Raw genomic sequence first — 72,089 nt, 5'->3', positions numbered from 1 at the left:
ACTCGCGCATACAGTGTAGGGCACGAGGCTACAGTGTTAGCGCACTTGGACAGTATCAGGAACCTCACGGTGACGCCAACGGCCACGCCGATGCCGGCGGTGGAAATGCGCTTATAGTGCCTATATATTTACTATCGCAATTATATAAGCTACACAATGAGAAATACGTGTACCTGAGTAGCTTTTGAAGTCAACACAAAACACTTACTCTGTTTCTGGCGCGGCTTGTGCTGCAGTTTCTCCAGCAGGAAGCAGCAGTGGCTCCGATACATTAGTAGCGAGCTGATGTACGATAAGTGGTCCCTCTTCTGGTTGAGCTACCGAGGCTTCCTGCACTCCCAAACCACTTCCACCACCAGCATAGCCAGCGATGCCACTGCGACAAGAGCGTACCTAAATATACAGGCTGTCACAGCTAACATTAACGCATGTTAAAACTATGCCAAAACATACAAGATGTATGGGACGAAATGCGTGTTGTTGGCAATTGTGTTCGGCCAACCAAGAAGCTCCCACCTTGGAAAAGACATGCTAGGCGCTACGTCGCGAGCGCCGTTCGCATGGTCATAAAAAATCTGGGTACAATCGCCAGGCTCTCTCTCTCTCTCTCTCTCTCTCTCTCTATATATATATATATATATATATATATATATATATATATATATATATATATATATAGTAGGTAACCAGGAGTTATTCAGGCTACCTTTCAAACGTAAATAACTTGAGCGGTGCTACAAGGTAAACAGAACACGTACTAAACAGTTTCGACCGGTTGACCGATCTTCATCAGGGTTACAAGAAAATGACAGTTCGGCGCCGATAGTGGAGACACCAGACCGGGTTGTGTATATGTATATATATATATATATATATATATACAGGGTGTCCCAGCTAATTTGGACTAAGATTTTGAAAAAAAAGAAAGACATATGCGTTCTTCAGAACAGAAATCGCGTGGATGTTGTTAGCGTTTATCTAAACTTACAGTCCCATTTTTCGCTCGTCGTTTTTTGAGTAATTGGCCCAGATAGATAAATTAACTTTTTAAACATAGCTTGAAACCTTCAGGCGTCAATAGGAAAGTTCTGGAGCTCCACAACTATTGCCGAACCCAGGAGTGGCGTAGCCAGAAATTTCGTTCTGGGCGGGTCACGTTCCAGCTCGGCCTTCTCATCACATTTGTCCAGGCACCAAATACATGAATAGTATCTGCATTAGATGCTGTAAACGCATTCTTGAACGCTGTGCACTGTCCAGGCAAGTAAGATACGTGTTTTTTGTCACAAATGAATATACTCGTATGTCCAAAAAATTGTGCCCGAAATAACTGATATCAATGCTTCCATGTTTTCTATTAAATAAGTGAAGAAAATATCAACGAACGTTAGACCATATCAGTTTGAAACCAGCAAGGAAGTGCATGCCACTCAAATGAAAAATTTAATGGCCATGAAATGAACAAGTTGAGGACCAATACTTTAACGAAACTTTGCATTCAAGAACCTTGTTTACATTATTGTACATATGCAACGGCCTGGGAAAAATCTCAGTGACGCTGTCCTTTGTTCAAATTTATTGTCACCAATGCTGTCACCGCTCGTGTATTGTAATTTCACCGAATTTATAGTCGCAACAGAGAGCACTTATAAAAAGCCGTTCTGCAAAATATACGAAAGCCGTTTGAAAAATATACGAGGGCGAGACAAATGAAAGTGAGCCAATGGGAATATATGACAGACGGGGCATTTCATTTAAGAGTAGTCTTCATGAGCATTTACACATTTGTCACAGCGACTAGCGGGTCCCGTGGTTCCCATCTCATAAGACTCCTTGGGTTGCTGCTTCAAAAATTCTGTAACTGACTCTTTCACGTCATCGTCCCACACAAATCTGATTCCCTTGGGCAGTTTTTCAGCTGCCCCAAAATGTTTATGTCGCAAGGCGATAGTCCTGGGCTGTATGGCGGATGTTGCAGCGTTTCCCTCTTGAATTTTGCCAGTTTTGTATTACCCACGTCAGCGACGTGGCGACGGGCATTGTTATGGAGCAAGATGACCCCATTTCTCAATTTTCCACGTCCTTTGTTTTTGATTGCGACGCGCTGCCGATCCGGCGTTTCACAATATCGGAAGCGATAGTCTCTCCCGGTTTAGCAAATTCGATCAATAATGGCCCCTGATGATCGAAAAAAAAAAGTCAGAAACATATTTCCGGCAGAAATGACGGCCTGTGCTTTCTTTAGGGCTGGTGAATTCAAATGTTTCACAGTAAGCTTTGCCGTCACATTTCAGGATCGTAGTAGTGGCACCATGATTCGTCCCCAGTTGCAATTTCAGACAAAATGTCGTCAGCCCCATTGTAATACCGTATCAGATGAGCCAAGGTGGCGCCGAACCTTTACGTCTTCTGGCGGTGGTACAAAACCTTGAGCATCCATTGCGCACACAAGAGCTGATAACCAAGATGTTCATGAATTGTGGTGTGACCCGAACCATGATTTATGTTCAAACGCCCTGGCAATTCATCGATGTTTATCCTCCGTTCTTGTGTCATCAGCTCATCAACCTTTGCAGTTTTATTAGGGGTGAGTGCACGATGGCTTTGGTCCGGTCTGGGATTGTCTTTGCAACTTTCACGTCTTTCTTTGAACCGTTTGTTTCAATGCTTCGCAGTGGCCAATGAAATGCAATGTCCAACGTACACGGCAGCCATACGGCGACGGATCTCTTTTTCGGAAACACCTTCAGCTATCAAAAACCTGACGACACCACGCTGTTCAACATCTGAAGCGTCTATTATGCCGCCGAACCATGTTCGACCCAGTGTAAGCGAGCATTAAAGAACATTTATCCTCCCACCTGGAAAAAGCCACCAGGGGGCCGAGTGGAGCGGACGTGCTTCGCATGGGCTGCTGCTTTTATCGCGAGTTATTGCAGTTAACCTTAACCAAACTTCACGATTTTGTGTCATTGAACTCGACAAGGCAATCGGCATCGAAAGTCGCCAGAATTACCGCGGTGAGTGGATTTGTTTACCTTGAGACACCGAGCAACGAGCACCTCGACATATTCGAACACCGTTCTCCGAACGCCGCACGCGCCCCAGGAGCGGGCCCGCGTGGCCTCGCGAGCACCGAGAATGGCAGGGGAAACGAACGGCAGTGCTCACGAAATGGACATAGAGAACAATAGCCAAGACTCCACAGCGGTCCAGAGCAACATGGAATTCGACGAGAACAGCGGCAAGACGCTGAGTCAAGCTGGCCCATGGTTCCAAGCAATCAAGGCAAGAAAAAACAAGAAGGCGCTGAACGAGGACCGCATACAAGAGGGAGGAAAGCAAGAAAACCCCCAGAACCAGCAAGGAGGACTGAACGCGAGGAGCAACCCGAGAGTGGAAGCAAGCATGCAAGCCCACAGCAACCACCAACGGCAGCAAGATCAGGGAAGCCGAACCAACGGCAAGCCACCGCCGCGACGCGTGACGCCGCCGCTGCCAGAGAATGATTACAAGGTGGTATATCGACCAAGAATCGGCATGAAACTGTCCAGCTGGCCGGACGAGAAGATCGCCGAAGGACTTGCAAGGGCAAGTGGTTCTCCTTTCAAAGAATTTTGCGCGAACGTAACCATCCAAACGCAGTGGAAGCAGAACCTGATAATTGCCAGCACCGCAGACGAGGACTACGCACTGAAGCTCGGTTCCATCAGCAGCATCGAACTTGGGGCGGCCACATACGAGATGACGCCGTACATCAAACCGCTCCCAGGAACAGTACGTGGAGTCGTGCACGGTATCACTGCGTGTACGACGGAGAAACGACTTGCGGAACTACTGGCAGCCAACAACTGTGGCATCCTGCATGCGAGGATGCTCGGCAAATCCACCTCAGCAGTTATCACCTTCGAAGGTCCGCACATCCCTTTCTATGTGAAGGTGGCCGGCTCGTACACACGTTGTCGCCCATACCGCAGATCGGTACAGTATTGCAAGGCCTGCGGAGAAATCGGCCACCGGCAGGACGTATGCCCCAACCCAGACAAACATATCTGCAACCGGTGCGGGGTGCAGAACCCACAAGCAGATCATGATTGCCAGTTGCAGTGCAAACTATGTGGACTACCTCACGAGACGGCAAGCAAGGAGTGCGAGAAAAGGCTCAAGCCAAGACCCCCACCCCTGTACGTGAGGGAGAGAAGTCAATCAAGAGGCCGACAACCACCTATAACAAGGGAGACAAGTTCAAGCTCCTCGCAATATGGAACAAGTAAGCCACAGCAACAACAGCAGAAGATCACCTGGGCGGAAGTGATAGCCAGTTCCAAGTCGACAACCGACTCATTTCCCTCACAGCCGACACAAGAGCGAAATTCGAGATACGAGGAAACCATCTCCTCTCTTAGAAGGCAAAACGCCGACCTGATCAAGCGGAATGAAGTGCTCATGAAACGTCTAGAAGAGCAAGAAGGTCGCCAGGAGGAACGCGACAGAAGAGCTCAGGCCAGGGAACAAGCCCTGGAGAGGAAGCTCCAACATCTCATTGACGAATTGCAAAAACAGCAGAAACTGACCACAACACCAACGCCGCCGAGGGAACATACTCCCCCGATAGAGGACCTCGATTCGGGAATAGAGTACAAGATGAACAAGGCCCGAACCGAAGACAAGGCCGAACTGAGAAATGAGTTCCGAGCCGAACTGGCTCAGGCCGCCGACACCATAAGCAAATCTGTGGCAGCCACCGTCCAAGCAGCCGTACAAACGCTCCGCCAGGAGATCACCCAAATGGGCAACGAACTCAACCAACGCATCTCCATTCTAGAAAGGGAAAAAGAGCAGGCAAGGAAAAAGCCAAAATACCCCATCAGAGAAGCCCAGATGAACGAAGCTCTGGGAAGCCAAGATGGCGAATAAGATAGCAAAGAAGAAAGAAGCGACCGAAACCCTCAAAATTTGGCAGTGGAATTGCAGAGGAATAAATCGGAAACGGCAAAATTTACTTCACCTATGCACCCTACACCAACCTGACGTCATCGCGTTACAGGAAACAGAAACAAATAATATTACGATGCGCGGCTACAAAACGTACATTGCCCAAGGAAGGACCCGGACCGCCGTCCTCATCAAGAAGCACTACACGACGCAGCAGCACCAAATCAACCACAGAATCGAACACACTCTGATTGAGCTGGTTCCTCCCAAGAAAACCCTGCAGAGCCTCTACATCCTGAATGTATACAGTCCTCCGCGCGACACACTAAAGGACTTGGACACGTTCCTGAGAGAAGTGAAGAAAGTCACCAACGGTCAAAAACTTCTCGTGGTGGGTGACTTTAACGCTCCACATGTGGCTTGGGGCTACCGATCAACCAACAAGAAGGGTATGGACGTGCACAACGCGGCACAACACCACCAGCTGACGTTGTGGACCGATCCTCTAATACCAACTAGAATCGGCAACAGTGTCTCCAGAGACACCAGCCCAGACCTGACCTTCTCCACTGGCTTAAGGCAAGTCGAGTGGTCGAGACTGGACGAGACTCTGGGCAGCGACCATCATATCATCCAGACTGAAATCATGCACCACAAAACCCCTGTGAGATTAGGTCAGGCCAAAATTACGGACTGGCCTGCTTTCCGGAAAGACGAACACCCCAGAAGCCTAGAGGACATCGAGGAGTGGACCAAGAACGTGATGGACTTGGTTACCAAGTACACAAAGACCATCCAACTCACTGCGGACAATCCCGAAGTCGACCCACACCTACTTCACCTCTGGGAGGCCAGGCGAGGACTTTTGAAGAGATGGAAGAAGCAGAAGAGAAACCGCAAACTCAAGATCCGCATTGCCGCAGTCTCACGGCAGGCGGAGGAGTATGCTGAAAAACTCGGACGTCAGAATTGGAATCAAATGTGCGACCAGTTACAGGGAACCCTCAGCAACCGAAAGACCTGGGCCATTCTAAAGACCCTTCTAGCGAAGACGGAATCAAAAACTGTCACGGGGCAACACATACAAAGACTTATACACAACTTCCAGGGAACTGAAGAAGAAGCGCTCGAAGCCATCACCGAGAAATACATCGGCGACGAGCAACAACGGAAGACGCAGCCGGTCATTCACCCGGAGTACGAGGGGGAACCCAATCCGGATTTAGACCAACCTTTCACCAAGTCGGAGATCGTGGCAGCCTTAAGAAATCTGACAAGAAACACGACGCCCGGCAGGGATAAAATTAACAACAAGACCCTCCGTAACCTGGACGACGGGGCAACGGAGAGTTTACTAAAGTTTATCAATGAAAGCTGGGAGAACGGCAGTATACCGGCTTCCTGGAAGCACGCGGACGTAACGATGATCCCGAAACCCGGGAAGCCCATCAACCTACAGAACCTGCGTCCGATCTCTCTCACGTCATGCGCGGGAAAACTCTTCGAGCACATGGTCCACAATCGTCTCTCGCCCTATCTGGAAGAAGGTGGGCACCTGCCGAACACTATGTTCGGTTTCCGGCCTAACCTCTCCACCCAGGACATTCTACTTCAGCTGAAAGAAGAAGTCATCGACGGCCTCAGCACATTCCACAAGAGTGCCATCCTGGCACTCGACGTGAAGGGAGCCTTCGACAACGTCTCACACGAAGCAGTGCTAAACAGCCTACAACATACCAACTGCGGACGGCGGACATACAACTATGTCCGGGACTTCCTGACGGGTAGAACGGTGACCATAGGCCTGGGGAATCTCAGGACCGAGAAGTTCCAAATACCGCAGAAAGGAACCCCCCAGGGGTCGGTGATCTCCCCGTTGCTGTTCAATATAGCGATGAGGGGATTGCCGAACCTCTTGGAGAACATCAGGGGTATCCGTCACGCAATGTATGCAGACGACCTGACCATGTGGACGTGCACGGGATCGGCGGGCGAACAACAAGACGCCCTGCAGGAAGCCATCGACAGGACCGAACATTATCTGCACCGCTGCGGTCTTTCATGCGCGCCGGAAAAGTCGGAGCTCCTGATCCTCAAAAAGAGGACAAGAGGGCGGCCTCCGCAGGAGACACCTGACCCAACGTTGACACTAAATGGAGTCAACATACCCAAGGTGGACACACTCTGTATTCTGGGCCTCACTCTCCAGAAGGACGGTGCCGGTCTCGCCGCCATTAAAAAACTGCAAGCGACAGTTACCCAAGTCGCGCACTTGGTGCGAAGAGTGACAAACAAAAAGCACGGCCTGAAAGAGCTGGACACAATCAGATTAATACAAGCCCTGGTAATCAGCAGAGTCACTTACGGCACCCCGTACCTGGGTCTCAAGAACAGCGAGAGAGACAAATTGAACACCCTAATACGAAAGACCTACAAGCTGGCACTGGGGCTTCCACCGACGACGTCGACGGAGAAGCTACTCAGCCTGGGCATCCACAACACTTGGGAGGAACTAGTAGAGGCCCACAAGACGAGCCAGATAGAGCGACTCAAGCTCACCAGCACGGGTAGGGACACGCTAATAAGACTGGGCTACCCAGTCGAATATGAGTCCAGAAAACAGCGGGTTCCTCTACCCCTGAGGGAGAAGATCACGGTGGCCAGCATCCCGAGAAACATGCACCCTGAATACCACAGAGAAAGGAGGCGCGCGAGAGTGAAAGCTCTGCGTAAGGCCTACGAAGGACCAAAACAAGGAGAAGTCCGATACACCGACGCGGCGAAGTACAAGAACAGAGCGGCCCACGCTATCAGCGTGATCAACGGCCAAGGACAAGAGGTAGCAGCGGCCTCGGTAAGCACTCCAGACATCGACTGCGCGGAAGAAACGGCGATAGCCCTGGCGGCCACTACGGGCCAGCGAGAGGAAGATCTAATCACGATCATCACCGACTCACAAACAGCATGTAGAAATTACCAAAAGGGCTGCATTTCCAAACAAGCCCTGAGCATCCTCGAAAAGCGAGACAATTTTCCAGAGGTGTACATTGTCTGGGCCCCGGGACACGAGTCCCTGGCGGGTAATGTAGCGGCTAATGCCGCTGCCCGAGATCACATTCTCCGGGCTATCCCACCAGGTTCACGAGCACCGGTAGACCAACAAGATAGCGTCCCGAAAAGATACGCCGATATCCTGAGCCACTACAGACTGGGTAGAAGGATCTATCCACCCCCGCATCCCCAGCTGACAAGAGAAGAGGCGGTGATCTTCCGAAAACTACAGACCGGCACATTCCCGCACGGCACCCTGCTACACGCAATGTACCCTACGACCTATACTCACAAATGCGCCTTCTGCTCTACGCTTAATACCCTCTACCACATGGTATGGGAATGTCAACAAAATCCATCGACACCGCCCATCACCAGACCAACCGTCGAGCAGTGGGAGGCCCAACTGATAAGCTCGAGCCCTGAAGACCAGCATCGCCTGGTGAGCAGGGCCAAGCTATCAGCTCAAGCCCACGGCATCCTGGACTAGGGACGCCGCCCACCTCGGACGATTTTACCGTCAGCTCATTTCAACTAATAAAGTTTATTCCTCCTCCTCCTCCTCCCACCTGTGTGTCTCTTGTAAATAAGATATGCCTGAGATGCCGCACAGATAACGAACAGAACTAATGTTGCGCGGGCTCGGTTGACACACTTTTATTTGACTAGCCATCGTACATGAGAAATGCGAAGACACAATGGAATATACAAATAGCAGATACAGCCTGACACATGGCAACGATGTGTAATTGGAAACAAAGCTCAGTTCACGTATGCACAAAACCTAGCAAAAAGATATTTAAATATACGTATAGGTCTCCAATTAATCTATGTAACTAAGAAAACTCCACTGTATATAATGCGTCAAACAAGGCGAATAAACATGTTGCGCAACCACAGATTCACAAATAACAGCACCCCCTCCCTCCATTCCTCCTCGTGCAGCACGCGCGACAGGAGGCGCCGCACTTCCTCCCCACTTTTCTCCCTTTTGTACGCAAGATTGAGCCACCATCGTCGGCTCACCCATGCCACTCCCTACCCCCACGCTTTCACTTACGCCTACAGCATGCGGTGCACAGTGACGATGTTATCGCCCTTGGACTTCATAGGGAGCATGAGGGCGACGGCCGCGATGCACCTGGAGCATCCATATAATTGCTACCGCAATAATATATTAAGAGTATCCGGCAACTGAATCGTCCCGTGGCCAGTTACTTTCCACAAAAGGAAAAGTACTAACTAAGTCAAACTTTCACCATGTGACAATTTGCTGCACCGCGACACTGTCTCTTTTCTTTCATTCTGGGGCGGTGTCACGGAAATGAGAAACGGCAAAGGAAAGCCTGTTGACCACAATCGAGTGCCTACTTTCGGCACCTAATGTGGCCATCGAAGGATTTCCGAAGAAAACGTAAAACGTGAGACGCTTGGTCTACAAAGAACTATGCGCATACTGTTCGGTTTTGTACACCGACGAAACAAAATTTTCCGGAGAGGTAGCGCTCAGAAGAACGCGTTGCAATCCGTCGAGTCCCCGCAGCAGGGTTGCAGGTCTTCGGAAGGAAAGCAGCCAAAAAATTCCGAAAGTAACCAAATAAGTCGGCAACTATGGCAACAGTCTCAATTGGTGGCGAAAAATCTAGCCACGATGCGACAAACGAACGTTTGCCCATTTTTAACGCGAAAATAAAGAAAAACAGACGATGAACACCTGTAACTTCCTGCTGCGCTGATGACAAACAAAAATAACAGAACTAAAGAGTAGGTGTGACATCATATTGTATCGTAATTTACCATAATGTATGACCAACTAATGTTCTCTGACAGTTTCCGCCACACACTTGTGTACTTTCTCATATAGCCGAAGTGATATCGCCAGTTTCAGTAGAATAAGCTTGCTGAACGCGTTCCTTGCGCAGATGTTTATATTAACTCTATGCCACTATGACTTCAATTCAAACGTTCACGTACGTGCGAACTCTATGACGTCACACACGTCCTCCGCTCCCTGGTACGCAGTCGCATATAGTGGCGCATACATTGGCACCTGTAATGTCATCGCTGCCATGATTTGTTCTTGGTTTTGCAGTCGTTCCTGACGCAAAGAACCATGGTCTTCGAGATTCTCTATAGAGGTAACAGTCGCTGTGGGGATGTTAGGACATCACCTGTTGCTTCCATCCTTCGAACGACTCAAAAGCATTGCCTATAAAATTGGTTAATTCTTGTTACTCGGAGGGAGCTGCTTGGGCCTGTTCAATTATCCGTCAATGACCGAGGCGTTGATTTCAGCCAATGAGCGTTGCATATGAAGCATCTCGGGCAGTCCTGGACAGCTCAGGGTGACAAGTCGAAGAGGCCCACTGAGCATGGGGTGGCCATCATGTATTTTCAGCTCCTCAATTTGCTTCCGGAGCTTGCAAGACACAAAAGCGTGACCTTGAAGACCTGACGTTTGGGTTTGTTGCTTCGAGGGGACCGTCGGGAGGAGTTTCATTCGGCAACTATCTATACCAATTACCACCTACAAAAGCAGCCATGAAGTATCCAAGTCGCCAAATACGATTTTCGGTCGCCAGGAGCTTCTAAAGGGAGCCAATTTGGCGAGAAATCGCGAAACCTGCCAACCCTGCACCGCAGTGTTGGCGGTGAGCGACCATGCATAGATTATCTTTGTCGTCTGCTGGCCAGAAACCGTCCAAAACTTTGCCAGGCAAAAATCCACTCGGCCAGAGAAAAACGAACGCGCCTCGAAGTGCGCCGCGCGATGGTAGGGGCAACAAGAAAACGCTTGCGCTCTGGCCTGCTCCGGCAGGCCGACAGAGGCTCAATGTGTCCTCGCGAATAAAAGTCTGAGGAAAAGGATAAATAAGAATATTGTCACGTGGTGGTGACATTGAAGAACACAGTAGCAATACTGTGAAAGACAAAACTAATTTTTATTGGGCGAACTTGTGCCCACAAAAACCATCTACACTCACAAAAACAGGCTAGCGGCTAAAAACCGCAGACGCCGACACCACCCTCTTGATCCGGTTATCGATTTTCAGTGCAGTGGCTCGGCCCCATCGAATCCCTCTCCAGTTGAGCCTCTTGTCAGCCAATTAGATCAGACAAGCCGCTCAGTGTGGGCAATGTTATTCGTATTTCAAGCAAACAAAAGGGACCTCCTATGAACGAGGAGAGCGTTTGATTGGTGTATCCAGACAACCCTGCGGGTGACCGCCCGATCCTTGCGTCGGCGGTTACGCAAGTTTGACGACAGGAGATGGGAATAAAAACATATTGGAATAGTTTTACGTTATAGAGCCTCATCTATCGCATGAAAAGCTTATGACAACCTTAAACTCATAAAGTTTCAGAATTGAAATCCATGCTCTACGTAGATTCCGCGGCCTCCGCGAGATGCCGGGATGAGCCCGCTCGCCATCAAAACTCCCTTGAAACTTTGTGCTCGGTGCCCGTTCTGTTATATTATTGCAAGAACGACCAACTTGTCTAATATATATATATATATATATATATATATATATATATATATATATATATATATATATATATATATATATATATATAATCAGGGGCGTAGTAAGGCGGGAGAGGGGTTTGCGTTATGTGACTCCCAGTGCATGGGCGTTGCTGCGAAACCCAGCCCGATTTCGCAATATTCGCGCTGAAATGTCTTTTCGAGCGTGAAAAGGACATTCTAGACAAAATCAAGGATAGTTTTAAGCGCCGGGGGTTATTTTGGTCAGCTGTGCATGACAGCACGAAAAAATTGCGGGGGGAGGGGGGAACTGAAGCCCCATAGACCCCTCTCCCGCCTGGCTACGCCCCTGATTATAGATATTATATATATATATATATATATATATATATATATATATATATATAGATATATATATAGATTAGACAAGTTGGTCGTTCTTGCAATAATATAACAGAACGGGCATGTTGGTGTGTAGCCATGGAACGTAGCGCAAGAAGGCATGAGCACAAAGGATTTCTATCACCGGTCTTCGTTTCCTCATTTGTTGCGCTTCTTTTCATTACATCAGTGCTGGCGCACGCAAACGAGAGCCTACTGTAAAGGCAAAATGTTTGCCGGCACATATTATCTCCTGTACACGTTAGCCTCTCTATCATTATTCTGGGCAAAAATGGAAACACGCTTCCGCGTGAGTAAATGAAACCATTTTATATCGCAAAGACTCAAAAATATGCTATCACTGGCGCATCTGTAATGTTGCGGAGCAACAAACAATGTATTTGTGATAAAGGCCCGTGATGGGCCATGCGTATGCAATGCAGTCTGACTAAAATTTTACTGGCTACATGTAGACGGCGGTGTATCCGCACGTTCCTTTTTTCATGATGCTGTTATGATAAAATAAGGTTTTCTGGCCAATTAGCGCTTGTCCTGTGTATGGTTTCTTTAGCCGCGAGAGTGGTGGGCACTTGGTAAACCTGGAGTCATAAAACTGAAAGTTTCATTTTTACATTGTTAAAGGTTTTACATAGATAATGGTATTATTTTGCTAATGTTATTTTCCTTTGTGTGTCTGACATCAGCGATCACCTTCCTGTATTTACTACAGTTATTGCATTAGAATGGTCTGAAATGTCATTGAACTACGTAGAATATTAGCACAATACACTCATAACAAATATCGAACTTCTGTATGACAAATGCTCTCCATTACAACGCACTCGAAAACAAATAGCCAGAAAGCCTTGAATGACACACGAATTGATGCACAAAATAAAAGCGAAAGATAAACTGTACGCTCATTATTTGAACTCTAGAGAGCTTTCGAAGTTGCAGACATAGAAAAAATTGCTGGCTCTCCTGCAATCGAGAGTAGATGTAAGTATGAAATAGCAACCGGCAAATCAGATTGGTTGGAGATGATAATGTCACAATCATAAAATGAGTGTAACGCAATGGCGCACCCCCCAACACCACACCGCACCATGCCATACTGCACACTCTTCCATATGAACGCTGCCCAGAGAGAAGAAGGAAACCAGCTGAAGGCGGCACGGCAGGCACCGAAAGAAGCCAGAGAGATAGAGCGCACTGCCCAGGTAGGAGAAGTAAATCACCTGAATGAGGTAGGATGCAGGGTGGTGCCATCTCTTGACTTGACGCAAAACCGCCGCCGCTGAACTCACGGACCGCGGGCGTTCAAATCAGCACAAGCAACCCTGTCTCAGCGTCAAAAAAATGAAGTGTGTGCACGGTGTCTTGCATCTGTCTTTTGAACGTTGCACCACTGTTGAAAATGTGTCGCGAACACTTTTGGTGTCGCGTGTCATTGACCTTGGGGCCGTGCAGATGTTGGAAGAGATGAAGTCGGAAGACGCAGGTGAGCACAGCAAACAGATTTTATTCAAAACAAACCCAAAATAAAACCCACTCAAAACTCAGTTAACTCCAAATAACATACCTAAGAGTTCAAACACTATCAAGAGACATCGGCACGTTTGTCGCCTACTTAACGGTGACTAAATATGTCCTAATTGCCGGCCGGCTCAGTCCCTAGCGCCTTCAAGGCGAAGGTCCGCTAAGCCTGGCTTATAACTGCGACGCTCACAAAAAGGAATGCTCTTAGAAAGTTCTCTCGTCGCATGTATCTCCGAGTCCGATGTGTTTCAGATCTTCGTCATAGTCGGTGCTCCCGCCGACTCCGCAAGCTTTGCTGCATTGGTGTCGGCCGGCCAGCTAATCCGTCTCGGACTTCGGTTTCCCGAACCCTTTCGGTGACGAGGCACGCTGGCCTCCCTGCCTAGGCCTAACGCCGGGTTCCGCCGCTACTTCTTCGAGTGTCGATGAGACGCCCCGGGGACTATCGTACGTGCTGGTCTGCCTCTGAAGGGGGATCTTTCCTGGAGTGCCCGGCACCGCCGTGAGAGGATGCCGCAGGTCCAAGGAGCTCGAACGTCGCCGAGGTCGACGGCCACACCCTGGATAGCCAGCGTCACGGGCTTGACCGAACCTCCGTGGCTCCCATCGCCAGTACGATGCTGAAGCTTCGCACTTATTGGCCCAGAGCCACGTCGATAATGCCAGCTCAGCGCCGCTTCTCTCCCAATCAGAGCTCCAGTAACGCGCCACCAGGGCTCGTGCCGTTCGGAATGATGCGCGCACATCGTCCTCTTGCTTTCTTTTTTCGTCGCATGTCTCTTATATATGACAGGGTCCCCTTTTCATGAGTTTTCTTTTTCCAGAAAACTGCATTCTGTCGGTCTTCTTGGTTGCGAATTTGACTCTCCCGCTGTGACTTGGGTGCTTTTTCCTGTGTCGTCGTGGCTCACAACCCATCACTACGCTGTCACGCACATTTCACCACATGCACAGTTCACAACGTTTGCAAGTCCATTGTTCCCACCGTCTTATATGTGTACACTTATTCCTCCGCGTTACAGTTTTGATATTTCATCACTCCAACGCCCTACTCAAGAAATCCGCACTGCTATACTACTATAGCTCGCACTGCACTACTTCTGTCCGTCTGGGGAGATCTGAAAACAATTCCTCGAACTTGTGAATCAAATCTCTTAACTTCTCTACTTGTATTGCCGCTAGGGCTTGGTTCAGCCTAACACTCTCTAACCCCATGGTCTTATCGATATAAGTGTGCACTTCCCCATGGTCCTTCTCTTGGACAATCACCATGCAAACTCTACTCCTCTCCTCGTTTTCCCACTTTTCTTTCTCCTTCCCTACACGTCCCTTAGCCACTGTCTTTTGGCATACATCGCATGATTTCACCTACCGTTTCACGTCACTCTGCACCCCGATCCAAAAGAACTTTTCTGTGATCCTTTTTACCGTGTTCTTTATTCCTTCATAACCTGCGGTTACACTATTGTGCCCTATCTTCAGTACTGTGTTCCTCAGCTCTGTACACTGTAGTACACTGTAGTACTTCCCTACGTGAACTAAACATACACTTCCGGTACAATAGGTTATTTTTCTTTACGAACTCCACCACTGTCCTACTCCTTTTTCTTCGCACCAGTTCCCCTACCTTTAGTTCTCATTTTCGTATTGACTCGTCCTTGTTCTCTAATTCTTTGAATTCTGCAGCCGTTATATTTGATCCCTTAACGGCTGTAACCTGCAATGCTCTCAGAGGTTTAGTACTAATACTGCTTGCTTGTGTTTGTACTGCAGCCGCTACATCTTTCTCTTACACCTCCTCTTTTGCAGTTATGAGCGTTCTCTCTCTTCCACGTCCTTCCCTTTCCTCTTCCAACTTGGGTCTGGGTCGTCTGCCTTCCTCACCCCAGGTGCATTTCCCATAATCAAATCATAAAGGGGGTCCTCCGCACATATAGCTGTGACTAGTCCTGTAAAACCGGGTGTCGATATTTGAATCCGTGCATCTGCCAGACATTTAACGGACTTATCTACCAAGATTACTGGTTTAAAGTACCCGGTCATGCTTTCTGGTGGAACTATACTCCTCCTTACTAAAATGGTATTGGCTCACGTGTCTCTCAAGACCGTAGTTGTGAGAGATGGAGTCGGGAGACGCAGGTGAGCACAGCAAACAGATTTTATTCAAAACAAACCCAAAATAAAACACACTCAAAACTCAGTTAACTCCAAATTACATTCCTAAGAAATGAAACACCATAAAGAGACATCGACACCTTTGTCGCCTACATAACGGTGACTAAATATGTCCTAATTGGCGGCCGCGTCAGTCCCTAGCGCATTCTAGGCGATTGTCCGGCAGCCCTAGCTTATGGCTGCGACGCTGACAAAAAGGACTGCTCCTACAACGTTCTGTCGTCGCACGTATCTCCCAGTCGGATGCCTGTCAGCTCTTCGTCATAGTCGGTGCTCCCGCCGACTTCGAAAGTTTTGCTGCCTTGGTATCGGGCCGCCAGCTAATTCGTCTCGGACGTCGGTTTGCCGAACTCTTTCGGTGACGAGACACGCTGGCCTCCCTGGCTAGGCCTAACGCTGGGTTCCGCCGCTACTTCGAGTGCCGCTGAGGCGCCCCGGAGACTATTGTACGCGCTGGTCTGCTTCTGTAGGGGGATCTTTCCTGGGGCGCCGGGCACCGCCATGAGACGCTGCCGCAGGTCCAAGGAGCCTCGCTCGAACGTCGCCGAGGTCGACGGCCATACCGTGGATGGCCAGCGTCCCAGGCTTGGCCGCACCTCCATGGCTCCCGTCGCCAGTGCGATGCTTGCACTCCACCCTTCTTGGCTCCGAGCCACGTCGATAACGCCAGCTCAGTGCCTTTTCTCTCCCAATCACAGCTCCGGTAACGCGCCTCGAGGGCTCGCGCCACTCGGACTGATCCGCGCACATCGTCCTCTTCCTTTCTTTTTTCGCTGCATGCCTCTTATATATGACAAAATTACAAATAAAACTTCAGCGTGCTGAAAGTAACAGCTTGAGTGATTATTCACCAAACGTTAGGGAGCACTCACAAGCAATACTTTTGTAACTTTTTGTGCAGTAAGTAGCGTATGTAATGCTGTCCTGTACAAAGGGTTGTGCGCCAGAGACCGCATTTTCTTAAGGTTTGACTGGTTGCCCGGATGATCTCGTTTTGTTCTCGCAACTTTCCCGGATGTTCTCCCTTGAGAGCCCGGATAACGGCTCTGGCTGTTCGCTCAGTTAATAGAAGGTTGCCGACAACGGAAACTACGATCATTTCATGCTTAATATCGCAACCAGTTAAACTGTGAGCTCAGAGTAGCGAAATTATACTATTTTATGAAGGCATTTTCAAATTCATTTATTAAAAGTGTGAAGTACTAAAGGGACCATCTAAATAAATTTCTAAACTGCGCTTCTAAAAACACTGTTATGACGCTTACAGAGATTGGCTTATTCTAAGTGGAGGAGACTTCTCTAATGAATTTAATAATTTTCATTATTGCTACTCAAACGCTGTGTTGTTCTAGCACTCCCACAAATTGCGCTCGCCACGCACCAGGTGATTCACATTGGCTTTTGGTGCTTCCTGCAATTGAAAGGAAGATGATTACAGTGTTTTCTAATCTTAGAACAAGTAAAGCTGAAGACGTGGATGATTTTTCAAATCAAATTTTTTTTTACCCTTTATGTTGTCTACTTGTTAGGCCCAGTGTTTATGCCCAATTATAGCCTTGCTCTCACCACAGAAGTTTTTCCAAAACAAAACCAGGTAGCACTTTCACTCAGAAAGTGGGTGGCGCATCAATCTTGTACTCGTATAACTTTCCACCAATGTTTATTCTTCCAGTGTTATCAAAAGGCCGAGAAAAAGTGATGTATATCGTAATTAACAAGCTCCTAATCAAGTATTACATCTGATATAATTGTCAATTCGGTTTCCGCACAAAATGCTCACAGATGCAGCACAGATGTAGCAAAATGACATTGTAATTCAGACTTTTGAAGCAAAGCTATTTGTACTGGGAATATATACAGACTTGTCGAAAGCATTTGATCTTCCGAACAACGACCTAGTAATACAAAACTCAAACACGATGGAATGAGAGGAAGTAGCTTAAGATTATTGGAATCCCACATGAAATACCCAAAACAAATGGTTGTTCATAATTGTGCATTTTGTAGGCTAGTACCCATCCGGTACGGCGTACCACAAGGAAGCATTTTAGGTCCTCTAGTGTTGCTTCTGCACAATATTAATCTACTTTTTCTCCCATTGCAGCAAATATCGTAGCGTACGCTGATGATTTTACCATGCTATTTTCAGGTAAAACAACAGATGTATTCAATAATGGCAATTACTTTTTGGAATACTTGTGGCAATGGAGAATCAAAACGTTTTAAAGGTCACTACAAATAGAACTAAAGACGGTTTGTTTCGACTGAAAAGCAAAACATATTGCTGTAACTTTTCTCTAGCTTCAGGGTAAAATGGAGATCGTAACAGCGGCAAAAATGCCTAGGCGTGGTTTCCACTGAATCGCTTCTTTGGGATGAGCACGTCGATAGCATAAGCTTAAGAATAAACTGAATGAAAGGTATCGTGAACCTCATAGACACGCACCTCCTCAATACGTAAAGATTTTGAAATATAACGCAAATACACGGTTTCGCCAGCTCTTGCCATGCTCTGGCAATACTGTGCCTGTACCGGAAGCTCGTACAAGAAAATTTCCTGTTTGGTTTGTTTTAGTATGGGTTGCCGGCCGCCACTTCTTGGCTGGCGATGTTTTCAGAGGACAAAATAACTCCAATCAAGAACTTCCGACTCCGACATTCCTGTGTAGTGCCAGGATGTGGCCTGCAATCCCACGCTAATCTAAGCTCACAAGTGAAAATTTCAGTTTCCTGAAAAATTGTGGGAAGAAGAGTGTCTGGATTGCGGTGATCTGGCCGGACAACTGGATGATCACAAAGAACTCGCGGATTTGTTCGGAACACTTCATTCAACGGAGCTAAGGCTTAATATAACCAAGCATCATAATATCATCAAGAAGCTCTGATTTTGCATCGCCTTGGTTTACAGCCCAGCGCTATCTCGTGGCTGGATAACTTTGTCTTCGGCAGACTGGCTCATGGCTTGCTTAGCTGACATCACGACTTGGGACCGCGTACTTCGCTTCTGTGAAGGCGGAAGGGCTACAAAAGCCAACTTGCGTTCCGCCGTGCTTTCACTTTGGCAGCAGCAGTGCCCGCGCTAGTTGGCTCTGACGCTGTGCTTTCCACACAGGGTCTCAACGAAGAATTTCGCCCCATCGGCTGCGCTACCTTTCGGCAGAACTTCCGTTTCGGCGATGCGGGTGACGTAGTGCGTCGCCACGACGATCCACTTATTTCTGGTTCTTGACGTCGGAAAGGGTCCCAAGAAGTCCATCCCGATGTGCTGATATGGTCGGCGAGGAGACTCTATCGGCTTTAGTTCCGCCGCTGGCCTTGTCGGTGGTGCCTTGCGTAGCTGACAATCTCGGCATGTCGTGACGTAACAGGCAACGTCGGCGATCAGGCGCGGCCAGTATTACCTTTCCTGTACATTCGATAGCGTCCGGGAGAATGCTAGTTGTCCAGCGGATCGTCATGCAAGGCGTGCAGTACTTCTGGACGCAGCGCTGAGGGAACAACACGGAGGTAGCTGGCGCTGACTGGTTGGAAGTTTTTTTACCAGTAGGTTGTTTTGAAGCGAGTATGAAGACAATCCTCGCCTAAATGCCCTAGGTACAACATCGATGTGCCCTTCCAAATACTAGACCTTTTAGCTCCGCGTCTGCTCGTTGCTGTTCAGCGAAGTTTTCCTCCTTCATTATTCCAAGGAAGGCTTCGTCCTCCTCGTCATCTTGTGGCGGCGGTTCAATGGGGGCGCGTAATAGGCAATCAGCATCAGAGTGTTTTCGTCCGGACTTGTAGGTTGTAGTGATGTCGTATTTTTGTAATCTGAGGTACCACCGCGCCAGTCGTTCTGAAGGATCCTTTAAATTCAGTAGCCAACACAACTTGTGATGGTTGCTGACGACTTTGAATGGCCTGCCATATCGATAAGGGTGAAATATTGCTTGAGCCCAAACGACAGCGAGGCATTCCTTTTCCGTCGTAGAATAATTGCCTTCTGCTTTTGACAGCGACCGGCTCGCGTAAACGATCACCTGTTCAACTCCGTTTTTCCTGTGGACTAGAACGGCACCGAGGCCTAGGCTACTGGCGTCAGTATGGATTTCTGTATCGGCGCACTCGTCGAAGTGCGCGAGTACCGGTGGCGGCTGCATGCGTCGTTTGAGTTCTCCAAATGCATCGGCATGCGGCGTTTCCCACTTGAACGCAGCATCACATTTAGTTAGATGTGTCAACGGCCCAGCGATGCGTGGAAAGTCCTTGACAAAGCGCCCGTAGTAGGCTCACATGCCAAGGAATCTACGCAATGCCTTCTTGTTGATGGGCTGCTGGAACTTCGCAATGGCGGCTATCTTCTGCTGGTCGGGGAGCATTCTAGATTTGCTGTAGGCGTGACCCAGGAACAGAAGGCCATCATAAGCGAAAAGGCACTTTCCCGGCTTGAGAGTGAGCCCTGATGCAAATGTGGAGCTTTCAACCTATGTGAAAAACACAGCGTGAGAGCGTGCTAGCGCGTCCCCAGCTGCTCCCAAAGTGAAAGCTAGGCGGAACGTACGTTGGCTTTTGTAGTTCTCCCGTCTCCATCATGCGAAGCACGTGCTCCCAAGACGTGACATCTGCTGAGCAAGCCATGACACTGCCCACCGAAGACAAAGTTATGCAATCATAAGATAGCGCTGGGCCGTAAACCAAGGCGATGCAAAAGTGATGCTTTCAACCTGTGTGAAAAACACAGCGTGAGAGCTTGTTAGCGCGGCCGCCGCTGCTACCAAAGCGAAGGGCAGGCGGAAAGCAGGTTGGCTTTTGCAGCCCTCTAGCCTCCACAGAAGCGAAGCACGTGCTCCAAATTCATGGCGTCAGCTCAGCAAGCCTTGAGCCTATTCGCAGAAAACAATGTCATACGGCGACAAGATAGCGCTGGGCCGTAAACCAAGGCGATGCAAAAGCAGAGCTTTCAACCCTTGTGGAAAACACATCGTGAGTACACGCCAGCGCAGCCGCTGCCAAAGTGAAGGGCACGCGGAATACAGGTTAACTTTTGTAGACCTCCAGTCTCCACAGAAGCGAACTACGTGATTCCAAGTCATGACGTCAGCTCAGCAAGGCATGGGCCTACCCTCTGAAGATAGTCATCCAGCCACTAGATAGCGCTGGGCCGTAAACCAAGGAGATGCAAATGCGGAATCTTCACCCAGTCTGGAAAACACAACGTGAGAGCCTGCTAGCGCGGCCACTTCTGCTGTAAAAGTGAAAGCACGGCGGAACGCAGGTTGCCTTTTGTAGCCCTTCCGCCTCCACAGAAGCGAAGCACGTGGTTCTAAGTCGTGATTTCAGCTCAGCAAGCCATGAGCCTGCGCGCGGAAGACAAAGTCATCCAGCCACGAGATAGCGCTGGGCCATAAACCAAGCCGACGCAAACGCGGAGCTTTCACCCTGTGTGGAAAACACAGCGTGAGAGCCTGCTAGGGCGTCCACTGCTGCTGTAAATGTGAAGGTCTGGCGGAACGAAGGTTGGCTTTTGTAGCCCTTGCACCTTCATAGTATCGAAGGAGGTTGTCCCAAGCCGTGACATAAGCTCAGCAAGCCATGAGCCTGCGCGCGGAAGACAAAGTCATCCAGCCACGAGATAGCGCTGGGCCATAAACCAAGCCGACGCAAACGCGGAGCTCTCACCCTGTGTGGAAAACACAGCGTGAGAGCCTGCTAGCGCGGCCACTGCTGCTGTCAAAGTGAAAGCACGGCGGAACGCAGGTTGGCTTTTGTAGTCCTCTAGTCTCTGCAGAATCGAAGGACGTGGTCCCAAGCCGTGACATCAGCTCAGCAAGCCATGAGCCTGCGCGCGGAAGACAAAGTCATGCAGCCACGAGATAGCGCTGGGCTGTAAATCATGGCGATAAAAAGCGTAGCTACGGGCCTGCGTGTAAAGCACAACGTGAGCACGCGCAAGGGCTGACGCTGGTGTTGCCAAAGTGAAAGCCAGGCGGATCGCAGCTTGATTTTTGTAGCCTTTCCGCACTCACAGAAGCGAAGTGCCTGCTCCCGAGCCTTGACGTCAGCTCAGCGAGCCATGAGCCTGCTCGCAGCAAATTCATCCGACGAAAAGTTAGCACTGGGCCGGAAACCAAGGCGATGCAAAAGCGGAATTTCGAATCTGTGTGAACAATAGAACGTGATTACGTTCAAGAGGTCACGCTGATGCTTTCAAAGTGAAGGCAGGCAGGAACGCAGGTTGGGCGTGTGCACTCCTCTCGCGACCACAAAAGCGAAGCGCGTGGTCCCAAGTCGTGACGTCAGCTCAGCAAGCCATGAGCCTGCTCGCAGCAAATTCATCCGACGAAAAGTTAGCACTGGGCCGGAAACCAAGGCGATGCAAAAGCGGAATTTCGAATCTGTGTGAACAATAGAACGTGATTACGTTCAAGAGCTCACGCTGATGCTTTCAAAGTGAAGGCAGGCAGGAACGCAGGTTGGGCGTGTGCACTCCTCTCGCGACCACAAAAGTGAAGCACGTGGTCCCAAGTCGTGACGTCAGCTCAGCAAGCCATGAGCCTGTCCGCCCAAGACAAAGTGATCCAGCCACGAGATAGCGCTGGGCTCTATTCCAAGGCGATAGAAAAGCGGAGCGTTATCCTGCTGCGACATGGCGCCCCAGAAGTCCTCATAACCAACAGAGGAACGGTCTGTACAGCGGAGTTAACCCAAGCCATTCTTCAGTAGAATAACACAAGGCACAAGAGAAAAACTGCCTACCACCCACAGACGAATGGTCTTACGGAGCGCCTGAATAAGACCCTCGCCGACATGCTAGCCATGTACGTCGACGTCGTACACGAGACCTCGGATGCCGTGCTGCCGTACGTTACCATCGCTTACAACAAGGTGGCGCAAGAAACAACACAGATCACGCCGTTCAAGCTGGTTTACGGCAGGAACCCAACGACGACTTTCGACGTCATGCTGCCGCATGTCAGCGACGACGAGAATCTTGACGTCTCCACCTATCTCCAGCGCGCTGAAGAAGCCCGACAGCTCGCGCGCCTACGGATCAAGAACCAGCAGCGTACCGACACTCCACACTACAACCTCCGACGTCGCTACGTCGAGAACCAGCCTGGCGACCGTGTTTGGGTTTAGACCGCGATGCGCCGACGATGACTCAGTGGAATCTATTGCGCCGCAATTTCTGACCCTGCAAGATCATCCGGCGTATTGGCGCACTGGACTATGAGGTCGAGCCAGACGGCATTTCGCATTCATAAGCCCCGTTTACATGAATGCGACAATGGCGCATCGCCTTTCCAAGATCATTTGGGAAAGGCGATGCCACAGTGTACTAGATAGGGGCAGTGTGTTCAGACGGCGCAGTGCGCTACGCACCGCTTTGAAGCCGGGAGCGTAGACAGGTCCCGGATGTATGCGGCGGCGCTGCAGTCGCACGGGCTGTACGGACGCATTCTCCGTGTGTTGCTTTCTGGGGCGTTGCGTTGCAGCGTGCTTGCCGTGTGCTTGCTCTGAAGGGCTCTGAAGGAATTCCTCGAGTTTCTGTCTCGTTGGGAGTCAGATGCAAAAGGATTGCCATTTGTTGGGCGTGTTGGTAGACCGACTTGGAAAGCATCTTTAGCGCCAGCTAACGAGGACAGAAGGGAGACGACACCACAATGCGCTAACTTTAACTTGATTGTCAGGAAACACCCGCCTATTTAACTGTGCATGGGTTAAATAGGTGGGTGTTTCCTGAAAATCAAGTTGTTGAAGTTAGCGCATTGTGGTGTCGTCTCCCTTCTGTCCCTGTTCGCTGGCGCTAAATATGCTTTCCATTGCAAAAGGACTTTGCGGCTTGAGCCAGTCGACGGCAGATGGGCTCCGTGTGACATTGTGCAGCACTTTGGCTCTGTTAGAATACTTAGAAGGAGAGGGTTTTAAATACCTACTGACATCTAGACTAATCCAATAAAACTTGGAGAACTTCTTGTGAGGTAGTCGTGCGGATCCAATGATCACCCAACGCCGCCTCAATTTTTAATTGTTTTGAATTGCCTTTTTATATCTTGGCGAAGGCAATGCAAACAGGGAACACAGAGGTCAGTAAACATTTGGTATCGCTACTTCACTCACCTGATAATTCTGACAAGGAAGGGGACGTTGCGTCACAATTGACGAGTTAGTTGAAGCTGGAAATCTTACGCTGGTAGAGCAAAGGCTAAACAATACTCCAGCAGAGCACCGGGCTTATGTGGAGGAAAGGAGTGGTTACCGCCTCATCCGTTATATATGGCAGGGTATGTCCCGTAGAAATTTTTTGCTCGCAAGAAATGTGAGGACTGCCGCTCTCTTCTTTTGCAGAACTCTAGTGTCAGTAGCAGTCTCAAAATTCACGAAATTTGTGACAGGGGAGGATTGCTGTATCCGTCCAAGTTGCTTTTCGAAGCACTAAAGAAACTTGAGGGAATATATTTACAACCTTCTTCCGCAAAGAGGAGCTTTGCAGCGACAGCATAGTTGATGTCATGATTCTAGTGAAAGCTTTAAATTTGGCTATGCCATATATGCTGCAAATTACGTGCTGATGATTTCACATCAGCAGTTGTGCGTTTTTATGTCCTAACAAGGCTGCACTTTTACGTAAAAAGTGTTAATCAGTGAAGAGAAGCATGACGAAAAAAGAAATTGCACTTTAAAGTAAGCGATACTGTTCCTAGCAGGCTGGTGCAACATATTTATGCTGACCCTTCTTTGTCTTTTTCATCTGAATGCACAACTTTTTCTGGTGCATTCAAAAAGCTAATTTTGTTAATATAATTAAATATGAAGGAAGTAATTTATTTGCGCATATTAATTCGGCTGTAGGTCTCCATTGTTTGGGCAGGAATGTACTTGCACTGTTTTTCTGTGTTTTGGCATACTGTGTGTAGTTTTGCAGAGATGCCTTTTATTTAGCGACTTTCCTACCTGTTTTATTCCTTCCATAGAAATGTAGGATGTCGGTGTGTCTCATACTCGCACATGAGCCTGACGTTCCGGAACACTTCATGATGCAAATAAAAAAAATCACGAATAAACTTATGTAGTTGCGGGGGGCTCGCGAAACAGAACGAGGGACAAATGTTTATCGCGAAAGAAGGTAAATGCCAAGCAGGGAAGCTCTTTGGCTTTGGGCTATATACGTACATATTGTTGCGCCTTCTCTTCTACAGCAGCGGCTGAGGAACTAAGCGCTTGACGTTGGGTCGCGGATGCCGCGGCCGCTTTTTTTATGAATACGAACCGCAAAAGAAAATGTGTGCACCTGGAATCCGAGTTGGTTTAAATCAATTCGATGTCCTTTACTACGGCGTTATTTGCAGCCGACTTTTCCGTTCGAATAATTACTGGTTACGCGGCAACGTGGCTCAAAACAAATTTAACGGCTTTACGCTATTACTTCTGTGTCTGCAAAACCTTTGCTGTCAGGTTAATAAATGCGTCTAATGGGCGTTGAGATGCGCTAGGAGTGCACATACAATACATCTCTTAGATGTAGTGAGTTTCGGAGATGCATCTTAACATCCGCCGAGCATTTGCACGTCTATTTGATTGCAACAGAAAACGATTATCAAAAAATCAGCGTGCAGCGCTGGCACTGCGTCGTACTTTCCGTACAGCCCATGTTCCTACAGCGCCATCTCGTGCTATCTACATGAAGCGCCTCAGCAGCGAGCGCTTCCTGAACACACTGCCCCTATTCTAGTACACTAGCGGCGTTTACATGAACACGACAGAAGCGTATCGTATCAACTTTCAAGCGTATCGCATCTCATGTAAACGAGGTAATTCGCTAGGAAGGCGTATCGCATCCAATACGCCAAACAAAGGTAGTTTGAGATGGACAATGCGCATTACAGCGGCGCATGTAAACAGAAGCGTATCGCATCAGGAATTATGGGAAAGCATTCGCTGCGGGATTACAACCGGCCAACCAACCAGCGACGCGGCCGTATGGCAGCGGAAGCCTGTTTACCGGAAATAGGGGGCTCATTTTCAAATGTTACACCAGACGGCGCTAGCTTGCCAGCCAGTGAGATGCGCATACATATAAACGGAGGTGCATCAGCGGAATGCGATACGGCAAGATAATACGATACGCTTCTACCGTATTCATGTAAACGCGGCTACTGTAGCGATGCGATGCCGTTTACATATAGCGCATTAACTCTCGCGAGAACATAGCGCCACATGGTGTCGTATAAGGGAAGTGCAGCCGACTTCCGGTGTAACTCGTTTCCGGTAGTGGCCCAAGTGTACGTTGGTGTCTGATTCACTATGGCTGATTGCCGAGAAATTGTTTCGCGTAGAGCACGCTGGGGCGAGCGAAGTTGCCGTGGGGAAGGCCATTTTGCTTTGTTTCGAGCGTTGCTGTCTAGCAGCTTCACCAACGTGGCAGTCCCGCAGCTAATTCTTTCCCATAATTCCTAATGCGCCTATGCTGCATTCACATGCTTCGCGTGAGTCGACTCGCGCCTGTAAATCTACCCTCGCCTGGCGCATTAATGCGATGCGCCTTCCTAGCTAACCGCTGTTTACATGAACGCGATGCGGTGCGACACTGTCGCATTCATGTAAACGCGGCTATAGTGGCGGAGCGTACGATCTGAAGTGGCTGAAGTGGCGCACTTTTACGCACGCTGACGAACTTCCTTAGTTTGTTGTTTCTTTGCTACGGATGTTTTTGTTTATTACTTTCGTTTGTTCGCGGCACCGGGTCGATGCTTTATCTTTATCGGGCGACCACTTCTCATCGCCTAACAAATGTTATCGCTCAGCGCAGGACACGCCTGCATGTATCGGAAGTTTCTGGAATGCTATCGATGGTTCCATCCACTGTCGGTGACCGAACCTTGTGTAATCTGATTGCATGTAGGCGCGACGCGAATAATGTAGCACTTTGTGGAAGACGCGTAGGTCCGAGCGATCACTCTGGATCATTCGATGACTGATGTATAAAAGCCAACGCACTTGACCCACTGATCAGATTTTGATGACCGCCGATCGTGTTCGCCGCTATTTCTCTTGGTTAAGTCTAACATGCTTTGTGTGCACAAGTTCGCGCAATAAAACGCTAGTTTCACCTTTCAATGTTTTATTTTCTTCACTGTCACTACCACTTCACAATATATTCTTGTCTTTTAAACAGCTATCCCGTGATATACGTTGAATTATGTTGTAGCTTATGTGATATTGCTACGGAACAGTATTTGCGATGACAAAGACGCGAGCAGGGTGAAGACTACGACAACGAATAGAGGCTAGCGCGGGCTGTTGCCTCTTGGCCAAATGCGGCGTATTGCCTTGTAAATATACTTGTATATAACTTTTCGTCGACCCAACCGGCTTCTTCGATTCCGCCCCGTCCCGCATCTTCTTACCCACCACGTTTCCGCAACCCGTCTGAATGGCGCACTGCAGACGACAAGCCCATTTGTTTTCACTGCCATCGAATCGGGCACATTTCTCGGCACTGTCGCAGTTACTGGAGTTCCCCGAACCGGTCTACTTATACTGCCTACTCTCCCCCCCCCCGCCCCAGTTGACCCTTCACGTCCCTATGTTGCCCGCTCCGATAATGCCGCCACAGATTCTTCTGCTCCGAACCGCTCCTATTCTCGTTCGCCTTCGCCCCAACGACGAAAATCTCGCTCCCCCCAGCCCAGTCGCTCCTATTCGCCAACTTCCTTCGGACGCCGCTCCCAGCCCGAAAACTAGATGATGCAGCGCCTCGAGGTGACGCTGCATTGCTCCCTACGCCGCCAAATCCTCTACTAACGTTGCCCACTCATTTCAACCTTCTTAAAGTGCAAGGCGACAGTGTTTCTGTGTCTGCTCTCATAGACACTGGGGCTCATTTGTCGGCAATGAGCGTTGACCTTCGTAACCAGCTGAGGAAAATAATCACGTCCGCCACGACGCCTGTTGTCCGTGTCGTCGATGGCGGAACAACCGCTGTAATTGGTATGTGTGCCGCCCCCGTCTCCTTCGCCGATCGCTCCACTATCGTGCTATTCACAGTCATCGCCCACTGGCCCCACAACATCATCTTCGGCTTAGACTTCCTCTCCGCACATTCTGCTCTCATCGATTGTTCCGCCAGTACTCTCCGCCTTGACTTGCCTGTTCTGGATCCCGCTGAACCACACCCCAGTCGCCTCAGTTCCATCGACTTCGTTCATTTGCCACCTTCGGCATTGACTTACGTTGACTTAGTGTCATCCCCACCAGTCCCCGACGTTCACTACATCGCGGCTCCTATGCAAGACGTCCTCCTTACACACGGTATCACAGTACCTTATAGAATTTTATCTATTACGGCGAATTGCATCTGCCTGCCAGTGGTCAGTTCTGGCGTGACGACACAAGTGCTGCCACGCGGGATGTCTCTGGCCCAGCTTTGCTCATTCGAGGATCACTCAGTAGCATCTATTGCAGTAGCCGACAATTCAGCCGATCCTCCTGTACCATCGCAGTCGGCAACTTGTACCATCGCCGACTTACAGAAAATGATTGCGCCCGACATGCCGTCCGAGCACGGTCGTGAGCTCTATCGCGTTCTCTTTTCCTACCACAATATTTTTTTACTTTAACGATCGCCCTTTGGCCCAAACTACAGCTGTTAACATCACATTAATACCGGCGATGCCCCTCCTATTCATCGCCGCCCGTATCGAGTATCACCGGCTGAGCGTCAAGTTATTCAAGCCGAAGTTCGCAAAATACTTGCCAAGAACATTATTGAACCGTCATGTAGTCCACGGGCGTCACCTGTTGTACTGGTAAAAAATAAGGATGGATCATAGCGCTTTTGCGTGGATTATCGGCACTTTAACAGGGTTACTAAAAAGGACGTGTATCCCCTACCTCGAATTGATGACGCCCTTGACTGCCTGCACGGTGCTCGCTATTTCTCCTCTTTTCACCTTCCCTCCGGCTACTGGCAGATTGCCGTGGACGATCTCGACCGCGAGAAGACTGCTTTTGTAACATCCGACAGTCTTTATGAATTCAAAGTGATGCCGTTCGGTCTATGTAACGCTCCTGCCACTTTTGAACGCATGATGGACTGCCTTCTTCACGGTTTCAAATGATCCACGTGCCTGTGCTACTTGGACATTGTTATAGTGTTCTCCCCAACGTTCGCTACGCACCTCGAGCGCCTCTCAGCAGTCCTGGACATTTTTCGGGGAGCCGGTCTGCAACACAACGCATCGAAGTGCCAATTCGGCCGTCGCCAGATTACCGTCCTTGGACATCTCGTTGACGCGAACGGAGTGCAACCGGACCCAGGCAAGATCCATGCTGTTACGCACTTCGCTCTTCCAAAGTGTGTCAAAGATGTTCGCAGCTTCATCGGCCTTTGCTCGTACTTCCACCTTTTCGTGAAAGATTTTGCGGCCATAGCACGACCACTAACCGGGCTTTTGAAAAAAGACGCCCCTTTCCATTGGGGCGATAAGGAGGCCTCTGCTTCTCGCTTCTAATCGACCTTCTCACAACGCCTCCCGTTCTGGCCCATTTCGATCCTTCTGCGCCTACCGAAGTCCGTACTGATGCCAGCGGTCACGGAATCGGCGCAGTGCTCGCACGGCCACGACCGTATTATCGCTTACGCCAGCAGGCTCCTCTCGTCCGCGGAGCGCAACTATTCCATCACTGACCTTGAGTGCCTGGCCCTAGTTTGGGCGGTTGCGATGTTCCGCCCATACTTATATGGCCGACCCTTTTCCGTTGTCACAGACCATAACGAGCTATGCCGGTTATGCTCACTGAAAGATGCTAAAGGAAGACTTGGTCGCCGGGCCTTACACCTCCAAGAATATTCATGCTCTGTCACCTACAAATCTGGCCGACTACAGAAGGACGCTGACTGCCTGTCTCGCTACGCGGTAGACGAGCCTGACGACGCGGACAGTAGAACCACCAACGTCATTTTCTCTGTCTACCTTCGCTGACATCGCCGATGAGCAGTACCACGACCTATCGCTGCGAGTACTCATCGAGCGTCTGCACTCTACACCTACCGACGCATCCGTTCGCAGGTATGTCCTCCGGGGCGGCATATTGTACCGAAGGAACTTCCTCCCTGACGGCTCTGATCTTCTTCTTGTCGTGCCAGAACATCTGCGACAGACTGTGCTGTTCGATATGCATGACGCACCCACAGGAGTTCTCCATACAACTTTGCGCTATCTCTTCCTGATATTTCTCTACGAATGTTCACTGCTTAATATCCTGAATAAACAGAAACTGAAGTAGCCCAATATCTATTTTTTATAAGAAACGCGAAGTCGTACGCATCACGAACAAGACTAATCACCTGGACTTAAATTCATCCGGTGCCTTCTTGAATCCAGGTTGGGCTGGCGCCTTGGAGTCATCGGATCCTTCCTTGAAACCAGGTGAAGAAGAAGCTTTCCCACTAGCTCCGGAGCTGCAGGAAATGCCAGACCAGAAAGAAGTTACTCTGGAAAAGATGCTATCGAAACACAATATTAATTCAAGTTTACAAACACATAAGATCATGCTTAAAGAAGAAGCGTATAAATATGCTTACGCGTGTGCATTCTCTACGTTTCTTGATGTACGTTTTTCAGCAATCTATCTTTACAATGCTATCGCTCAACACTACGCATTTTTTCATGTATCAGAAGTGTCGCGAATATAATCGCCAATTTTATAACGAGGGAACCTTCTCCAATCAGCATGCGTCTTTGGCTAGCAGCGCGAAAATCTATATGGGAAGTAAGGAAACTCCAAGTATACCATACCATGAAGAGAATCACTGGCATCTCAGAACCACACACTGTCCTATAACCTCAAGAAAGCTGGTTGGCGTATTGGCGTAGATGTCGTGTTTCGGCACCAGATAAGGTGTCGCTCTTTTGCAGGTAGGTTAACTGCGATTCAAAGGAAAATGAAACAGCTGCAGAACTAATCACAGGAACCGCATTGGAGCGTGTGCAGTAGGCAGTGGCGTAGCCAGAAATTTCGTTCGGGAGGGGGGGGAGGGGAGGGCGCACAATGCAGCTCGGCCTCCTCCTAAGAGGAAACATTAGGTCGGATGCTCCTATCTAAATCCATGTAGAAGGAGAATTCGTTTTCCTCGGCAACCACATCACCAAATATGATGAGGTTTGTTGCATTTAAAAGAACAGCCTTAATTCTAGTGAGTGTATGTTTCGAATTTTCGATTTAGGTCATCAATCTTGTATTGAAAAGTTGCAAAAATCGAAAATTTTCAGCAAACGAAGCAATGAAGTTTCCAACTCTGTAAATCAGCAATGAAAATTGATATCACAATTTTGTGAATTGCACATAATAGTACATCTACAGCGGACAAAATTGATGTTACACATGAGTCTCAAGAAATTAAGTATTATGGAAATACGACTTTTGCAGAACCCTTGCACATAACATAACCAATTCACATACGATACAAATAGACATATCGAACATGTCCGCTTAAAATGGTGTAGTGGATGCCGTTTACAGAACCGCGATATCTGTTCTTGATGCAGAGCTGTTATATTGTATACTTCGTGCTTCTATATTTTTCGAAGTTTCAAATTTTTCAAAAATATTTTAAACAAAGTTCGGGCCCTAAATCGAAATTCCGCTTCCAACAGACACTAGAATTGAACTTACTCTCTCAAATGCAACAAATTTCATTACAAGAGATTCAGGAGTTAACTCAGAAAAGCGTTTCTGCATTTTACATGTATCTGAATACGCGGCGTCGGAGTTGGGCCCGAGCTAAAGCTTCCTCTTAAACAATTTGCCTAGGGAATAAATACATTAATAATAACTGCATTGCCATTGCCAAAGATGCTGCAAACGAATTCTTGAGCTCAACGCACTGTCAATACAAGTAAAATATGTATTTTTTCATAAAATATTATACCCATATGTGCTAAAAATTATGCCCAACATAAGTGATGCCAATGCTTCCATGTTTATTTTTGTATATTTAATAAGTAAAGAAAATATCCCACGAACTTTAGCACTACATCAGTTCGAAACGAGCAAAGCAATGTATGGCGCTGATATGAAAAATGTAACGACCATGAAATGAACAAGTTGAGGACAAATAGGTTAATGAAACTTTGTCATTCAAGATCTTTGTTTACATTCCCGTACATATGCAACGGCCAGTGAAAAATCTCAATGCCGCTGTCATTTGTTTCAATGTATTACGCAGGAGCAGCTGACACCGCTCGTGTATCGTGAGTAATTGAACCGAAATTATTGTCGCAACAGAGAGCACGTATAAATAGCAGTTCTGCAGAATATACGAGGGCGAGTCAAATGAAAGTGAGCCAATGCGAATATATGACAAACGGGGTATTTTATCTAAAGGTAGCCTCCATGAGCATTTAGACATTTGTCCCACCGACTAACGAGTCGCGTAATTGCCGTCTCATAAAGCTGCTTGTGTTGTTGCTTCAAAACGTGTGCAACTGACTTTCACGTCATTGTCCGAGACGAATCTAGTTCCCTTGAGCTGTTTTTTTCGGTTCCAAAATGTGGCAGTCGCAAGGCGACAGGTCTGAGCTGTATGGCGGATGTTGGAACGTTTCCCGCTTGAACTTTGCCATTGTTGTATTAACCACATCAGCGACGTGGGGACGGGCATTGTCGTGGAACAAGATGACCCAATCCGTCAATATTTCACGTAGTTTGTTTTTGATTGCAACACGGAGCCGATCCGGCGTTTCACACTATCGGAAACAATTGATAGTCTCTCAAGATTTAGCAAATTCTGTCAGAAATGGCCGCTGACGATCGAAAAATAAAAGTCAACAACACCTTTCCGGGGAAATGACGGCCTTTGCTTTCTTTGAGGTTGGTGTATTCGAATGTTTCCATTGTAAGCTTTGCCGTCGTGTTTCAGGCTCGTAGTAGTGGCATGATGGTTCGTCTCCGATCACAATTGCTGACAAGAAATCGTCACCCTTATTGTGATACCGGATCAGATGAGTAAAGGCAGTGCCGAACTTCTCCGTATTCTGGAGTTGGTTCAAAATCTCGTGCATACATTGCGCACACAAGAGCTAATAACCGAGATGTTCATGAATTAAGGCGTGAACAGCAGCGGTGAACCGAACCGTGACTGATGTTCAGACGCTCTGCCAGTTCATCGATGCTTATCCTCCGTTCTTGTGTCATCAGCTCATCAACCTTTGCAATTTTGTTAGGGGTGATTGCACGATGGCTTTGGTCCGGTCTTGGATCGTCTTTGCAACTTTCACGTCCTTCTTTGAACCGCTTGTTCTAACGCTCCACAGTGGCCAGTGAAATGCAACGTTCAATGTACACGGCAGCCATACGGTGACTAATTTCTTTTCGGAAAACACCTTCAGCTGCCAAAAACCTCACGGCACCACGCTGCTCAACTTCTGAAGCGTCCATTACGTCACGCAACCATGTTCAACCCAGTGTATGAGCGCATTAAAGAACATTTATTCTCACACCAGCGTGTCACTTTTGTAAATGAGAGATGCCTGTGTGCTACGCGCAGGCCTTGAAGATAATGAACAGAACCATAATTGCGCAGGGTGGGTAGGCTCACTTTCATTTGACTCGCCCTGGTAGATTAGAAATGCGAAGATACAATGGAATATACAAATGCGAAGATACAGCTTGATAAAGTGCAGAAAAGTGCCACAGGAAACAAAGTTCACTGCACGTATCCACAAAACCTCGCAACAAGATATCTAAACATACGTATAAGTATCGAATAAATCTACGTATCTAAGAAAAAGTCACGGTATATAATAGGTCAAACAAGGCAAATAAACATGTCCCGCAATCACAGATTCACAGAATCCTAGATGCCTCCCCCATTCCATCCACTCCGCCCGATGTATCGCGCGCGACGGAAAGCGGCGCGTATTCTCCTCACTTTTCTCCCTTGCGCACGCAAGACTGAGTCACCATCGTCGGCTCACCCGTTCCCCCACCCCCTACAGGCTTTCACTCCCACATACAGCATGCAGCTCGCGGTCACGATGTTATCGCCCTTGGACTTTATGCGGAAAATGAGGGCGACGGCGACGGCAGGAATGCGCCTAGAGTGTCCATATAATTGATATCGCAATAATATAATAAGAGTACCGGGCAGCTGAAGCGTCCCATGGCCCATTACTTTCCGCAAAAGAAGTAACAAACTAGAACTTTCACCATGCGACAATTCGCTGCGCCACAACAACGTTTCTTTTTGTTCTTTCCTTTTGTGGGGCGAGGGCACCGTAATAAAAGAAACGCAAAAGAAAGTATGTTCGTCACAATCGAATGCCTACTTTGGGCAACTAATGTGGCTAATAAAGGAATATCGAAGAAAACACGAGACGCTTGGTCCACCAAGAACCATGCGCATACTGCTCGGTATCCTACATGTGCACCGGCGAGACAAGACTCTGGAGAGGTTGCGCTCAAGCGAACGCGGTGCAATCCGTCGAGTCGTCACAGTGATGGCGGCGAGCGACCATTGTTTCTTTTTCTCGTCTGCTAGCTAGAAAACGTCCAAAACTGGCCAGGCGAAAGTGCACTCGGTCAGAGAAAACCGAACGCGCACCGAATTGCTCGGCGTGGTGGTCGGGGCAACACGAGAAAAACGCATGCGCTATGGCTGGCTCTGGCAGCCCGCGGGTATGGGACCGAGAACAAAAACATTGAAGAGGCTCAATCTCCGGCGTGCGCGGAAGAAGGGGGGCCGAATGCATGCCCTCTTCTGTCGCGCGCGAGGCACGGGGTTTTGCGAGAGAGGCAGGGGGGTGGGGCGTTCTATTCTAACGCCTGCTGGGGTGGTCGTGCGGGTGCCGTACCTTGAAAGCGATCTGTGACGTTTGCAGTGTGCGCGTAGTGCCTGTGGCTTCGTATGCGCTATGGTTCCGACGTTTCGTTCGCGTTGAAGCGAGCATTTTGACAGCGAGTTTCCGCGTCCATGGGGAACCAGCACTGGGTAGGCGGCGCGTCAAAAAGAGTGCGTTGCACGCCGCCCTGGCGACGAAACGCGGCATATTCAAGCCTCTCGACCAGACGACACGTCCGCGGCCGTTTCATAGTTCGCACATATGTTTCGCATGTTTCCGTTTTCGCGCAGCTTCAAGTGGACATTTTTCGTAAAGAAGCTAGCGCCATCAAGTGAAGAAATGTTGAAAGAGGCTTTCTTAAGATTTATATACTTTTCACAGTATGTCGCGGCGAGCACGTGCGTATATTTAACGGTTGTGCCGTGTGCCGTTCCCATGCTTGTGTGACAGCCTGACTCGCAAATCTAGTAGCTACGGCGCCGGTCTTGCTGCGCTATGGTTTCGGAAGTATTAGTTGGCATGAAGACATTCCATACTTCTCTGTCTAGACATAAGAAATTCTGATGTTACTTGGCCACAGCAGTCAATGGAGATGAAAGCTTTATAGCATCAGCTGACTCGTGCAAGCAAAGGTTTGAGTGCTCCGCTGCTTGATCCGTAACAAGCCTGGCTACATTTAGCCCTAATTACATAAATTTACCGGATGTATCTCAGCGCCGAGTCCTCATCCGCATGCGCATTTTTAAGAACGCATAGGCGGCTTAGTCGCGCGTGCGCCGGCAGTATGCGCACACAAGCCGTATTACAAGGCAGCTTCCCTGCCACATAATTCTTGGCAATGAATGGAAACTATTTACCTTTCGTATCGTTCGCTTGGTGTGGTGGCACTGGAAGGAGATTGGCGGTGTTATTGCGAAGGAAAAATGGTTGGTACACATGTCGGATGGTGCACGCTATTGCTCATTTTGTTTCTGACGAAATGCCGACTGCAGAGTCTGCTGTTTGGCAGTGGCTGCCACGGCTGACCGTCTTCACTACCGAATAAACAAAGCACACACGCGAAATTCGATTTAGAAACCCGCCCGACACCGCTTGTCTGGGCGACAAGACGGGAACTTACTCCGCTCGCCTGACTGCTTGGATGCAACGCCGCCTCCGTTCTTGTTCGTAGGGTTTAGATGGAAAAATGCAGAAGGATACATCCGCCCTCATTCCAATGTAGTTGTGACACTTGTATACGGAACGGTACCGTCGGCGTCCTTTTGTTATCCTTCAACTTTGAGCGCACGCAACGCCGCTACCAGAGCAATTTTCGGCCGCGGGAGCAGATGCATTGCGCACGTTCTGACCGCCAGGGTAGCGCTGCAGGCGTCGTGAAAACTCCAGCGCTGGTTCCCCATTGAGCGAGATGCGCTCATGTTTACTTGTGCACGCGTGACACCGCGCTTGTCAAATTAAGTTGGACACGTAGGTGGACTAGTTGGTTTGAATCCATGATAGAATTTGTAAGTGCGACATAACGAGGAAGTAAAAGAAACCCACACACAAAACAGTCTCTGCGTGTCTGTTTCCATGTACGTTCTCGTTCCGTCTCACTTACACATTTATCATTATTAATTTATTTAGCGAATGTGTACTCATTTACACGGCCGATAAAACTACTACGCTTACTCATATAGCTATCTGTGGCGGGAAAATGTAGCGCCGACCAATCGGTGAAACAGGAAAAAAATACGTTTCGGCGCCACTACGGGAGCATTGTTGACAACGGCCTTATTCACTACGAAAGCCTTGTGAACAAGGCTCCCGTAGTGGGGCCAAAACGTCTTTTTTTTTTTGGTTTGAGCCATTGGTCGGTGCTTGATTTTCCCACCATGAATTTTCCCGACCAGACTGGTTTCCGTTGAACCCTGGATTTCATATATCTATCTACAATTTTTTTTTTGCAATCGGTCCTTCGCCTTTCGGTCGAAACTCAGACTTAATTTATGGCACATCGCACGTCCCAAAGTAATGCCTGCTGCTCGCTATGTTCGAGAATGTGCAACTGTGTTGGCGATGCGTATTGTTGCAATCGGGTTGCAAGCCCCAAGGGTAGCGTTGGCCTGGCGGCCTGGGGCACAGCTGGTAGCATCCGAAGGTCTTGGCAAAGCATGAGTCGACTGCTAACAGAACAACTTGTTTATTCTAGCATCGCAAAAGAGCGGCCGGTCAGGTCGACCGAAGTGGAGAGACGGGAGAGAACGCTACTCGACGGAAGAATTCGGAGCCTCTCTCTTGGCGTCCGGGGGCAGCTGCTTTTATGCTCTCTGAGTTGAGGGCAAGAAGGAACGCCTCGTCAGAGGCGCACGTGACGGCGCTACGGACACGCTGAGAGACACGTTAAAACGAGTGTAGTGACGCATCCGCCGGGCCGGCGCCGCTCAGACCTCCTCGCTTCACAGTAGGGGAGCTCCTCTCCCCGGCTGCCGCGCTTTGACAAGCGTGGGCACCAACATGCACACACACACACACACACGCACACACGAAGACACGTGGCATTGAAACATGCCTGGACGCGCTTGGCAGGAAGCGTTACGGCAGCGCTGAACGGGCCAAAATGTCCGCCGCTTTGAATGAAGCCCCGGCGTCCGTTGTATCCGCGCCGGCTATACCGCGCGTCGTAGGCGAAACGTAACAGACCGCCCCGCCGGCAGAAGGAGATCCCGATGGTCAGGGGACTGCATCCGCTGTCCGGAGGGATGTCGCTCGATGATGCTCATAACCGAAGTCGGTCGTCCTTCGGCGTTTCTTGAGCGCAGCGCACAGAGAAGGCCTCGTTCTCACGTTCAGGTTCACACAGGACACTGCAAAGTCACTTCGGGAGAGTTGCCATATTTGTTCTCGTTCCCAGCAAGCGTTAGAACTACGCCGAAACTCAACCTCTCAGTCAGCAAGCACGACACAACCCTCACTAAGTCCTGCCAGGCTCTTTCCCCTTTTATACTACTGCCTAGTTCCTTACAGTAGTCTAGCAGCACTCAGAACGCGTCCACAAATTGGAAAATTGCACTAGAAAGCACGTCATCACTTTGAAACACTAAACAAAAGCAATATCTCAAAAATCCTGCCTCAGGAAGAAAAACATCAGTAACAAATAACTTTCAGGCTGATTCCTACGTTAGGGGCTTCGACTTAAGCCATCGGCGTTACCGTTGAGACTCCCCTTTTTGTAACACACCTCAAAGGAATATTGTTGCAAAGCGAGGCTCCAGCGCAGGAGGCGGCCATTTGTGGGAGAGATGGTCTGCAGCCATTGGAGAGGGCAGTGATCCGTCTCAATGATAAACCTCGAGCCGGCTAGGTAGCATGACAATTTCTGAACGGCCCACACGAGACACGCACACTCTTTCTCGGTGGCGCTGTACGCCTGCTCACGACTGGTCAGCTTACGACTAGCATACAGGACGGGGTGTTCCACTTCTCCATTTTCCCGTTGGCAGAGTACAACTCCCATGCCTCGCTCACTAGCATCGCACTGAACAACGAACCCTTTTGTGTAGTCTGGCGATCGTAGCACAGGCTGGTTTGTTAGGGCGCTCTTTAGGGCGCTAAAAGCTCTTTCCCCTGTCTCGTCCCAGACGACTGCTTGGGGCTCTGTTTTTCTTTGAGCATCCGTCAGGGGAGCCGCGATATCAGAGTACCTGGGGATGTACCGCTGATAGTAGCCGGCGACACCTAAGAACGACCGAATATCGGTCTTCGTGCGCGGTTGCGGGAAGTCTCGCACAGCGGCCACATTTATTTCAGAGGGGCGGCGACGACCCCGACCAATCACGTGACCGAGGTAGACAACCTTGGCCTGTGCTAACTGGCACTTGGGAGCCTTGACTGTCAAGCCCGCTTCGCGCAGGCGGGTTAGCACTGCCCGCAAGTGTGCCATATGCTCAGACCAGGATGCGGAGAATATCGCTACGTCGTCTAAATACGGTAAAGCGAATTCTTGCTGTCCCCGCAACACTTTATCCATGAGGCTTGAAAAACAGTATGGCGCGTTCTTCAAACCAAAACTCAGCACTTTAGGACGGAATGTTCTCATTGGTGAAATGAACGCCGCATACCTACTAGCCTCTTCTGTAAGTGGAACCTGCCAATAACCCCTGACAAGATCTAGTGTGGAAATAAACTGAGCGCTACTAACTTTCTCAAGGCGCTCCTCGATGTTAGGGATCGGATAAATTTGATCCTTAGTGATGGAATTAAGCCTGCGGTAGTCGACGCAAGGACGAGGTTCCTTGCCCGGTACCTCAACTAAAATCAAAGGGGACGTATAATCACTCTCACCCGCCTCAATAACACCGAGCTGTAGCATTTTCTTTACCTCAGCCTCCATAATATCGTGCTGGCGGGGTGACACCCGGTACGCCTTGGATCGTACTGGCTCTGGGGAGGTAAGTTCTATATCATGAATAAGGACAGAAGTCCTACCAGGCCTCTCAGAGAACTGACCTTGAAACTCTTGTAAGAGCTGGTGTAGTTCGGTTTTCTGCTCAGGCGACAGCGGTGCTTTACTGATTAAGTCACTAATGACTTGATCGGTGTCTTCCCTGTTCGTCACTGAGCCTAGTCCCGGAAGCTCGACCGGAAGCTCTTCGGGAACGTTTACCATCATACACACCACTGCTTCCTGTTGCTTATAGGGTTTGAGCAGATTACAGTGGTAAACTTGCTGTGCTTTCCGTTTTCCTGGCAGACTCACCACGTAGTTGACGTCCGACAGTTTTTGAACAATTCGTGCTGGGCCCTCCCACTGCACGTCGAGTTTGTTTTTTAGCGATGTGCGCAATATCATGACCTCATCGCCCACCTCAATACGACGGGCCCTGGCTGTCCGATCATAATAAACCTTGGCCCTCTGCTGGGCCTTTGCCATTGCTTCACCTGACAACTCCTGTGCCCTTCTTAAGCGTTCGAGGAGCCTAAGCACGTACTCCACCACGACTGGGTCGTCGCCCCTGCCTTCCCACGATTCTCGAAGCATGCGAAGCGGAGACCGCAGCGAGCGACCGTACACCAGCTCAGCTGGCGAAAACCCCGTAGCCGCATGCGGCGGGGTCCTTAATGCAAACATCACCCCAGGCAGACACAGCTCCCAGTCCGTTTGTTGTTCAAAACACAATGCTCTCAACACGCGCTTCATGACGGAGTGGAGCTTCTCAACAGGATTCGACTGTGGGTGGTACACCGAGCTGTGTAACAGCTTTACCCCACACCTTTCGAGAAAAGTTGTCGTCAAAGCGCTAGTAAACACTGTGCCCTGATCTGATTGGATTTCCGCAGGAAAACCAACTCGCGCAAATATGGACAGTAGTGCATTGACTATCTCAACTGAGCTGAGTTCTTTAAGCGGCACTGCTTCAGGGAACTTTGTCGCTGGGCAGATCACAGTCAAAATGTGTCTGTACCCCGTGGCTGTTACCGGCAGAGGTCCCACTGTATCAATAACGAGCCGTCTAAAAGGATCCGTAATGATAGGTACCAATTTCAACGGCGCCCTCGATTTGTCCCCTGGTTTGCCCACCCGCTGACAGGTGTCACATGTCCTCACGAAGTGGTCTGCGTCCCGAAAACACCCTGGCCAATAGTACTCTTGCAAGAGACGGTCCTTAGTTTTCTTAACTCCTAGGTGTCCGGACCACGAACCCCCGTGCGACAAGTGCAACAGATCCTGACGGTAGCACTGAGGAACGATCAGCTGATCGAACTCCACTCCCCTGCGGTCTAGAAACTTCCGGTACAGGACCCCACCTCTTTCCACAAAACGAGCATTTTTCTTGGCGATACCTTCCTTGACAATGCAGCGTATGCTTTCTAGGCTGCCATCCTTTTTTTGCTCGGCTATCAAAGCCGACCGGCTGACTTTTAGCAACCTATTAAGTCCGTCTGACGTAGGCGCGATGAGCAAATCTGCAGATAGCTCTTCTAACTTTTCCGTGTCGGGCATTTCCTCTCCCAGTATTTGGTGCCTTCAACGCTACAGGCTCAATTTTATTCAGTTCGGACGTGCTCTGAATATCAGCTTGCTGCGCCTCTGACCCTTTCTCATTGTTCGACAACGTCGGCCCCGCAACTACCGCCTTTGCAGCGAGCTCCCGAACCTTCAATCTGGTTAAGGCCTGAACGCTAGCCTCGCCAAACAAAAGCCACTTCTCGTGCAGGAGGTGATCCGACCTGTTCGAAAATAGGTACGGGTACTGGGGGGCAGCATAGATGACACTGCGGCCTCCGTCTCAAGCGCTCCGAAAGGTCCTTCAATAAGCACTTTTGCTACGGGCAGCCACACGCTATGAGCTTCCACGGCTTGCTTGATCCATGCGCACTCGCCCGTGAACATATTGGGTTCTACGTAAGAGGGGTGGACTACATCCATCGTAGCTGCGGAATCGCGAAGCACTCGGCACTCTTTCCCGTTCACGAGGAGGTCTCGCATGTAAGGCTCGAGAAGCTTCATGTTCTCGTCAGTGCTGCATAATGACAAAAACACGACTTTTGTTTTTGTTTCTGGACACTGCGCCGAAAAGTGACCCGGCTTCTGACACGTATAACACACGCGCGCTTGCCTCATCTCGAACCGTTTTCTGCGTTCGGCTTCGGCTGCCGCCGTCTCCTTAGGTTCGGTCCGACTGCTTTCACTCGCATCCGCACTACGTGTGTTCCCCCTTGCTCTCATGGGTGTGAACTTCTGCCTCTCAAACTTCGAGCCAAATTCACCCTTTTGACCGTCTTTAGCTCCGCGAGCCCGACGCGTCACAAACTCCTCGGCTAGCTCAGCGGCTTTAGCCACTGTACTAACGTCTGGCCTATCCAAGACCCAGTACCGCACGTTCTCAGGTAACCGACTATAAAACTGTTCTAGCCCGAAACACTGCAGAACTTTCTCGTGGTCACCAAACGCTTTCTCTTCTTTGAGCCACTCCTGCATGTTTGACATTAGCCTGTAGGCAAACTCTGTATATGACTCACTTCTGCCTTTCTCATTTTCCCGAAACTTCCGACGGAACGCCTCCGCTGACAGCCTGTACTTTTTTAGCAGACTCGATTTCACTTTGTCGAAATCCTCTGCCTCCTCTCTCTTCAAGCGAGCGACTACGTCGGCCGCCTCGCCGGGTAACAAAGTGAGCAAGCGCTGTGGCCACGTTTCCCGAGAGAACCCCTGCTTCTCGCACGTTCGCTCAAAGTTAACCAGGATCAAACCAATGTCCTCTCCAAGCTTAAACGGCCGCATCAGGTCAGTCATTTTGAACAATACTCGTTCTCCTGCACCGTGTGCCTGACTTCCATTACGAGCGCGTTCCATCTCTACCTCAAGACGCTTCATTTCCAAAGCGTGTTGACGGTCGCGCTCTTTTTCTTTCTCTTGTTGCTCTCGCTCTCTTTCTTTCTCTTGTTGCTCTCACTCTTTCTGTTCTTTAAGTTCGCGCTCCTGTTTATCTTTTGTTCTTTAAGTTCGCGCTCCTGTTTCTCTTTTTGCTCTTTAAGTTCGCGCTCCTGTCTTTTTGCCCTCTCCTCAATGGTCTCAAGGCATTCCGACAGCTCGTCATCCTCAGCTTCTAACTCAAGAATAGCTCTTAGCAGTTCTGGTTTTCTGAGTTTGTCTGAGACATCCAGACCCAACTCTCTTGCAAGCTCCAGCAATTTCGGTTTGCGCAACGACTTCAAATCCATGGCTGCTCTGAATGCTGCTTTCTCTACTGCCTACTATTGTCTTGCCGCAAACTAACCCGGCAGCAACGACAACCACAATTACCAGCTCTGTTTCTGACACTAACAAAAGCCTGGCAAAACTCAGAAGAAGAAAGTCCTGCACTCACCAAACCTCGCAGCCAAGAATTCAGCGCAGTCGTTTCGCTGCAGGCAACCAGTCATCACACAGGGCCCGTTGCACTGCTCCCGGATGGTCGTTGTGCTGTTCAGCATACAGTCAACCGCATATCTTCGCTGCTGGCCTCCATTGTCGCGATCCCACCGCTGCCACCAGTTGTTACATTCGGGTTGCAAGCCCCAAGGGTAGCGTTGGCCTGGCGGCCTGGGGCACAGCTGGTAGCATCCGAAGGTCTTGGCAAAGCATGAGTCGACTGCTAACAGAACAACTTGTTTATTCTAGCATTGCAAAAGAGCGGCCGGTCAGGTCGACCCAAGTGGAGAGACGGGAGAGCACGCTACTCGACGGAAGAATTCGGAGCCTCTCTCTTGGCGACCGGGGGCAGCTGCTTTTATACTCTCAGAGTTGAGGGAAAGAAAGAACGCCTCGTCAGAGGCGCACGTGACGGCGCTACGGACACGCTGAGAGACACGTTGAGACGAGTGTAGTGACGCACCCGCCGGGCCGGCGCCAGTCACACCTCCTCGCTTCACAGTAGGGGAGCTCCTCTCCCCGGCTGCCGCGCTTTGACAAGCGTGGGCACCAACATGCACACACACACACACGCACGCACACACGAAGACACGTGGCATTGAAAAATGCCTGGACGCGCTTGACAGGAAGCGTTACGGCAGCGCTGAACGGGCCAAAATGTCCGCCGCTTTGAATGAAGCCCCGGCGTCCGTTGCATCCGCGCCGGCTATACCGCGCGTCGTAGGCGAAACGTAACAGTATGCAGCCTCAATAGTAGCAATAGCAAGGGTGTTTGTGCGGGCTTCTGTGCAGACCTTTGCTTAGCAGCGCGGTGATCTGCATGGGAAGTAAAAGATGACAGGAGACAATTTTTATTGAGCACATAAACCGCCTTCAAGTACCAGGCTATCGCAAAGTAGTGAGTACAGATAGGCGACGCCTGCTCGGCACTTTGCTTGAAAGCAACGATATATAGAACGTGCGTTAAATTTTGCACTTCTTTATCATCATCAGCCTGGTTACGCCCACTGCAGGGCAAAGGCCTCTCCCATACTCCTCATGTACTAATTGTGGCCATGCCGTCCCTGCAAACTTCTTAATCTCATCCGCCCACCTAACTTTCTGCCGCCCCCTGCTACGCTTCCCTTCCCATGGGATCCAGTCCGTAACCCTTAATGACCATCGGTTATCTTCCCTCCTCATTACATGTCCTGCCCATGCCCATTTCTTTTTCTTGATTTCAACTAAGATGTCATTAACTCGCGTTTGTTCCCTCACCCAATCTGCTCTTTTCGTATCCCTTAACGTTACACCTATCTTCTTTATCACACATTGTCAATTAAGGGGCACTTACACACCACTAACCAGACTTGTGAATTGCATGCGCTTGAATATTCTGTCAAGTTTGTTTTTCTTTGCGGAGAGTGATAATCTGTGTGCCTTTGAATATAGCTTTTCAACGATCTTCAGTGCACTGGACGACAAGAACAGCATGAAAAAATGTAAAAGCATGAGTGTTCAGGACCTTTTCAATATTCATTGACACAGCGCCCCGTGTCACCAATGTATTCGCAGGCTCAAGAGAAGGGAATGCTGTAAACAATACCTACTGCCAGTGGCGTAACCAGGGGGAGGGGCTTATGGGGCTTCAGCCCCCCTCCCCCGAAATATTTTCGTATTGTGCATGCACCGCCGACCAAAGCAACCCCCGGTGCCGGAAATCATTCTGGATTTTGTCTAGAACGCCTTTTTCACGCTCGAAAAGCCATTTCACCGCAAAAATTGCGCAGTCGGGCTGGATTTTGCAGCAACGCCCATGCACCGGAAGTCACATAACGCAAGCAGCCCCATCCGAGCACAAAGTTTCAAGGACGTTTTGATGGCGAACGGGCTCGCCGCGGCATCTCGCGGAGGCCGCGGAATCTACACTCTGTCATGGAATCTACGGAGCGCGTGGATGTAAATTCTGAAGCTTTAGGGGTATTAAGTTCTCATAAACTTTTGATGTGAAAGGTGAGTTGACATTTCCAAACCCGTGCTTTAGATATTCAATTACCCGCCGTGGTTACTCAGTGGCTATGGTGTTGGGCTACTGAGCACGAGGTCGCGGGATCGAATCCCGGCCACGGCGGCCGCATTTCGATGGGGGCGAAATGCGAAAACACCCGTGTGCTTAGATTTAGGTGCACGTTAAAGAACCCCAGGTGGTCAAAATTTCCGGAGTCCTCCACTACGGCGTGCCTCATAATCAGAAAGTGGTTTTGGCACGTAAAACCCCAAATATTATTATTATTAGTAGATATTCAATTGCGGAACTATGCAAGCTTAATGTTCCCATAAATATTTGATTAACTGTTCCACTATAGTACATCGAACCGTACAACGAGACAAGCCAAATCAACACACTATCAGACAAGTTGACAAAGCCCGAAGCGAGGCCCGATGAGTCGAAGCGTTGTGGTGGTTCATTCGTGCCGTCATGTCAGGTAAAAAAATATCTTTTTTTTCACCTGCGCCAAAGCATCCAGTGAAGACACTAAAGCCAGCCAAGGTAACTACGTTCTTATTTATTTTTTCCACTTTGACTTTTAATCGCGAAGACACATTGAGCCTCTTCATTTTTTTTGTTCTCGGTCCCATACCCGCGTGCTGCCAGAGCCAGCCACAGCGCATGCGTTTTTCTCGTGTTGCCCCGACCACCTCGCCGAGCAATTCGGTGCGCGTTCGGTTTTCTCTGACCGAGTGCATGTTCGCGAGGCCACTTTTGGGCCTTTTCTAGCTAGCAGACGAGAAAAAGAAACAAAGATCGCTCGCCGCCATCACTGTGACGACTCGACGGATTGTACCGCGTTCGCTTGAGCGCAGCCTCTCCAGAGTCTTGTCTCGCCGGTGCACATGTAGGATACAGAGCAGTATGTGCATGGTTCTTGGTGGACCAAGCGTCTCGTGTTTTCTTCGATATTCCTTTATTAGCCACATTAGTTGCCCAAAGTAGGCATTCGATTGTGACCAACATACTTTCTGTTGCGTCTTTTTTATTACGGTGCCCTCGCCCCACAAAAGGAAAAAAGAAAAAAACAGGTTGTTGCGGCGCAGCGAATTGTCGCATGGTGAAAGTTCTATTTTGTTACTTCTTTTGCGGAAAGTAATGAGCCATGGGACGCTTCAGCTGCCGGATACTCTTATTATATTGTTGCGATATCAATTATACACACACTCTAGGGGCATTCCTGCCGTCGCCGTAGCCCTCTTGTTCCGCATAAAGTCCAAGGGCGATAACATCGTGACCGCGCGCTGCATGCTGTATGTGGGAGTGAAAGCGTGTGGGGGGTGTAGGGAATGGGTGAGCCGACGATGGTGGCTCAGTCTTGTGTGAGCAAGGGAGAAAAGTGAGGAGCATGCGCGCCGCTTTCCGTCGCGCGCGATACATCGGGGGAGTGGCTGGAATGGGGGAGGCATCTAGGATTCTGTGAATCTGTGATTGCGCAACATGTTTATTTGCCTTGTTTGACTTACTATATACCGTGACTTTTTCTTAGATACGTAGGTTTGTTGGATACTTAAACGTATGTTTAGATATCGTGTTGCGAGGTTTTGTGCATACGTGCAGTGAACTTTATTTCCACCCGCCATGGTTGCTCAGTGGCTATGGTGTTGGGCTGCTGAGCACGAGGTCGCGGGATCGAATCCCGGTCACGGCGGCCGCATTTCGATGGGGGCGAAATGCGAAAACACCCGTGTGCTTAGATTTAAGTGCACGTTAAAGAACCCCAGGTGGTCACAATTTCCGGAGTCCTCCACTACGGCGTGCCTCATAATCAGAAAGTGGTTTTGGCACGTAAAACCCCAAATATTATTAACTTTGTTTCCAGCGTCACTTTTTTGCACTTAATCAAGCTGTATCTTGGCATTTGTATATTCCATTGTATCTTCGCATTTCTAATGTACGAGGGCGAGTCAAATGAAAGTGAGCCTACCCACCCTGCGCAATTATGGTTCAGTTCATTTTCTTCAAGGCCTGCGCGTAGCACACAGGCATCTTTCATTTACAAAAGTGAGACGCATGTGTGAGAATAAATGTTCTTTAATGCGCTCATACACTGGGTTGAACATGGTTGCGTGACGTAATGGACGCTTCAGAAGTTGAGCAGCGTGGTGCCGTGAGGTTTTTGGCAGCTGAAGGTGTTTTCCGAAAAGAAATTAGTCACCGTATGGCTGCCGTGTACATTGAACGTTGCATTTCACTGGCCACTGTGGAGCGTTAGAACAAGCGGTTCAAAGAAGGACGTGAAAGTTGCAAAGACGATCCAAGACCGGACCAAAGCCATCGAGCAATCACCCCTAACAAAATTGCAAAGGTTGATGAGCTGATGACACAAGAACGGAGGATAAGCATCGATGAACTGGCAGAGCGTCTGAACATCAGTCACGGTTCGGTTCACCGCTGCTGTTCACGCCTTAATTCATGAACGTCTCGGTTATCAGCTCTTGTGTGCGCAATGTATGCCCGAGATTTTGAACCAACGCCAGAATGCGGAGAAGTTCGGCACTGCCTTTACTCATCTGATCTGGTATCACCATAAGGGTGACGATTTCTTGTCACCAATTGTGATCGGAGACGAACCATCATGCCACTACTACGAGCCTGAAACACGACGGCAAAGCTTACAATGGAAACATTCGAATTCATCACACTCAAAGAAAGCAAAGGCCGTCATTTCCGCCGGAAACGTGTTGTTGACTTTTATTTTTCGATCGTCAGGGGCCATTACTGATAGAATTTGCTAAATCTTGAGAGACTATCAATTGTTTCTGATATTGTGAAACGCCGGATCGGCTCCGTGTCACAATGAAAAACAAACTACGTGAAAAATTGACGAATGGGGTCATCTTGTTCCACGGAAATGCCCGTCCCCACGTCGCTGATGTGGGTAATACAACAATGGCAAAGTTCAAGCGGGAAACGTTGCAACATCCGCCATACAGCTCAGACCTGTGGCCTTGCGACTGCCACATTTTGGAACCGAAAAAAAAACAGCTCAAGGGAACCAGATTCGTCTCGGACGATGACGTGAAAGTCAGTTGCAGACGTTTTGAAGCAACAACCCAAGAGCTTTATGAGACGGGAATTACGTGACTCGTTAGTCGGTGGGACAAATGTCTAAATGCTCATTGAGGCTACTTTTAAATAAAGTACCCCGTTTGTCATATATTCGCATTGGCTTACTTTCATTTGACTCGCCCTCGTATATTCTGCAGAACTGTTATTTATACGTGCTCTCTGTTGCGACTATAATTTTGGTGCAATTGCTCACGATACACGACTGGTGTCAGCTGCTCCTGCGTAATACATTGAAACAAATGACAGCGGCATTGAGATTTTTCACTGGCCGTTGTATACGAACAAGGATCTTTAATGACAAAGTTTCGTTAATATACTTGTACTCAACTTGTTCATTTAATGGCCGTTACATTTTTCATAGCAGCGCCATGCACTGCTTTGCTCGTTTCGAACTGATGTAGTTCTAAGGTTCGTGGGATATTTTCTTTCCTTAATAAATATACAAAAAACATGGAAGCATTGACATCAGTTATGCTGTACATAATTTTTGGCACATACGGGTATAATATTTGATGAAAAAATACATATTTTACTTCTATTGACAGTGCGTAGAGCCCAATAATTCGTTTGCAGCATCTTTGGCAACGACAATGCATTTGTTATTCATGTATATGATCCCTAGGTAAATTGTTTAGGAGGAAGCTTTAGCTCGGGCCCAACTCCGACGCCGCCTATTCAGATAGATGTAAAATGCAGAAACGCTTTTCTGAGTTAACTCCTGAATCTCTTTTAATGAAATTTGTTGTATTTGAGAGAGTAAGTTAAATTCTAGTGCCTGTTGGAAGCAGAATTTCGATTTAGGGCCCGAACATTGTTTAAAACATTTTGAAAAATTTGAAACTTCGAAAAAAATAGAAGCACGAAGTTTACAGATTAATACCTCTGCATCAAGAACAGATGTCGCGGTTCTGTAAACGGCATCCAATACACCATTCAAAGCGGACAAGTTCGATATGTCTATTTGTATCGTATGTGAATTGGTTATGTTATGTACAAGGGTTCTGGAAAAGTCGTATTTCCATAATACTTAATTTCTTGAGACTCATGTGTAACATCAATTTTGTCCGCTGTAGATGTACTATTATGTGCAATTCACAAAATTGTGATATCAATTTTCATTGCTGATTTACAGAGTTGTAAAATTCATTGTTTCGTTTTCTGAAAATTTTCAATTTTTGCCACTTTTCAATAAAAGATTGATGACCTAAATCGAAAATTCGAAACAGACACTCACTAGAATTAAAGCTTTTCTTTTAAATGCAACAAACCTCATCATATATGGTGATGTGGTTACCGAGGAAAACGAATTATCCTTCTACATGGATTTAGATAGGAGCATCCGACCTAATGTTTCCTCTTAGGAGGAGGCCGAGCTGCATTGTGAGCCCCCCCCCCCCCCGCACGAAGTTTCTTGCTACGTCACTGCACTGTGTCGATGGGCGGCGCGACATCCCTGGCAAACCCTGGTGTCGTGTGGGACAGTCACGTGGACAGTGTGTTCGCGCCACGTGATGTTGTGTTTCGCCATCTTTCCGACAAATCTACGTTCATTATGTGTACTACGTGCGGAATAAATAGCGTCCTCGATCAACCGCGCCGGTGCGCGCCGACCATCCTCGATTACCGGAAGGGCGCCCTGTTGGAGCGGTTTTCCGTTGACCCGTCTCGCGCCGAGAAAATTGGCGGCGTGCAGGAGTGCAATCCCAGCAAGCACTGCGGGACGAGCGACGCGCCCGCGCACTGCCGACTGCAGAACCGCAGACACTCTGGTCCGATAGCTTCGGTTGCAACGGAGTTGACGGAGTCAGCTAGTGGAGAAGTCGGCAATGAGAAAGGAAGCGGTGCTAGTTGCCGCAATCGATCAGCTTTTTTTCAAGTTCGTCTGACAGCGACGACGACGTACATGCTGATCGACCTCATTCAAAAACAATGTGGTGAGGAGCGGCCGAGAGTGCACAGGGCGTTGAACGGGTCTCCAGGAACGGGTCGTCAGGATTAATTGTAAAATCCATTGGTGCTTGCTTGCAACCAGGTATGTCGGAGCACGCAATTTGACAAGGTTTGAGCGCTTGCCGCGGATGCTCAGCACCTGCAAACAATAAAATGGGTGCGCGCACGTTTTGCTCACCAGGAGCAAAGTAGCGCTGCATGCGAGCACGCTGCACAGGGTGCAGTTTTGTCCTCGTTGTTGACCCCCCGCAGTGCGCCACCACCGCGGTGCAAAGCGCACCGTTCTAGTTTCAGGGTAACCCTGGGGCAAGGTGATCGAGGACGCTATTAAAAGTAATTCCCAGTACATAACATTGGCAACGAGGCGGATCACCCGTGACAGGGAAGCTCAGAGGGCATCGTGGAGCATCCAGTGAGTCATGGCTGAGCGCCAGCATGATTTTTCTGCTCGTTTGGAGGAGTTTACTGGCTCCAACTGGGCATCGTGGTTCGGCCGGCTACAATTTTTCTTCGAGGTCAACGATGTGACTCACCCTGTCAAGCAACGAGCACACTTGCTCACACTGTGCGGTGCTCAAATTTACGACGTGGTTTGTGCGCTGCTTCAACCGAAGACGCCCGACAAAGTGAGCTATGCCGAGGCACACTACGACCCTCGTCCGCGAGAGGCTTTTACGGCGCTATTTCAGACCGTCCAACGTCATCCGGCGCATTGGCGCACTCGAATATGAGGTCGTGCCAGACGGCATTTCGCTATGACAGCGGCGCCGCTCACGGCCTGAAATTGTCCATATTGCTCGGCTTAAGCCGTTCTTGCCTGCACTAAAGAAAGTCGGGACTTTGCAAAGCTGAATTTTATCTTTTTTATTGTGCTAATTTGTTTTCTTACATTTGTTTATTATGTGTCATTTTTGTTTTACGTTGTCCTATTTGCAGCATTGGGACGGTGCTTCTTGAGAGGGGGGCATTCATAGATGTACTATATCTCCTTTGAGTGACCTCTTTTCACCGTCTAACAAATGTTATCGCACCGCGCAGGACGCGTCTGTATGTATTGGAAGTTTCTCGAATGTTATCGATTGTACTATCTGCTCTCTGCTGTCACCGAACCTTGTGTGATCTGATTTCATATATGCGTGACGCGAATGGTATAGAACTTTCTGGAAGACACGCGGGCACCAGCGATTCCTCTGGAATGTTCGACCACTGATGTATAAAAGCCGGCGCGTTTGACCCACCCATCAGATTTTCGACTACCGCCGACTGTGTTCGACGCCATCGCTGTTCTTTGAGTGTAGCCTGTTTTTGAGGGCACCGGTTCCCCAATAAAACAATAGTTTCGTCATTCACACTTTTGCTGCTTTATTCAGCGTCCCTACTACAACTCTAGCCGGAAGCAATGATCTACGTCGACGTTCACCGCCACCAGGATTTTCCTCAGCACCAGGGCCCCGTAACGCCGCGATTCCGTCGCCAGCCCCCATCACCGCCGCCAACCAACCTGTCCATGTCCACACGAAGCTTTCGACAGAAGATGGAAGTTTGATGCGCCCGCAAGGACCGCACGCTTTGCTATCACTGCAAAGTTGACTACATCTTCTGCGTCACCACTACCACTAGATGGGACTGCGAGGATTCAGCGTGAACGTCTCGCGCCCGCGACAAGCACATGGCTTGGTAGAACTTGCTTTTGGATTAGTTGGTAGCTGGTGATATTAAAGCAAATAAATGCAATTTTGCACTCGCGCATTCACGCACACATCCCCACAAACACATACAATCATGAACCTACCCCCCACCCACACACACGCACAGAATACAGCGCTGTGCGTGAGGGATTTTCTAAGTGGATGCGTATACGGATGTGTGCGCGAATGCGGAAGTGTACCATTTCGCCTAATTATCTAAATATGACAATGACACGAGATTTTGCCTACGGTACGGCAACAATCGAGGGGATGTCTCGACGTCCTTCCAGTGTTGCCTCTCCAGTACGCGACCTGGTGGCGCCACGAAGACTGTAGATTGCCCCAACCCTTAGGCTGTCCCTTGTTTCTTGCCGGAAGGACTAAAAGCAGCGACAGATAGACCTGTACTTGCTCTCCATCAAAATGCCGAACCCCCTGTGCTGCCGTGTACGTGATGACGCTGCAAGATCTCGACAACGTAGGATAAATACGCTGTCGAGGCAGCCACACGCACAAAAAAGCGCCGCCTCAAGACGTGACAAAAGAACAGCGCGAGAATGGGACGTAGCCGTGATTCGGGGCCATGACCTTACCGTAGTTGCAGGAGCCAGAAGCACCAACCTGGACATATTGCTAGACGGTCACATGATAACCACTATAGTGGACACATATAGTCACTACTCGGTCATCAGAGGATCCTGGAGCGCGAAGTTGAAAGCAGTAAAGAGTGTATGAGATGGCGTTTAAACACGAACACTTTGATGTCACCGAATTACGCCGGCTGACCCGCCGTGGTTGCTCAGTGGCTATGGTGTTGGACTGCTGAGCACGAGGTCGCGGGATCGAATCCCGGCCACGGCGGCCGCATTTCGATGGGGGCGAAATGCGAAAACACCCGTGTGCTTAGATTTAGGTGCACGTTAAAGAACCCCAGGTGGTCAAAATTTCCGGAGTCCTCCACTACGGCGTGCCTCATAATCAGAAAGTGGTTTTGGCACGTAAAACCCCAAATATTATTATTATTAATTACGCCGACTGGAACATACACGACTCTATGGAAGGCGCACGGCCTGACTTACCCTGTGATTATACCTTGTTGCCGGGCGAGTTCGCTGAGATGTAATGAATATATTGTTGTGCTAACAGGAAAATAACGACTTAGGACCAAAAATAGGAAAGGATACATGGAGCGCTAGTTCCATATAACTGCTTGACCAGCACTCGACGTATCCTTTCCTGTTTTCTTCTAAAGTATTTATTTTCCTATGTGCAAAACAATGTATTCATTACTCAGTGCCTTTCGTTATGTGACAAGAACGGTATTAGGAAGTTTTGCTCGACATGGACTTATTGAGGCAACACGGCACAGACAAAGGCCTAAGAATGAAGTCAACAACGCTGTCCACGAAGCAAGCAACACCGATAAATATGATTAGCCGTGCCTTGAACGTACTTGCTGATCAAGTCAGTATCCCGCCTTGCATCCGCAACATGGAACCAGCATGGACGTCGGTGCAGAAGCCTCTGTGGACATGAAAATCACTGCCCACGGCGAGATATACATTTTGTAACGAAGAAGATAGGCTGAAAAGCCCCGTTGCCGTCGTGTGACGCGTACCCAGTTCACTTTCTGGCTGCGCTCTGCCAGCTGGTGCTTCGTTTGTCGCTGCTTCTATACGACCCGGATAAACCTTCGTTATATTTGGTGGAGCCGCTGGGTACAACAGGAATTCTAGAAATTCACAATCAGACAAGGCAACCTATCTTCATTACGCCGAAAGAAGGACCACCACAACCGCAACTCGCGGCCGCGATGACTTCAGTGGTCCGTCCCGGCCCGTTGCGTCAGCGCGACCCACGCATTTTCAGCGGTACCGTATAGCATGACGTAGAAGACTGGCGCGCTGACTACGGCCGGGTGAGCATCCACAACCACTGGTACAAGACCAAAAAACTGTATTACATGTCGTTTTATTTGAGCGGTGTCGCCAGCCTCTGGCACCGCAACCGCGAAAATGATCTCACGACGTGGACGGCCTTCAAAACTAACGTGACGGACGTATTCGGGCGACTCGCCATTGGCAAGCTTCGCGCCGAGTAACATTTGCGTGGTCGTGCGCAACAGTGTGGGGAGACATTTACCAGTCGTATAGAAGATTTCGTTGACCTCTCTAACCGCGTTGACGTCACAATTGCTGATGCCGAGAAGATCCGCCATATCTTAAGGGCATTGAAGACGACGCCTTCCAGATGCTGTTAGCGAAAAATTTGGTGACAGTGTCTGAACTCTGTATGAAAGCTTCGACGAACTACGCAGACAACGCGTGGTAACCCACCGATCTCCTCCTCAGGCCACTTCCATGTCGAGCTTGGCTGTTGCCCCGGATAACACTTCACTGCTACTACAGATCAAGGAGTTCGTCCGTGAAGAGGTGGCTCGTCAGCTTTCCTTGATTCCCACTTACACACGGTCAGCCGAGTACTCCGTTGGCACCCGCTCTCCAAGGAGCAGGTAGCCGACCACATTTCGCCTTCTCTCCAGCAGGCTCCGACGGGCGCTCCTTTGACGTACGCCGAAGTCGCGATGAGGCCTGCGCCACAGACCTACGGGCCCCTTCGCCTACCTTTGCTCCTACCCGTCTTTCCTCCGGTCCGGCCACTGGTGCAATATGCACGACCTCAAGACCTTTGGCGCACGGAAGATAACCGTCCTATTTGTTTTTATTGTGGCCATGCTCGACACGTGGCACGTCACTGTCGCCTGCTAACACCGAACATCACCAACAATGTGCGTCTATATGCGCCACGTTTGCAACAACGCCGCAACTATTCGGACACCTTTGAATCTCCTCCTGCCGTCGAGACCGGATTATCCACCGCTCGCCGTTCACCTTCTCGCCGCCGCTCCCTTTCCCCCATGCACCGGTGGCGGAGCCCTCTGCGCCAGGAAAACTAATAATTACATTTCAGGAGCCGAGAACTGCGGTGTCAGTGAAATGTATAAGGCCTCACACTTCCTCGAAAAACGTTATTGAAGTCGCAATAGAAAGAACATTGCACCACTTGTCGACACCGGCGCTGCACGTTCAGCGATAGATGCCCGTATTTACCGCAATATAGGAAAAGTGACGACGCCGCTTTCTGGACTGTCCCTTCGAACTGCCAACGCACAGCACGTCGAGCCATCCGGCGCCTGCACCCCTCGTGTCGTCATTCAGGAGGTTCTCTACAACATAGAATTCATCGTGTTGCCATCATGTTCACACGACGTCATATAGGTTGGGACTTTCTCTCCACACATCATCCGATCATTGACTGCGCCCACACCGAAACCGAGTTGTTTCAGTTTTCGACCGATGTTATCACTGACCATAAGGACGATTGTCGGAAAATCGCTGTTTCAGAAGACACCGTTATACCTACCTGGCCTTCCAGTCTTGTCAGTATCTCTTGTGACTCTGTAGATGACGGCACAGTACACTTCGCTCCGTCTAAACTTTTACTTCGCCACCATTCACTACCACTGCCGTTCGCCGTCCTCGAGTTGAAAGCTGGCGCCTCTCTCACGTGCGTCTCAAGCTCATCGGCTGAACCAATTACATTACGTCGCCGTGAAAGCATTGACAGAACAGAGCCAGTGACCTCATCTTCAATATTTGATACGATCGACGACTCCCCTTATCTTGCCGCTCACGAGGCACCGCCTCCTCAGTCACTGCCGCGCTCTTTTACGCCAGCTATTGCGAGTGACCTTACGACGACGCAGCACGACAAACTTCTTCGCTTGCTCCAAGGCTTGTCTTCCTCTTTTGACTGCCAAGCAACATCACTCGGCCGCACAACGACTGAATTTCGCACACTATCTACACTGAAAGTCATAAACCCATTCGACAGCGTCCCTACCGAGTATCGTCGACTGAAATGCACTTTATCAATGATCAGGTGAACAATATGCTCAAACGCGGTGTCATCCAGCCTTCTAGTAGTCTCTGGGCATCACCAGTCGTCCTTGTAAAAAAAAAAGACGGCGCCATAAGATTTTGCGTCGATTATCGAAGGCTTAACAAGATTACCCGAAAGGATGTATACCCGTTGCCACGTATTGGTGACGCACTTGACTGTTTGCAAGGAGCGCAGTTTTTTTCCTCCTTAGATCTCCGCTCTGGCTAATGTCAGGTGCCCATGGCTGACGCTTACTGTTCTGAAACCGCGTTTGCAACACCACACGGCTTGTATGAATTCACTGTAATGCCGTTCGGTCTGTGCAATGCACCCGCCACCTTTGAACGCCTGATGGACGGTATCCTACGCCGCCTGAAGTGGCATACTTGTTTCTGCTACCTCGACGACGTTGTCGTCTTTTCCCCTGATTTTCGGACCCATCTTAGCCGTTTCCATCAAATTTTGACCTGTCTCCGGAATGCTGGTCTCCAACTTAACTTAAAAAAGTGCCTATTTCCAGCTCGAAAACTGACCATATTAGGCCACGTTGTCTCCAAAGAAGGCATTCTTCCTGATCCTGCTAAACTTCGCGCCGTATCCGAATTCCTGTAGCCCACTAACTTGAAAGCACTACGCAGCTTCATTGGCCTATACTCCTATTTTCGACGTTTCGTGGCCAATTTCGCTACTGTGATCGCACCACTACACCAACTTCTCCAAGGCGCCAATGAACTTTCCACTTGGTACAGCGACAGGTGCAGCATTTGATAATCCGCGACGGACTTTTATACCGCCGCAACTGCCACAATGACGGCCGCAGATGGCCTCTTAGTAGTGCTCCACCACCTTCACCAAGGTTAAGCTCCTCTTTTCGCTCAGACCCACAGTGTGGTCACGGCGCAGTGTCAAAAACCTACACACGGCTGCCCCTATGATATTATTGGCGCGGGGTATACAACTTCGTCCACAAATACATACGCTACTGCATTACCTGCCGACGACGCAAGTGTGTCCAGCATCTTTCCATCGTACCTCTCCAGCCACTTCCCTGCCAAGCTCAGCCATTTGACTGTATCGGCACTGATTTATACGGGTCTTTTCCATTTACTGGTGCTGGCAACCGATGAATTGTTGTTGCCGTAGACCATTTGACGCAATATGCTGAGAGCGCCGCCTTGCCTGCCGCATCAGCAAATAAGTTGTTCATTCTGAACAGCTTTGTTCTCCTCCATAGCGCACCTCATGAACTGCTGAGCGATCAAGGTCGCATATTCCTCTCGGACGTCCTGCAGTCACTAAAATCTGAATGCCAAATCCTTCTCCGCACTACCACGGCTTATCATCCACAGACAAATGGCTTAACAGTACAATTGAACAGAACTCTTGGTGACATGCTGTCAATGTATGTTGCGTCTGATCACTCCAACTGGGATCTTGTGCTTCCATTCGTCACATATCCATATAACACTGCCTCTCAAGCCACTACCGGATTCTCATGATTCTTTATTCTTTAGGGCCGCCATCTCTCCAGCTACATTGATACGGTTCATCCGTACCGGCCGGACTCTGCTGAATGCTCACCTGTTTCAACGGTCACTTAGTACGCCTAGAAATACTGACAACTGGCCTGTTCTTTGACGTCTGCTCAACAGTGCCGCCAGAAAGAGTGTCACGACTTCAGCCCACCCCTTTATCTCGTCCCCATCGACTCACTGGTGTGGCTTTGGGTCTCACCTGTAGCAGCTCCTGGTCTTTCGTCCAAGCCCCCTCGGAAGTACCACGGGCCCTACCATGTCGTTACGCAACCATGACCAGTTAATTACGTGGTGAAACCTTTATCGTCATCTCCCGATCTCCGTTGTCGGAGGGGAGAGACTGTGCACATTGACCGGCCGAAGCCGTATTACGATCCGCTCACCCCTTCCAAGATCGCCAGGATGGCTACTCTTCAATTCCAGGGGTGACTGCGACAAAGAATATTGGCAGGCTGGAAAGCCCCGTTGCCCTCATCGCGTGGCTCGTACCCAGTTCGCTCTCTGGCTCCGCCCTACCTGCTGGAACTACGTTTGTCGCTGCTATTCTACGACCCGAGTAATCCCCCTTTACACTTTTAAAAAGTAAAAGCGCAAGGAATTGTTACAGAATATTGCCACGACAGGAAACATATCAGCAAAGGCATGAAGACTGCTTATGGGAAAGACAGAAGTTAGGACCGTCAACAATGCGCTTGTACTGTTCAATTCCACTCTACATACTTGGACAGCCGAAGTTTCGAAACAAGCATTTGTGATTAGCATAAAGTTTGTCGCTTCCAAACAAGAATAGCTCAAGAATCTCCTTCAGCTATGTAAAGATTGCTTTTTCGAATTTTTAAACAGTAAACAAACACCAGTTGCTAAGCACTCATAGTAACTGAAGAATGCAGTCGACCACTCCATGACAGCTTGCACTGAGTTTCAACAAGAGAACAAGAGGCCATAAAGTAACAATTAGGGTAAATAAATTGCACAGTGGTTAGAATTGAGCTTGTTGGTTCAACAGAATTTTGGAAGAGCACTGGAATAACGGTCAAGAAAGAGAATACAATGTGTTGTGTTCTCTCACGTACCGCTCTCGCGAAAGTAGTTCAAGTTCTGCTGAAACGACCATCGACCTCTTTGAATCCAAAGTAAGCTCATTCTTTTATAGGCTGCCACTTGCCACATCACAGCTCGTGATGGACATGGTGCAGAATATGTTTAGTGGCAGTTCTACCTTTTTTACGTAGATGACGTCCTCTTCTTCTTTTGCTCAAGCTTTGAACATCCTACAAGTACTAGAGGTAATGGCCATCCCGACAGAATTTGAAACCAGCAAAGATCCGCTCAGCACACGGAGAGCTCCACTTCCTCATTTGGTCAGCCAGACAGGTCTACCCTGCCTCCCTTGGCTGGCTGTCAGCGATGGGAGGCAGGGCAGCGCAACTTTTCAGCAGTCCGTAAACAAGAATGCAATGCGCCAGTCCTTCGTCATGTCTGCCAATAGAGGCGCTTCGTTGGGGCAGTGGAAAAAACTTTAGAAGACTGACGAGTACCGGGTAGTTCGCGACAAAGTGGAATGAATTTAATTTATAAAGGCAAGGGGGAGAGAGATAGAACTCACTCGTAGAGACCGTTGACCATTACATCGGTAATATACAGGCTAGCAATGTAGGCAATCAAATTAAAGCTTCAAGCATGGGCACAGAATAATACTATTTTTGGAGAACTTCAGAAAGGCTTCAGAATAGGTAGGCGTTTAGATGATAACTTATTTGTTCTTACTCCGTGTATTAAATTATCAAGAGTAGAAAGCAGGCCGTTATATGTGGCCTTTTTAGACAATACAGGAGCCTATGAAAACGTAAACCGCAATATTTTGCGGAATATTCTGGAAGGGGAAGGCTTAGGTGACGATTGTCTACAGTTTTGAGAGAGATTTACCTGGAAAATACCGTTTGGGTTAATGGGAAGCGATGAGGAGCGAGGAGAAAGTTCATATCAACAAGAAACTGAGACAGGGGTGTCCTTTATCCTCACTGCTGTTTATGATTTACATGGTCAGGATGGAGAGGGCGCTAGAAAGAAGTAATATCGGGTTTAATCTCTCATACAAAAAGGCGGGTACAGTAGTAGAGCAGCAGCTTCCAGGTTTATTTTATCTTGACCACATTGTGTTGCTAGCTAACAAGATAAGTGATTAGTAGCGTCAGGCTATCTGTGGACAGGAAGGCAACAATTTTGGTTTGGAATTTAGTATTACGAAATCAGGTGTTATGGTATTCAATGAAAACTGAACAGACAGTGGCGATACAGGGCCAGGAAATCTGCATAGAAAAAAAATATTGATTCACAGTGGAGGAAAAGAACTAGGGAGCTTACCAGCAAGTATGCGGCTTGTAGGGTGGGCAACAGAGCAACAAAGAACGTCAAGCGGTGGAAAGTCAGAGATGCTAAAATAATCTCATGGGTGGTGGCAATGGAAAAGGAAGCTTCCATGAGTATAACTACGTGAGAGGAAAAAACGAAATAAGAAAAGAAAGCATTTATGATAACTCACAGAAAAGCTCATTGCCTTTTGAAGGGAGATAAGGATGCCTTACAACACGTACCTATAAAGCGAGTTAGAAGAAGTTTGAAGGAAGAAGACGCATGTGCTTGCTGCGGCAAAGCTTGAGAAACGATGGAGGATGTTTTTTTTTTCTTTAGAATGTGAAGACGTCCGCCCAGCGGTTGATTTAGGCACCGCTGGGCTCCATGAAGCCCTTTGGTTCAGCGAGAGAACTGGAACAGTAAACATGTCCGCAGCAGGGATTAGTAAGAGGCGATTGGAGGATTGGTGGAAGAAAAATTGGGGAACGACAAAAAACAGAGACGTACAAAAGCACAGTTGGCAATAGGGGATCATAAAATTGGGTTGTGGGAGTTGATAGTGTCTTTTCTTTTCTTTTTGTATTGTGTAACCTAGGTAGAACATTAGGCAATAAAATACCAAGAGCTTGCTGGAGGAACCCACCACCCCGTTCCAAAGGGGACGCTCATAACATCCATCCATTCATTTCAGATATCAGATCCGTTACACACGTAACGAAATGTAACACCGAGTTAATTGGAAGAAGACGCTAGTCCTCTTCCAGTTGAACTCGAATTAAAGAACTAAATGAACGCCTGCAGTCACCACCAGTACTTGCACACTGGAACGAAGATGACCATACCGAAGTACGCACCGTCGCCAATTGCGTAGATCTCGCCAATATGCAAGTCAAAAGGTTGAAGTACAATGAACGGCTTTCAGATCACGCTAGCAGGCTGCTGTTTATCGAGGAAGGGAATTATTTCATTACGCAAAAGATATGCAGCACAACTATATTGGCTATGTACGAATTTCGGCGTTCAATGTCGTATTCGGAAACCACGGCATGTTTTGACTCAGAAATTGAGAGGATTATTAGGACCCACTCGTACGGTGTATCCTCAGACAACAGGAATTCGACATCACCGTATTGCCAGGGCAACGACTGGCCACGACTTTATTCGGGAAACAATGAGCGCAGACCACGTCGCCTAAACGCAACGAGCCGGTTCGTAGGCAAGAAGCTGTGGCGAGTGCTTGGTGAGTGAGGCAGACTTTGTTTTCTAGTTCTTTGGCATGAAGTACTTTCATTTTCATTGCAAGATGAGAGAAGTCGCTGCAAAACGTGGAAAGTCGCTGTTGGACCATCTGCTACCACCTGCAGGTCAAAGGTCTGGCTGAACTTGTTACCGATGAACGTCAGCATCGAGCACAAACATGGTATCCTGTATTTACGTACGTAACCTTCGCTTACAACGTGCAATACATGAAACAGCGCAGATGGCGTACTGTAACTTTCACACAGGGAACCTGGCTACCACACTCGATTCCATGCTGCAAAATTTTTATGAGAAAAATATCCTGGACGTCAAAAGAATTAGCACAACTGTATCGTTTGCTATAAGAGAAAAATAGCCAGAATAATGTGGTCACAAAAAATTTTGGGGCAGCCCCATCATTTACACGATGATAACGCAAATGAACGTTAGATGCTTGCTGAAAAAAGTATTAGAACAACCTCATCGTTCACAAGCGCACAAAAGCAGTCAGGATAACTTGGTCAGCCAAAATGAATTTTAAGAACCCAATCATTCACAAGGCGAGAAAGCAAGCCAACCTTAGATATTTGCCGAAAATATCATTAGGAGCTCTTCATTCTGAAGCTGATAAATGCAGCCAGATTTAGATGGTTACGCAAAGCGAAATTGAAGAACTCCACCGTTCACAAAAAAAAATTAAGTCCGTGTTACATCATCACTGAAAAAGATTCAGAACAATCCCGTCATACACAAACTGAAAAAGCAAGGGATCATCAGATGCTCCACCTACACCCCCAAAAAATTTGCATAACTCCATCATTCCCAAGCTGCGAAAACAGGCCACCAGAAAAGCGTCAACCAAAAAGAACTAAAAGATCCCCGTCTCTCACAAGCTGATACAGAAAGCAAGCGGAGACAGTCACCACAAAACTAATTGAACGATGTGATTGTTCGCAAGTTTGAAAAACGAGCAAGCATCACATGATCACCTAAAAGGAGTTAGCAGTCTGTCATCCTCAAGCAGAGAAAGCAAACCAGAGGGGGACACTGCCCCAAAAGAATTACACCAACGTCATAGTTCAGAAGCTGTGAAAACAAGGCATCGTTAGATGGTCACCCCAAAAGAATGAGGCGATTCCCCGTCATCCACAAGCTGAAAAAGCAGGCCAGTTTTAGATGTTGACCCTAAAAGAATTAGAAGCGCGTCATTCACATGCTAAGAAAAGGAAGCAAACATTTGATCATGATCTAAAAAGAAATAGAAGAACCCGTCATTCACCAACATAGAAAGCAGGCCAATTTTAGACGTCAACCCTAAAAGAATTTGAAGCACATCATTCACATGCTGAGAAAGGACGTCAGAAATTGATGACTACTCCCCAAAAATTAGAAGAACCTGTCATTCACAAGCTGAGAAAGCAAGCCAGTGTTAGATGGTCACCTAAAAAGAACAAGTAGAACCCCTTAGTTCACAAACTCAGAAAGAAAGACACCACAATATGGTCCCCTAAAAGGATCAGAAGAATTCCGTCATTCACAACCGGTGAGGGGAAGCAAGCGTTGGTTGGTCACCGACAGACGATTAGTAGAACACCTTATTGAGCAGCTGAGAAAGCAAGCCAGCATTCAATCATCAAATAAAACAGTTGTAAGAAGTCCGTCGTCCACCAGCTGAGAAAGCAAGCCAGCGCAAGATGGTCATGCAAAAACAATGACAAGAACCACGTTCATCAAAAGCTGAGAAGGCAAGCCAGCATTATTTATCTGGCCACACAAGACCAAAGACAAGCATTATCTTATTCACAAGTTCAGATGCAACACAGCGTTAGATACACACCAAGAGAATTAAAAGAACGCCTTCGTTTGCAAGCTGAGAAAGCAAGCCAACATTAGGCACTCAGTGAGAAAGAACTGGAAGAACACAGTCTTTCACAAGCAGAGAAACCACGCCTCGGTTGTATTGTCAGTTAGAATTAGAAGAACCGCTTCGCCCACAAGTTCAGAAAGAAAGCCAACGTTAGATGATCATGAGAAACAGCTAGAAGAATGCCTTCGTTCAAAAGTTGAGAAAGCAAGCCACCGTTTTGGGGTCACCCAAGATAATTACACGAATCCTATCATCCGCAAGCTGAGAAAGCAAGCCAGCGTTAGATGGTCACCGAAAACAATTAGAGCAACCTCGCCGTTCAAAAACTGAGGAAACAAGCCAGGCTTAAATGGTCAGCCAACTGATCCGCAACAATTTGCACCCTGTGAAGGTGGGCTACCAGCGAAGGTGTAAAAAAGACAAAGCACACCACTGTGTGCAAAAGTTTACTTATTTTGAGACATTTCCCTGCCGGGTCTGTAGAATACGGCGCGAACACGCACAATAATACTAGAGTTTATTTGCCATCATATATAGTGGATGGGAGGGCGGAGGGAAGAAAAGCTACTCATAGGCAGCTTGACCAGCCCACAGCCCATGATGTGCTTATTTTGGCAGAAGCATTACAGCAACACAAGAAGGTTTACACAAAATTGGCACAAGTGAAATGTAACAAACATGGTAAGCAGCGTGTCTCGAACAAAAACAAATTCTACCAACGGCTCAACCTGTCAAAGTGTCCAAATTTAAACGCGCCAAGCATATCAAGACGCTGGTTTGCCGGCGAGAAATTGATCAGGGCACTCCATGCCTCTTGCCGATGCACGCGTCCGTAACCTAATGATGTCAATGTCAAGCTTCTGCACTGGAGGTCCAGTGTTCGAATCTTGCCGGAGGATGACTGTAATCATTGCTTGTTTTTCATTGCGAAGTACTTCGTTCAAAATGACAAATTTACAAAGTCGAAGACATGTTTAAAACCAGATTTAAGCCAGTTTAGGCCAATCATATACTTCCCTTAATTTCCATACTGCCTGAACCGTCCCGATTGGAGCTCGCGTAGACATTAGCGCCGGATTTGCCTCTGACAATTGTTGTGAAAAATAATGCATTGAGTAGTTTCTTAGCTTTCCTCTTGGCATTTCAGGTGTCAGCACACGCCTTACTGGCTTGCTTTGCCTCAAAAGAGCGCGCGGGAGTTTTGAGGCACGGAGATGGAAAACATGTACAGCGTGGTTGACGTATACAGCCCCGCTGTGAAATAATTAAAAGAACCACGTCATACACAAGCTCAGAAAGCAACCTATAGTGTTAGATGGTCACCCAAAAGAATTAGAACGTCGTCGTTCAAAATCTGAGATAAAAAGATAGCATTACATTGTAAGCCAAAAATATTTTAAGAAAACCGGTCATACGCAGGCTGAAAAAGAAAGGTAGCGTTAGGTTCTGCCTGCAGAAGAATACGATCAACCTCATCGTCTACAAGCTAAAGAAAACAGCATTAGACGATCACCAATAAAGAATTAGGCTAAGCCAGTCATTCCCAAGCTGTTAACGAAAGGCGATGTAATATGCTCTCCCAAAAAGAATTAGCACAAACTCATCATTGACAAGCGGACATAACAAGGCAGCAATAATTTGTCGTCAAAACGGAATTTTCAAAAGGCAGCCATCCAGAAGCTCAGAAATAAGACAGGGTTAGATGTTCACAACAATGAAATTAGATGAACCCCTTTGTTCACTACCTGAAAAAGCACTCCAGCAGTAGATGTTAGGACAAAAATAACTTGAAGAACCTTGTGTTTCGCAAGCCTATTAGAAAACGTGCCACCGTTTGACCCAAAAATATATACAGGAGCCCTGTGGTTCACACGATGAGAAAGCAGGTCAGCGTTAGATGCACACCCCCCCTCCCAAAATTGGAAAAATCCCATTGTTCAAACAAGCTGCGAAAACAGGCAGCATTAGAAGATCGCACACGAGGAAATATTTATTTATTTATTTATTTATTTCATACTATCATTCCCGTTCTTGGGGTCATTACAGGGAGGGTGACGTGTCAAGAAAACATGAGAAATAACTTTCATTCTATTCTATGTAAGATACAAATTATCTGACAGTGTTGGTCGTTAACAACAACAAAAAAAAGCAAGGAGCAAAGAGGAGTAGTTATACAAAGTCAACAAGAATGCTCGTAGCGAAATTTAGTACGCATCGTCGCAAAATAAAGTATCTAACGCATTTTAAAAATCGGCAGACCCCTCTTTGCTCACAACTGCATTACGCACTCTGGTACACATTTCAATCGTGTAGGGAAGAAAGGAGAAACGAAAATCATCAGTACGTGTTAAATAAGGTTGGATAGCTCTGCTATTGTTTAGACGATCGCATCTCCTTCCTGCAGGTTGTACATATAACTCCCCTGTTTATTTTTCTTCGCCCACTCAAGATATTGAAAAGAAACTTTAGCCTATGTTTACGTCTTTATTCCTCACGAGAATAGAGTTTACATGATTTTAAGAAGGCTGTAACGAACTCCGTGCGTAGGTATTTACCGCATATGAAACGGACTGCCAGTCTTTGTATTCTTTCAATTTTTGCCTTCAGGACTTTCTGATGAGGCGACCATACAACACAAACGTACTTCAAGACTGGTCGTACAAAAGTTTTGTAAGCTGTTAATTTCACGTCATGTATAGCACATTCGAGCCTTTTCTTTAAAAAGTATAATTTATGGTTTGCCTTGGAACAGTATTAAAAATGTGCGAGTGTCATTGCAATGTGTGCATAATAGTTAATCCGAAGCATTTGAAACAAGCTGCATTATTCAAACGGTGGTTGACGAAGTGGAATATGAAGGAAAGTTCGCTCCTACTTGAGCGAATATGCATAAATGTTGTTTTGGTATAGTTTATTTCCATGCCCCATTTTAAGCACCACTCATTTCATGCCTGTAGGCGTATGTTCAGATTATTTAGATCACCTTCGCAAGCTATTGGGGAATAATACAAACAATCATAGGCAAAAAGTTTCATTTTGACAGGTGGTACAACTAGTGCACTGATATCATTAATAAACACAAAACAGTATTGGACCTATAACGGAACCTTGGGGAACCCCAGAGCACACACGCATTAAGTGCAACTCTCAATCCTTACAGACTGTTGACGTACAGATATATAGGCCTCTATCCATTTTATTACTCCTTTACCAATTCCTATACTATTAAGCTTAAAAGCAAGTTAAGGTCAGAAACCTTATTGAAAGTTTTCCTAAAATCAACGTCTGTTGCAGGTGCGCATCCATGTTCAAGCAGAAATCATGGAGTGTTTCTGTTAACTGCGTCACCGTAGAAAGACTGTCCCTAAATCCATGCCGGCTTGTGTAAAGTAACTCGTCACTATCAAGAAAGCTAATAATATGTTTTACAATAACGTGTTCTAGGACTTTGCAGCAAACTGGCGTCAAGGGTATAGCTCGGTAATTGTTTACTTGTGTGCCGTTGCCACGTTTAAAACAGGGATTACTATTGCATCACGCCAGTATTGTGGAAATGAATGCGTTTCAGTTGTCTTCGCAAATATTATCTATAAGTAAAAGGAAACCCATTCGGTATATCATTTCAAAAGTTCAATTGATAGCCCACCGAGTCCGCATCCCTTCTTCGCGTGTAATTCAAGTAGCAATTGTAAAACGCCTTCACGGCTGACAATAACTGCTTCCATTACGTTCCTCACGTCGCCATTGATGTATTCGCCTATCTTATCACCTTCGTCTGTTGTATAAACAGACTAGGAGAAGCGATTGAAAGTATCCGCTAAGTCTTCAACTCGTGTTAGGACTGTTTCCTCATGTTCAATCTGTTCAATGTTTTTTTTTCATCTTTTTCACTGAAGTAACGCCAGAGTTTGTGTGAACTTTTAGGGAAGTTGGAAACCGTGTGATCAAAGAACAGCTTTTTTTTCGAATTCACAAAAGCTTCCTTTATCTCAATTTTTATAGCTGCAATTTCGATCGCGCTCACGTTTTGTTTTCGCAGTCTTTTAATTTTGCGTTTCATGTGGTAAATGCTGATTGCTTCCCAGGGGTTTCTTTGCGCGTTTCATTAATACGAGTAGGAACAAAGCGCTCGACGCAAGTTATGATGCCACTTTTAAATCTTTGCCACAGTTGCTCCAGAAACTCGCAGTTCGATGCCTGTCCGAAGTCACTGAACTGTAATTCTAAAACATGGATGATGGAGACGTCATCTACATTTTTAGTCTTTTACAATTACCGGAAGGAACGGTCTCCCCACACTGCACACACTGATCTGCATGTTTAAAGACATTTTATGTTCTGATATGCCCTTCAAAACATCTAATGCATAATTTATTATGTTGTGCGATAAGAAAACGAGGTCCAATAATGACTTTGACTTGTCTGCAATTAGAAAAAGCCAGTCATTCATACGAAAAAAGAGCAAGCCAGCATTAGATGGTCACCCAAAAAGGATTACAAGTCTCGTCATTCACGAGCTGAAGGGGATGGCATCGTTGACTGGTGACCCAAAAACGATTAGTAGAACGCCGTCATTCACCAGCTAAGAAAGTAGGCCTGCATTAGATGGTCACCCCAAAAACACTAGAAGAACCCCATTCCTCAAAAGTTGCGAAAACAAGTTAGCGTTAGAAGCTAACCAAAAATTATTCTAAGAGCTCTGTAATTCACAAGCTGAGAAGACGATTCAGCGTTAGATAGTATCTTCCAAATTTAGAATAACCCCCGCGTCCGCAAGCTGAGAAAACAAGCCAGCATGAGCTGACGACCAATTAAGAATTACATGAGTCGCTTCATTCTGAAGCTGTTAAATTAAGGGAAAGATGCTCGCCCAAAAATAATTAGTAGAGCCTTCCCTTTCACAATCAGAGAACACTGGACAGCTTTAGATTGCCATCAAAAATTCATTGTAAGAACACCCTCTTTCTAAACCCAGGAAGCAAGGCAACGTTAGAGGCTCGCGCTAAATGAATTTACATGCTGAGAAAGAAAATAAACGTTAGATGCACGCCATAAAAACAATTATAGCAACCTAGTTCCTCAGCAGATGAGAAAACAATCCAGCATTAGATGGTCGCATCTAAAGAAAAAGCAGTCCTTCATTCACAATCAGTTGAAACAAGCCACGTCACATGCTCGTCTGTAAATAAATTAGAGCGACTTCATCATTGACCAACCTGAGCGAACAAGCCAGAATTAACCCACTGTGGTTGCTCAGTGGCGATGGTATTGGGCTGCTGGACACGAGGCCACGGGATCACATCCCAGCCACGGCGGCCGCATTTCGATGGGGGCGAAATGCGAAAACACCCGTATTAGATGTAGGTCCAGGTTAAAGAATGTCAGGCGCTCGAAATTTCTCGAGTTCTCCACTACGACGTGCCGACCCCCGTGGACAGCCAAGAAGAAATTGAAGAATCTCGTTATTTTCAACGCAACAAAGCAAGCTAGCTTCACAAGCCCCTCCAAAAATAATTGCAATGTTGTTGTTCACAAGCTGAGAAAAACAGCCAACATGAGATGGCCAACCAAACAGAATTAAAAGAACACCGTCATTCGCAAGCTGAGAAAACAAGCAAGCATTAGATGGTCACAAAAATGAGCTCGAAGAAAGCCATCGCTCATACGGTGAAAAAACAAGTGAGCGTTCGATGATCCCCGAAAAATATTATAGCAGCCCCGTCATTCACAAGCTGAGAAAACAGGCTAAGGCTAGATGCGCACTCCAAGTAAATTAGAACAACCTCATCATACACTAGTTGACTAAACCAGCCAGAAATTTACGGTCAGCCAAAAAGGATTACAAGAACCTCGTCATTTACAACGCGAGGAAGCAAGCTAGCTTCAGAAGCCCATCCAAAAGAATTAGAATGTTGTCGTTCACCAGCTGAGAGAGAAAGTCGGCATGAGATGGCCAGCCAAACAGAATTAAAAGAACCGCATCATTCACAAGCTGAGGATACAGGCCAGAATTCGATGGTCAAAAATAACTAGTTCAAAGGAAACCATCGTTCATACGGAGATAAAACAAGGAACCGTTAGATGCTCGCCGAAAAATATTACAAGCCCATAATTCGCAAGCTCAGAAAGCAGGCTAGGGTTACATGCGCAATTCAAATAACTTAGAACAACGTCATCTTTAGCAAGATCAACTTCATTAACCCCATCATTCACAAGATGACAAAGCAAGCCAGCTTTAGGTGGTCGCCAAAATAATATTATAACAACCCCCTGATTCACAAGCGATTTGTGCTCATCACCGAAAATCAGAACAAGCCAATCGTGTACAAGCTGAGAAAACAAGCTAGCTTAAGATAGTCCCCCGTAGAGAAACAACTGAACCTCGCCATTTGCAGGAAGAGAGAGGAATCCAGCATATGATCGCCCCAGAGAGTGAATTACTACAACTTCATCATTCAGAAAATTAGGAAAGAAGCCAGAATTACATGGTCACACATAAAGGAAAACACGTCCTTCATTCACAGTGACAGCTAACGTTGGATGCTAGTCCAAAAAGAATTTCGACCTCATCATTCACTAGTTGAGAAAGCAAGCCTTACTTAGAGGGTCCCCGAAAAAGAATTAAAGAATTCCGTCATTCACGAGGCCAGAAAGCAAGTTAGCGTTAGATGCATACACAAACGAATGTTAACATCGTCGTACGCTAGCCAAGAAAAAAAGACAGCATCAAATGGTCAGCCAAAAAGAATAAAGAACCCTGTAACACGTAGGCCGAGAAAGCAAGCTATGGTTAGATTCTCACTGCGGAAGAAATAGATCAACCTCATCGTTCGCAAGCTGAATAAGGAAGCCAGTATTAGATGACCACCAATAAAGAATCAGACGAAGCGCTTCATTCCCAAGCTGTTAAATGAAGGCAAAGTAAGATGCTTGCCCAAAAAATATTTGAACAACCTCACCTTTCACAATCTTAGAAATCAAGCATGCATCATATTGTCATCAAAAGTGTATTGAAAAAACCTCTTCATTCCAATATCAGAAACCAAGCAAGCCTTAGATGCTCACGCAAAAAGAATTGGAATATTCCCAAACTTTTTATGCTGATACAGCAAATAAACGTTTGATGCTCGACCGAAGCAACAATTACAACAACCTCATCCCTCAGAAGATGAGAAAAGAAGCAGCATTAGATGTCCAGACATGAAGAATAAGAAGCCATTCATTCAAAATCTGTTAAATCAAGCCAACGTTAAACGCTCGCCCGAAAAGAATTACAACAACCTCATAATTCACACGCTGAGAAAACAACACTTATACGGTCAGTCAAAAAGAATTAGAAGAGTCCCGTCATTCACAAGGCAAGAAAGCTAAGCAGCGATAGATGCTCACTGTAAAACATCTCAAGCAACCTCATTATTCACAAGCGGAGAAATACGCTAGCATTAGATGGTCACCCAAATAGAATTGGAAGGACCTTGTCTATTAGCAGCTGAGAAAGCAAGAGAGCTTTGTAAAAAAATGAGAACATCGGAATAGTTCAGAAGCTGAGAAACCAAGACAGGATTACATGGCCACCAAAAAGTACTAGGACAACCCCCTCATTCATCAGCTAAGCAAGCAAGCCAGCCTTACATACTCACCCCAAAATAATTAGAGAAAGCCTTTTCGTTAACAAGTACGGAAAAGAAGCCAGTATTATCGCGTAATCTTCATCATCACCACCATCAGCCAAATTTATGCCCACTGCAGAACGATGGCCTGTCCCTACGATCCCCAATTACCACACTGCTGCGCCAACTGATTCCAACTAGCGCCTGAGAAATTCCTCATTTCAAAGCCCCACCTAGTTTATTGCCTTCTCGAATGCATTTCCCTTCTTTTTGCACCCATTCTGTAACCCTAATGGTCCATCGGTTATCTAACCTACGCATTACATGACACGTCCCACTCCAGCTTCTTTCTTTATCGGCAAATAGAATATCGGCTATATCCATTTGATTTCCCATCCACACGACTCTTCTTCCTTCTCTTAATGTTACGCTTGATATTCTTCGTTCCATCGCTCTCCGCACGCTCTGTAACTCATCAAGCTTCTTTGTCAGTCTCCAAGTTTCCGCCCCATATGCTAGCACCGGTAAAATGCACTAATTGTGCCCCCTTCTTTTCAATGTTAATGGTAGGCTTCCAATCAGGATCGGTAATGTGTGCGGTATGCGCTCCAACCCATTCCTAGTCTTCTGTCTCCTTCGCATGGTCACGGTCTCCTGTGGCAATTGACCTAGGTCAACGTACTCCCTCACAAACTCCAGAGGCTGACTGGCAACCCTGAACTCATGTTAGCTTGCCCAGCTATTGATCATTATATTTGCCTTCTACATAATAATATTGAACCGCACTCTTAAACTCTCTCTCTTAAGGTCATCAATCATTTGTCATAACTCGTCCCCCGTGTTGCTGCACCGCACACTATCTTCTGGAAACCGAATGTTGCTGAGATATTCGGCGTTGATCCTTATGCCTAAGCCTTCCCAGTTTAAAAGCTTGAATACTTCTTTCAAGCACGCAGTGAATAGCATTGGAGAGATCGTGCCTCCTTGTCTGATCCCTTTCTTTATATGTAACTTCCTGTTTTACTTGTGTAGAATTAGGTAGCTGTGGAATCTTTGCGGGTATTTTTCAATATATTTACGCAAGCAGGCAGTACTCCTTGATTACGTAATGCCTCTATGACTGCTCGTATCTCTTCTGAATCAAATGCCTTTTCGTAGTTCGTGAAAGCCATACACAAAGGCTGATTGTACTCTGCAGATTTCTCAGTTACCTCATTGAGGACATGGATGTGACCGATTGTAGAGCATCCCTCACTGAAGCCAGCTTCTTCAAATGGTTGACTGAAATCCAGTGTCACCCTTATTATATTGAAAATTATCTCGGTGAAGATTTATATAAATATAAAGCTAATCGGTCTATAATTTTTCAATTCTTCAACGTCTCCCTTTTGGTTGATTGGTATGATGTTGGCGTTCTTTCTCTTCTCAGGAACCCTTCAAGCCGACAGACACTTCGTATAAACCGCTGCGAGTCTTTCAACCATTATGTCTCCATCTTTGAATAAATCGGCTTTTATTCCAACTTCTCCAACCGCTTTTCCCTGTTTCATGTCTTGCAAGGCCCTTCTAACTTCATCGCTAGTTACAGAAGGAGCCTCTGTATATTTTCCTTGCTACTTTGGAAGCAGGTATCGTAGCTGCTCTCGGCTCTGTACAGGACAGTATAAAATTCTTCCACTGCTTTTACTATTTCTTCGAGATTGCTGATGACATTACCCTGCTCTTCTAAGTTTTCTTGTCACTGATTTCATGCTACCCCCATTTTATACTGCTTCCTGAGTTCTTCTCAGATTAGAATTTTGCATGACCCTGATATTCTTTTTGTTGGTCAGTTTTGACAGTTCCGCGAATTCTATCTGATCTTTTTAGTTGGACTCTTTCATTCTTTGTCGAGCATTATATTGACACGTAGTAGCGTTGGAAAAGATCGCAGTAGCAATACTGTGAATCACAAAACTAACTTTTATTGGGCGAACCTGTGCCCACACAAACAGGTTACACTTAAAGCACAACGATAGCGGAGAACACAGTTGACGATTGTCGGAATCTGATCTGCGGGTCAAGCGCGTCAGCTTTTATACATGAGCCATCGAACGTTCCAGAGTAGAGGCTGGTGCCCGCATGTGTTCAAGAAATTTCTACACCGTTTCCGTCACGCATACAAGCAATCAGATTATACAGTGTTCGGCGACAACAAACGGCGGATACAACCATCGATAACATTCAAAAAACTTCCAATACATGCAGGCGCGTCCTTCTCTGAACGAAAGCATATGTTAGATGTTGAAGAGCGCTCACCCATAAAAGATAAATAATCTCACGTGTCGATAGCCCCTCCTCGAAAGGCGTAGTTCCGATTCCTTTTGATGCGCCGAGCACGTTGCAGGCGCCGAGCACAGTGCGAATCGCATGACATTGAACTCATAGAGGCCGTCTGGCATGACGAAGGTGGTCTTTTCGCGATCTTTCTAGTCGACTTCTATTTGCAAGTAGCCGGACATGAGATCCACCGA

The sequence above is a fragment of the Dermacentor variabilis genome, chromosome 3 (genome assembly GCF_050947875.1).
Source record: "Dermacentor variabilis isolate Ectoservices chromosome 3, ASM5094787v1, whole genome shotgun sequence".
Taxonomy (NCBI): domain Eukaryota; kingdom Metazoa; phylum Arthropoda; class Arachnida; order Ixodida; family Ixodidae; genus Dermacentor; species Dermacentor variabilis.
The sequence above is the reverse complement of the archived record's forward strand: the minus strand, read 5'-3'. Positions refer to the sequence as shown.